Source organism: Cynocephalus volans, chromosome 11 (genome assembly GCF_027409185.1).
Source record: "Cynocephalus volans isolate mCynVol1 chromosome 11, mCynVol1.pri, whole genome shotgun sequence".
Taxonomy (NCBI): Eukaryota; Metazoa; Chordata; class Mammalia; order Dermoptera; family Cynocephalidae; genus Cynocephalus; species Cynocephalus volans.
The window spans coordinates 14,703,224-14,775,312 of NC_084470.1; the positions used below are offsets into that span (position 1 = coordinate 14,703,224).

At 44.0% G+C, this 72,089-nt stretch overlaps 1 pseudogene; it reads left to right on the plus strand.

Moving 5' to 3' along the window:
- Nucleotides 1-20,929: 20,929 nt before the first annotated feature.
- Nucleotides 20,930-55,788, plus strand: LOC134390034 (low-density lipoprotein receptor-related protein 3-like; annotated as a pseudogene).
- Nucleotides 55,789-72,089: the final 16,301 nt, after the last annotated feature.

Here is a 72,089-nt window from a genome sequence, read left to right on the forward strand (position 1 = left end):
ATCATCCTGAGATGTTGTCTCAGTGGGTCTCGCCCTAGGGCTCTGGGCTGCGATTCAAGGACAGGTGCCACCCCCAGAGTTTCTGTTGTAACTGCACAGGAGGGGGACCCAGGTGTCCCTAGTTTTTAATCTCCTCAGGGGATTCTAGAGTCAGGTCATGAGTGAGTGGCCAGGGTTCGGCTAAGGGTCAAAGTGCATGTTCCACGAGCCAGGGAGCTAGTCCTCCCTCCACCTAAAAGTCATGCCAAGGATTTAGCAATCTAGGATGGGGGGAAATTCTGGTGTGCATTTCTTCTAATCCCTTGCCTGCATGGAATGAAGATTTTTTTTAAAATTATTTAATTTTTTTGTTGTATATGTATGTTGTTTCAGCATATGCATACATAGTATAATGATCTTATCAGATTAGTTAGCATATCTATCACCTAAACATTTATCATTTCTTTGTGGTAATAACATTCAAGATCCTCTTTTCTGGCTGTGTTGAAATATACAGTACAATATTGTAGCTGTTATCACCCTTCAGCACCAGAACCTATTCTTTCTACCTAACAGTAACTTTGTAACTATGTACTGCTCTACCAATCTTTCCCCACCCACCTACCTCCTTCCCTTTTCCTGCCTCTGGTAATCACTACTCTATTTCTTTTCTTCCCCCTCTTTTTAGTGTATTTTTCTTAGTTGACCCATGATAAGTGTATATACTTGTGGACTACAATGTGATATCTGGGTACATTCATATGGGGTGCAATGATCATATCAGGGTGCTTAGCATATCCATCACCTCAAACAGTTGTCACCTCTTTGTTTTAGGAACATTCAGCATCATCTCGACTAGCTGTTCAAAGATACACAGTACTTTGTTGTTGACCGTACTTTCCCTATATTACTGGAGCACCCTAGATCCCATCCTTCTTGGCTCTGTACTATTTCTTTTTCTTTTTTCTTTTTTTTTTTGTGACCGGCCGCACCGAGCACACCGGCCATCCCTATATAGGATCCGAACCTGCGGCGGGAGCGCTGCAGTGCTCCCAGCGCTGCACTCTCCAGAGTGCGCCACGGGGTCGGCCTGTCTCTGTACTGTTTCATATCCACTGACCAGTCTCTAGTAACCACCACTCTCTAGTAACCACTATTCTACTGTCTAGTTCTATGACATCAACTTTTTTAGCATCTGCAGATAAGTTAGAACATGTGGTATTTCTCTTTCTGTGTCTGTTTTATTTCACTTAACATAATTTTCTCCAAGCTCATCCATGTTGCTAAGAATGGCAGAATTTCATTCTTTTTTATAGCTGAGTAGTATTCCATTATGTATATATATACCACATTTTCTTTATCCAGTCACCCGTTGATGGACATTTAGGTTGGTTCCATATCTTGGCTATTGTAAACAGAGCCACGATCAACATAGGAGTGCAGGTACCCCTTTGACATGATGACTTCCATTCCTCTGGGTATACACCCGGCAGTGGGACTGCTGGATTGCATGTAGTTTGAGAAATCTTCAGACTGTTTTCCATAATGGCTGCACTAATTTACAGTCCCACCAACAGTGTATAAGAATTACTGTTTCTCCACATCGTTGCCAGCATGTTATTTTCTTTTTCATAATAGCCATTCTGACTAGGGTCAGATGATAGGAGATTTTGTTTGGAATCTCACCAAGCCCTTGGGCTGAGTTGGGAAGTGAGAAGCACAGGAGGCAGGTAAATGTAGGTGATCACTGGAGCAGGTGTGAAGCTGTGGCCCCAGGTCACTGCTTAGTCCCAAATGTCACAGAGCTTTCCTTAAGCTCCCAGAACAGAACGATTCCTACTAATGTACAGTATTAAGAGTGCACACCTACATCTTGTCACGTTTTTATTTTCATAAGAAAAGAGCCATTCACTTAATCTTGGCTGCAAATCCCATGGAAATCCAGGAGGCATGACTTACAAGTTCAGGCTTCCAAAGTCACATGCATGTTCTCAGAAAGTAAGACTTCTCCAAACCACTTGGCAGTGGGAGAATGGAGACCAGTGACTGCAGGGGGGTCCCAGCACTGAGGCTGACATGGTCTTAGTTTCTTCTTGTCTCTGTTGAGAAGCCAAATGCTCAGCAAATACTATTCATAATTCATGAGTCAGGAGTCCTCATCCCCACCTTCTGGTTGCACTGACTCAAACTCCCCTGGCTCCCTAAGGGTCCCAGGGCTGCATGGAGATATGGGGCCAAGGGATATTTGGCATAAAGGGTCATTCTATTAATTTGTAGGTTTCTTCCTAAAATAGCCACCATGGTGCTTTAGGACATTTAATTCCCTGTGCCCCAGGCTGTGAGAACCATGGAGAAGTGGGGACACTTGGATGGGACAAGGCTGGGGATGAAGGGGAGGGGCAGGAAACCAAGGCTCTCAAGTCTACCTACTATCTCTCAAGTGTTGCACCAGGTTCTCTTACATGTGCTTCCTCATTTATCTTCAAACAACCCTGGGAGATATTAGACTGTTATATAGATATAGGAACAGAGAGCTGGAGAGGATGGGCACACCCCTCACAGTCAGGCAGAAAGGGGATGCAAACCAGGTCCGTTCCTGCTCTGTGGAAGAGGGAAGTAGGTTGAGCACAGAGAGGATGCGGGTCTATACAGCCGAGCACGAGGCAGGTCAGGGAACCTAGAAGGGAGAGACAGGCGTGGAGCTGGACCCCGGCCCGCATGCCACATCAGAGCTGGAACGAGGGGGGCACAGGCACCAGGAGCTTCCTGGCTCATCATGGCCGGTGAGCACCCAGGCTTTCCTGCAACTGTTTATGGAACCTTCAGCTTACGCTTGCTTCTTAGTGACCTTGAGAAATTCAAGTCCCAAAGGTCTCAGAAGGGCTGAATCAATTACAGCACACGCTAAGGTTTTTGTATGGATACTTCAAGGAGGGAAAAAAAAATCAGCACAGAATAAATTTTTTAGTGATATGATTAGTGGTAGGACTGCAGAGCCTGGCCTGAAGTAGTTTATTAAATTAAAACAAAACAAGTAAAATGCTCTTCCTGGCTCATCGTAGGATCCTTTAGGAATTTGAAAGCAGATTTCTTAAACTGTCTGAATTCTCAACATTTAGTCCAACATTCCCCATTAACTGGCCTGGATAAATGCAAGCTTTGTCCCTTCTGGAATTTCAATTTCTCCTTTTGAGGGCAGAAGATGGCAGAATAAAGGGCTTTACTCTCTGCCAACTCTCTTGCACTTAAACCAGGAGTCTCAGGCTTGCAGTCTTGCTGTCTGACCCAGCTGGATGGGGAGATGCTGGGAAGCTGCCCTGCATGGCAGAAGCGGGAGCATAGAGCTGGTCAAACAGTTGGTCTGGAATTGGCTAACACACAACCCTCCCACAGGATGGTGGGGTGCGGGCTCCCCTTCTTCTCTGCCCCCTCTCCCGTGGCAAGCACACACTGGCTGGCGTGGAGCTCTGTCCGCCCTCTCTGCAGCTGACCTGGTCCTGGCTGCTGGGCCCGTGAGAGCCCACGAGGTGGGTCTGCCACTGTGGAGTGGGCATTCCCTGCATGCCTTCCCTCCGGTGCCCTGTTCAGAGGCCTGTGACCCACTCCTCTCTCACTTCCTCCCTCAGGGATCACAATAAGGGCCAAAGGGCTCCCACCCAGGGAGGAAGCCCACCTCCTCCTTCCCTCTTTCACTTCCCACTGCCACTCCATGAGTACAGCTGAGGGACTAACCCGGGCTGGCCTGGCCCCTCTCCCTGTGTTTACCCAGTGCCCTGGGCAATCTGGATGGAGGGAGAGGGACAGGCAGTAGCATGGGGTCTACATCTCAGAATTTACCAGAAAGTCTTGCCCTGGGAGGTGCTGGTAGTCTGCCCAGAACAGGGGCAGGTTCTGCACTTACCTCTGGGCCACTCATCCCTGTGGGGGCTTCCTTGGGGACGGATCCCAGAGAAGAGGAGGGGAAAATGGTGTGTGATTCAAGGAAAAGCCCTGCATGCAGTCCTCCTCACCATGTCACTGGTGAAAACAGCTTGCCCATCACAAGGTGAGAGATGACCAGATGCCACACCCTGTAGGCTGCGAGAAACAGTAGCAAATCAGCAGGAGACAATCTGTGAACTGGGATGCTTGTGATGCAGCTCTGATCGCAGCTCTGCACGTCTGACAGCCCCAGGTGCTGCTGGACTGCTTGTGTGGGGGCCACTCTGGTGCCAGGCTGCAGGCGGCCAGCACTGGCAGGAGGGTCCTTCAGAAAGTTAGGGGGAAATAGAACTAAAACATAACATGAATCTTCCCATGAAGTTTTAGAAGTGCCCTCATATTAGTGATGTGGAGTCAGTCCTTCACCTCCGTCTCAGAGGGCTGGTGTGCTTCCTGTCTGAGGATTTATTAGTGTCCTTGTTTGGCTAACCTGGCACTAACCAGTAAAGGTAAGCAGGAGCATAGGCTGGAGCTGAGCTCCAGTGGATCAAATGTGCAGTTATTAGCCTTTTAGCTGGTACCCTTAACAAGCAGAAGTGAAGTCTGTCCAGCTACTCTCCTACCCAAAATGTGTGCAGCATATATTTCACAAGATAGTGTAACAGTAATGTGTTTAGGTTAGTCCTTATTAGTGACTCTGAAGGCTCCAGCTTTTAAACATATTTAAACATTTACTTTAAACGTAGCAATCCTAGTCATCTCTGGGAAATGAATTGAGGGAAAAGCTCTGTCAGAGTAGCCCAGCAAACTTTTTACTAACTTATGCTAATAAAGCAATCTTAATGTTTTAGTCCTTAGTCAAATCTAGTATTTTACTTTAAGTTTCTGTACTGCATATTTGTAGCTTTAATGTTTAACTTGAGAGCTATGTCATGTCTGAACTGGCTTCTTCTTTGGGAGACCCCCCCTCCCCACGTGTGTTGTGGAAGAAGTCAGAGCCACATCCCCTACTACAAAAGCCGAGAAGCCAGACACCTCTCCTCCTGCCTCCTTTAAGGTAGGACATAGACACCTTTGGATCAACCAGTCAGATGCTCCAATTCTGTATTTTAGGTTGGGAGTAGGTGATGCAAGGAGACAAGGACAGGTTTAAAAGAGTGGGGTGGCATGGTGTTCATGTGTGTGGTGGCTGCCTAAGTGGGCCTGCCAGCTGTCCATCACAGCTTGGAGCCAGTGGTGTGCTCCACTGTGTGGGGGGGTAGCTGGGGCATCCTGACCAGGCACGTGCTCCAGCTGCCTTGTGCCCTCGGTCTGTGCTCACTTTCGAAACCTGGTAATCCAGGGTCCCCCTAGGTTTGTGAACCACCTCAGTTCCTTTCAGATGAACCCATGTTCTCTTAAGTCAAGTAGATCCACTTTCAGTTAGTTGCAGCCAAGCACCCTGGTGTGCACTGTGCCCCTCTCCTTTAAAAAATGCCATTATAAGTATAAAAGGCAACACTGATTAGTTTCCTTATTTTTTCTGTTGATTCAGGAATTTCTGGGACTTCAGATAATTTTCAGTAAAGTTTCATCATGGCCACTGTAAGTATAATTAGAACACAGCTATGTATCACTTGGTGTATTATTTCTAGAGCACACTTTATGAGTATGTATTACATAATATAATATGTATCTTTTCCAGCTAAGTGCTAATCTGCAAGAGGTAAGGTGCAATTCCATCTGCTTGAGATCTGAGTACACTAAGTCCAAGATGGTGGCCGTAAAAGGACCAGAACCTGCGTCTTCAAACTTTAGCCACAGTGTTCTCTCATCAATAGAAGTCAATGAGTCTCCCCAAATTAGCTGATAATTCATCAGAATATTATTTGCAGACAGTACCAGGAACACCAGTGTTAAATCAAATCATGATGCTACTCTCTGACATGGGATCAAGGTTCCTCAAATGAAACTTAATTGCTGGCTGACATGCTCATACAGATGTCATAAGAATGCCCAGGGATTTCAGGGCTAACAAACAAAAAGGGAGAGAAAATCACACCGGTACTTACTGTACAATTTTAATTTACAACAACTCCTCACATTGGTGCACGTGTAACATTGGCAGCACAAGCAGCCTGGACCAATGACATTGCAATGAAGGTGTACAGTGAGTCACCATTCACCAGAACTCACTCGTGCAGACATGAAAACTGAGAGGCTGCCACCTTTAATGCCAGAATCTGGCATGGAATTCTTCCACTGCTTGAGCAGGTAACTGAAGGAAGGTCTGAAACTTCTCGAAGCTCTGGGTTAATTAATGGTTTAGGAAATGCTGGCTGGGCACGAAGTGAAAGTTACTGGAAGTCACACACAACAAAAACATGCCTTCCTGGAGGGCCACTGGCCTGGGCCTTCTCTGGTTGGGTGTGCCCTCCCTGGGGAGGTACGCCACTTTTTAGTGGCCTCTTCCATGTGACCTGTCCAATCTTAATTATCTGCATCTGGCTTCCTACTTGTGCCTATATGGAAATCTGAATCTGAGGTTTGGACAATACTGTCACCATTAGAGAGCTCCCAAAGCCCCCAGACAAGTTTGGTTTGTCTGAATAAAGAAACTGAACAAGAGGCCCAGGATCCTAGCAGACTACGCACCCTGTGGTGCCAGAGCACGACCCAGCAGGTAGGCCTCTTCGCTGCCACCTGACTCCATCCCCAGCCCTGCTGAGTGAGCGCTGATCAGAGAGGTGCCAAGATCTGCAGAGACCACGTGCCCTGTGGTGCCAGCACCTGACCCAGCAGGTAGGCCTCGCCACTGCCACCCAACTCCATCCCCAGCCCTGCCGAGTGCACTCTGATCAGAGAGGTGCCCAGCTGGAGAAGTCCAAGACGTGCGTAGGCCATGAGCCCTGCAGTGCCAGCATGTGACCCAGCAGGTAGGCCTCACTGCTGCCACCCGACTCCATCCCTAGCCCCGCTGAGTGCGTGCTGATCAGAGAGGCACCCAACCAGAGAGGCCAATGATACTCAGAGACTACCCGCCCTGCGGTGCCAGCATGCAACCCAGCAGGTAGGCCTTGCCACCACCACCTGACTCCATCCATAGCCTGGCTCAGTGCGTGCTGACCAGAGAGGTGGCTCCTCTGAGGCAGGCAGGCAACCACACACCCGAGGCACTAGTGGGAAACTGGGAAGACACTGAGGCAGCCATAAAAAATAGGCAGCCTCAGCAGCATCCTAGCCAGACAATAGTGTCAAACCAGTGGACTGTGAAATCCCCTGCCACGATGACTAAACATCGAAGGAAAGATACCAGAAATATGAAAAAATCAAGAAAGTATACCACCAAAGGATAATAACTCTCAAGCTGTAGATCCTATAGAGCAAGAAGCCCTTGAAATGTCTGACAAGGAATTTCAAGTGAAAATTCCAAGGAAACTAAATGAGATAAAAAAAAAAAAAAAAACTCAGCTAGACAACACGATAAAATGAGGAAAAGTATACAGGACCTGAAAGAAGAAATGTACAAGGAAATAAATGCCCTGAAAAAGAATGTAGCAGAGGTTGCCAAGCTGAAGAATTTATTCAATGAAATAAAAAACACAACAGAGAGTTTAACCACCGGGCTTGCAGAAGCAGAAGAGAGGACTTCTGACCTTGAAGATGGGCTGTTTGAAATAACACAGGCAGACAAGAAGAAAGAATTAAAAACACTGAAGAAAGTATGAGAGAGATATCAGACAACCTTAGGTGCTCAAATATCCGAGTCATGGGTATTCCAGAAGGGGAGGGAAAAGGAGATTGCATTGAAAACATATTAAACAAAATAGTGGCAGAAAACCTCCCAGGTATAAGGAAAAACACAGATCTTCAGATTCAGGAAGCTCAAAGATCCCCAAACGTATTCAACCCAAAAAGGTCTTCTCCATGACATATTATAGTCAAACTAGCAAAACTCAAAGACAAAGAGAGAATCTTAAAAGCTGCAAGAGAGAAGCATCAAATCACCTACAAGGGAGCCACAATCAGACTAACATAAGACTTTTCATCAAAAACCCTAAAAGCCAGAAAGGAATGGGATGATATATTCAAAATACTAAAAGAAAGAGATTGCTAGCCAAGAATACTCTATTCTGCAAGGCTATCCTTCTGATATGAAGGGCAAATAGCATATTTCTCAGACAAACAAAAACTATGGGAGTTCACTACCACATGACAACCCTTACCAGAAATTCTCAGGGGAGTAAAGGGTTTGGTACCTGAAAAATAACTACCACTGCCGTAAAAATTCAAGAAAAATCAAAAACCACAAGTAAAATAAAAATGGCAACAATGAAGAGAAAAAAAAAAGTTTATCTAGAACCCAAGGAACCAACAAATACAGAAAACAAAGAGTAAATCAGAAAGAAAGGAACAAAACACACTTAAGATATCCAAACAAAAATCAATAAAATGCTAGGAGTAAATCAACACTTTTCAATAACAACTCTTAATGTAAAAGGCTTAAATTCCCCAGTCAAAAGACACAGACTGGCTGACTGGATCAAAAAGGAGGACCTGACTATATGCTGCCTTCAAGAGACCCACCTCACCTATAAAGACTCACACAGACTAAGAGCGAAAGGATGGAAAAAGATTTACCATGCAAACAGAAATGCAAAATGAGCTGGAGTAGCTATTCTTATATCTGATAAAATGGACTTTAAACTAAAAACCATAAAAAGAGACAATGAGGGCCACTACATAATGATAAAAGAATTGACCCATCCAGAAGACATAACAATCATAAATATATATGCACCCATTGTTGGACCAGCCAGATTTATAAAGCAAACTCTATTAGACCTAAAGAAGGAAATAGACACTAATACCATAATAGCAGATGACCTGAACACCCCACTATCAACATTGGACAGATCATCTAGGTAAAGAATCAGCAGAGAAACACAAGATTTAAACAACACTCTAGAGCAATTGGACTTGGCAGGTATCTACAAAACATTCCATCCAATGACCTCAGAATATTCATTCTTCTCATCAGCACATGGATCATTCTCCAGAACAGATCACATGTTAGGTCACAAATCAAATATCAACAAATTCAAAAAAATTGGAATTATCCCATGTATTTTTTCAGACCACAATGGATTATAATTGGAAATCAATAACAAACAAAATTCTGGAAACTATACAAACACAGAGAAATTAAACAGCATTCTACTTCATGACATATGGGTGCAAGAAGAAATCAAACAGGAAATCAAAAAATTTATTGAAACTAATGAAAACAATGATACATCATACCAAAACCTATGGGATACTGCAAAAGCAATACTAAGGGGGAAATTTATCTCATTAAATGCTTACTTCAGAAGAATGGAAAGATGGCAAGTGAACAACCTAGTACTTCACCTTAAAGAGCCAAAAAAACGAGAACAACCGAAAACCAAAGTTAGCAGGTGGAAAGAAATCATTAAGATCAGAGCAAAACTTAATGAAATTGAAACCCAGAAAACAACACAAAAGATCAATGAATCAAAAAACATTAGCATGGCTAACTAAAAAAAGAGAGACGATCCAAATAACAAAAATTAGAAATGAAAAAGGCAATATTACAACTGATACCTCCAAAACACAAGGAATCATTTGAGACTAGTATAAACAACTATATGCCAACAAATTTGAAAATCTGGAGGAAATGGATAAATTTCTGGACACACACAAGCTACCAAAACTGAGCCAAGAAGATGTAGAAAATCTGAACAGACCAGTAACAATAAAAGAGATTGAAGCTGTTATCAGAACGCTCCCAACAAAGAAAAGCCCAGGACCTGATGGATTCACAGCAGAATCTGACCAAACATTCAAAGAGGAATTGACACCAATTCTCTACAAACTATTCCAAAAGACTGAAACAGAAGCAATTCTCCCAAACTCATCCTATGAAACAAACATCATCCAGATACCAAAACCAGGTAAAGATACAACTAAAAAAGGAAAACTACAGGCCAATATCCTTGATGAATATATACGCAAAAATCCTCAGTAAAATACTAGCTAACAGAATACAAACACGTATTTGCAAAATTATACACCATGATCCAGTGGGATTCATCCCAGGGATGCATGGTTGGTTCAACATACACAAATCAATAAATGTGATACACCATATCAATAAAATCAAACGCAAGGACCATATGATCATCTCTATAGAAGCTGAAAAAGCATTTGATAAAACTTAACACTCATTCATGGTAAAGTCTCTCTATAAGTTAGGTATAGATGGAAAGTATCTCAACATAATTAAAGGCATATATGATAAACCCACCACCAATATCATCTTGAATGGGGAAAAGCTGAAAGCTTTTCCTTTAAGAACAGGAACTAGACAAGGATGCCCACTCTCACCACTCCTATTCAACATAGTGTTGGAAGTACTAGCCAGAGCAATCAGAGAAGAGAAGGAAATAAAGGACATCCAGATTGGAAAAGATGAAGTCAAACTGTCCCTGTTTGCAGATGACATGATCCTATATTTCGAACAGCCTAAAGCGTCCACAAAAAACTCTTGGAGCTGATAAATGATTTCAGCAAAGTAGCAGGATACAAAATCAACACACAAAAATGAGTAGCATTTCTATTCTCCAATAGTGAACATGCAGAAAGGGAAAACAAGAAAGCTTCCCCATTTACAATAGCCACCCCAAAAATAAAATACTTAGGAATAGAGTTAACCAAGGATGTGAAAAATCTCTATAATGATAACTATGAACCACTGCTGAGAGAAATTAAAGAGGACACAAGAAGATGGAAAGATATCCCATGCTCTTGGATTGGAAGAATCAACATTGTGAAAATGTCCATACTACCCAAAGTGATCTACAAATTCAGTGCAATCCCCATCAAAATTCCAATGACATTTTTCTCAGAAATGGAAAAAACTATCCTGATATTTATATGGAATAACAAAAGACCATGCATAGCCAAAGTAATTGTGAGCAAAAAAAATAAAGCTGGAGGCAAAGCACTACCTGACTTTAAACTATACTACAGAGCTATAATCACCAAAACAGCATGGTACTGGCATAAAAACAGACACACTGATCAATGGAATAGAATAGAGAATCCCGGAATCAACCCACACACCTACTGCCATCTGATCTTTGACAAAGGCACCAAGCCTATACACTGGGGAAGAGACTGCCTCTTCAGCAAATGGTGCCGGGATAAGTGGATATCAATATGCAGGAGAATGATACTAGACCCATCCCTCTCACCATATACTAAAATCAACTCAAAATGGATTAAAGAATTAAATATACACCCTGAAACAATAAAACTTCTTAAAGAAAACATAGGAGAAACACTTCAGGAAGTAGGACTGGGCACAGACTTCATGAATATGACCCCAAACGCACAGGCAACCAAAGGAAAAAACAAAACAAAACAAAAAAACCCAAATGGGATTATATCAAACTAAAAAGCCTCTGAACAGCAAAAGAAACAATTAACAGAGTTAAAAGACAACCAACAGAGTGAGAGAAAATATTTGCAAAATATACATCTAACAAAGGATTAATATCCACAATATGCAAGGAACTGAAACAACTTTACAATAAAAAAACAAGTACCCCAATTAAAAAATGGGCAAAAGAGCTAAATAGGCATTTCTCAAAGGAAAATATACGAATGGCCAAAAGACACATGAAAAAATGCTCAACCTCACTCAGCATTTGGGAAATGCAAATCTAAACCACACTGAGATACCATCTCACCTCAGTTAGGATGGATAATATCCAAAAGACTGTGAATGATAAATGCTGGAGACATTGCGGAGAAAAAGGAATTCTCATACATTGTTGGTGGGACTGCAAAATGGTGCAGCCTCTATGGAAAATCGTATGGAGGTTCCTCAAACAACTGCAGATAGATCTACCATATGACCCAGCTATCCCACTGCTGGGAATACACTCAGAGGAATGGAAATCATCAAGTAGAAGGTATACCTGTTCTCCAATGTTCATTGCAGCCATATTTACAATAGCCAAGGGTTGAAACCAGCCCAAATGTACATCATCAGATGAGTGGATACAGAAAACATAGTATATTTACACAATGGAATACTACTCTGCTATAAAAAAGAATGAAATACTGCCATTTACAACAACATGGATGGACCTAGAGAGAATTATATTAAGTGAAACAAGTCAGGCACAGAAAGAGAAATATCACATGTTCTCATTTATTTGTGGGAGCTAAAAATAAATAAATAAATACACAAAAACCGGGGGGAGGGGGGGAGAAGGCACAACAATCACAATTCCTTGAAGCTGATATGACAGGCAAACAGAAAGGAGGTTGTTGGGAGGGAGGGGGAGATGGCGGAGGGAGGGAGGTTTCGGTAATGGGCCACAATAATCAAGCACATTGTATATTGACAAAATAAAATAAAAATAATAATTTAAAAAAAAAACTGAACAAGGTAGGGCTTTGGAAAATTATGGAAGTTTTGGGATTTGTCTCTGTCATGAGCTGGATGGATAGGAGCTTCACAGGTTCTCCAAAATTAGGACTTCCTATGGCCAACTGCACCCTGAGATCTAACCTAAACCCCAAACTTGCTAACTCCTGTCATCTAACTGAACCCCTGGCATGGCTCAGCCCCTGGGGTGACCTAGGATCACAGCACCACAGGCAATCCCAGGAAGAAGGTTGCAAACCCAGTCCAAATTTGGCTGGGATGGGAGTCTCCCAGGCATGGAAAGCCGAGTCTCCTGCCCATCTCTGTTCATCCCAGCAAGCTGCTACAGTTAGGGAGCATCTAATGACCTTGAAAATTGGGAGTGTAGAGAAGAGTGTAGGTGGAGCAGAGCAGGAAGCATTTCCTGTTTGCAATTCCATTTTAATTTGTGTTATCTGCGATCTGGCTTAGGCAGTGTGATTTAAAATTGGGACTTTAAACATTTCTCGTCAACAGCCCTGCTATTGAGTTCTCGTTCTTGCAATCATGTGGCAACAGTAAACTTTTTTTTCTGGGTTTCATTTCTCTGAACTCACCTTCTTTTCCTCTTTTATTCTCCTTTCCTAAATGCTCAGATCCTCTGAATAGAAAAAAAGACTCTGCTTAAAACAATAGTTGGGGTTACTGGAACGTGTGAGGAGACCAGCACCTTTGCATGTGCTGGAGACACTGGGGTGAAGTCCACTGAGCCGCGGTGATAGCCACAGTGTCAAGAGACAAAAGTACAACCAATTAAAGACCTTAACTGGCTTTCATTTGTGATTGTAGAATTGGGCAGCACCAAATTCTGTAAAGTAGAATATGTGTTCCAGTGAGCTGAGCTGAAAGCGGAATCAGACAAAAAGCGGGTGCCTTGTTTGCAAGTCACTTTCCTGTAAAGGTTAAAGCAGAGGGGACTTCCTTATCACGCTGGCTGAAACTGGTTTGTTTGGGGATTTGGCCATTATCTCTTTCTCCTGCTGTCTTGAAAGGTCAGATAAACAGCTTAGATTTGGCTCAGTGGTGTGGAACCTCAGCACAAGTGACTGTCTTGGTTTGGTATGTCAGGCGTAGTGCAGGACTCAGTCCAAAGCAGTGGCCTCCTACAGATTTCATTTAGCAAGAGATGACTAACAAAGGAAAAGGCAAAACTCTACTTCACCACTGAAGGGAGTGATGTAAAACACATTAGTACTGGGGAACAAAGCCTCTTCCGGCAGGTCACAGCTCTGAGATAGAGGCAAGGGCCACAGGGAAGGAGCCCATCTGGATTTGCCAAAGTGCATCTGCACATGTGGTTTTCAGTAATGCCTCTGCTGATGGAGCAGTGCAGCACTGCGTGTCACCCTGTAAGAGGCTGTCTGTTGTTTTCATTTTCTTTAAGATGCTGTTCATTGTGACATTAACATTAATTTCTCTCTGGCCTGGCCTGGGACCATGCGTGAATGCTCAGGAATGCATAGCTCCAGAGACCCCCGGGGTCCTGGGGCCACAGCTTCAGGTGTAGAGCCAGCTCCCCTCCCTGCATCAGTCAAGTTGACACCGGAGGTGCTGTTTCCCTGGCCATGGTTTTCAGGACATGCCTCTGGGTTTCCAGCTACTCCCTGAGGTCTCAGGCCCCCTCTTCTGAGCTTTCCCCAGGAGGAAAGTTACTGTTGCTGGTTAGACCTATTTTTAGCACCAACATGGGGAAAATGAGACCACAAGGGGCTAGCTTATAGAATAGTGACGGGGCATGCTCAATAGAGAACACAGAACATTCTGGGGCATACAACTGGGAGCCACCCCCATGACTGAGTATTCATTATGTAGAGAGACTGTAAAAGCTGAATCCCAGCAGAAGGTGGGGTTGTTGCATTTTCCTGAGGCCAACCTGTACTTACGGCAAGCAAACTCACGTTCAGCAAGTGGCTGCTCACACTCTTGAGCCAGCCCGCACTTTGTACTGAACTTTAAGTACGTTTTTCTTGCTTTTAGACTTGATGCCTGTACTGAACTTACTTTTGTATTAAACTTGGTGTGGGCCCTGCTCAGTCTCTGGAGCTATGTGGCACTCTCTCTGTGGAACCAGTATTTCTTATCTGTTATATTAAATTTGTTGTCACTGTCTACTGTTACTCTGCCCTTGAATTCTTTCCTGTGGTGGAGTCAAGAACCCGGTAAGAGGACTGCGTGGGTTGAGGCTGGATATTGGGCTCCCTGGCTCCTACCTCTGATATCAAAGGGACACCTGCCATAGCAGACGCTGCTGGTACACCACCCAGACCCCTTACCAGGCTGGTGTGCCTGTCCCCAGCTCTGCCTGCACCTCTCCAAATGGGTGGTCCTAGGCTGAGGGGATATGCTTCACCAAACAAGCCTGAGAGATTAGCTCTGCCTCCCCCAGGGCAGCGCTTGGCCAGTGACTGATCATCTGGGGTGTGGGACACCTCTGTGGTGTCTGTCCTTCAGGCTCCAGAGACCCCTGTGATCACAGGAGGCCAGACCTCACCTGAACCCAACTTTTGCTCGGCTGCATCCCCCACCCTTCCCTGCTTACCTCACTCCCGCTTAAGTGCCTCCCAAGAACTCTCCCTCGGAAAGTCAGTCACCCCAGAATCCCTTGCAGGCTCCCTGCTGCAAGGTCCTTCTATGCCAATACCATAAACAACATGCCGCGGGTCCTATACTCACTGAAAGGTGGCAGGTGCATACAGTCCCGTGACAGCAATCTGGGCTCACGTCCTTCAGTCACCAAGCTTCGCTGCAAGGAAGAGGGACAGAGAGCTGTGCTCAAGCTTGAGTTTTCTGTATATTCCATGATGCTGAGGAAAGAAATGTCAGGAACACATGAGGAACATGTGCGCCGCTGCTCTGGGAACCTGGGAGGGAGGGAAGCAGGGGATGCGCGGGGAGGGCGGCTGGCTCCTTCCCAGCTCCAGTGGCTATTTCTAGTAAAGGAGAAGAATTCGAGATCAGTCCCACTGGGGTCACCCTGCAGGCCTTGGCCTTCATTTTTGGCCAACAGTGTGCCACTGGATTCCAGATGAAACTTCCCAGCACCAAGACAGCACCGGGCAGGAGGGTCAGACCCTTAGCTCCTCCCCCTCAGACCCTCTTCTCCAGGTCACCTCAGCCAGGCTCAGGGCTCATGCAGCCACACTGTGTACCCACTGCCCATGGATGTCCACATTGGACTCCTGCAGGCACCACCAATTCATCACGGCTGCTGTTACATTCATCATTTTAGCCACAGGCCTGCCCCTCAGCCAGTGTTCCCATCTCAGCTACTGGCACTGTCATCCTCCGTGGTTCTGACCAGAGGCATGAGCCACCACCAGACAAGTTACTCAACCCCTCAGTGCCTCAGTTTCCATGGTTGTAAAACATGAAGAACAATGTTACCCTGTGTCAGTGAGTTATTACTGCAATAGGCCGTGTCATAAGCAACTGCATGACCCCATGGGCATGTGGCAGTGGCTGTTACTTTGCACACATTTGCAGTTGTGCTGGGAGTCAGCTGGAATGGGGTTGCCTGGGCTGGCTCTGCTCCATATGCCTTCCATCCTGCCCCAGAGCTCCCTTCTCCATATTCTCTAGTGTCATCAGCAGACGCACAAGAGGGAATGCTAAATTGCACAAATTCTTTTTAAGCCTTTGGTTACATCCTCCCTGCTAACAGTCCATTGGCCAGAGCAAGTCACATGGCCCAGCCCACAGTGCACTCCACCATGCAGGTGGTAGGGACAGGGAGTGAACATCTGTAAACGACAATCTAATGAGCCACAGTAGTTACCACCCTGCCTGGGGCGGGGTGGGGGGGGGTGGAAGTCAGGAGAAGCAAATGAGATAGTATTTGTGAAGTGCTCAGAGCAGAGCCTGGCATATCTCCCTATCATCTGTCTGTCTATCATCTGTCTGTCTATCTACCTATCATCTATCTATCATCCACCTATCTATGTATCATCTATCTATTACCTACTTATCAATCTATTATCTTTCTATTATCTATCTACCATCCATCTATCATCTATCTATCTATCAGGTTTCCTCTTTATTCCTTACCTTTCCCCAGCTGTAAAAATTGATGTCCTGTAAAATCATCTTAACTTTCTCATAAACGTGTCCTCCATGCTGCCATAGTGATGAGAAGGCTGGTGAATTTCTCTTGGCTTGATTGGACTCCATGCTTTCTTTCCTGTGCTCTTCAACCCACTGCAGCAGATCAGATTGTGATTCTTGGCTTAAAGCCATCAATGGCTTCCAGCTGTCCTCAGATTAAAACTCCAATTAGTGCCTGACATGACATAAAACTGTCCATGACTGTCCATGCTGTCCCTGATGCAATCTGCAGGCATTTGGGTTCTGGCCTGGCCTGGCCTTTGGTGGAGAATCCAAACTGTACTGTAGCTGGAAGTTTTGTGGCACTGCTGTGTCCATGTGATCCTGGATCTACTTTAGATCCTTCAGAAGGCTGATTCTCTAGGGACAGCTTGATGGGTTCCAATACTACTAATGCTTGGGAAAGAGTATGAAAGCCTGTGAAGAGGAGCCAGATGGGACATCAGTGAAAATAGGCTGGATTTGAAAGAGAAGACCTAAGGTCCAAGTGTATCACGGAAATTACAGACACCTCACAGTCTATGGGCTGAGAAGATTGGTCTTCCCTGGGTCCCAGTGTGAGTGGAGTGTGGGTCTTCGCTGTGGGAAGTATTGAGAACTTTCTGCACATGTCAATGATCTGTCACTGCATAAGAAACCACCCCAACACTTAGTGGCCTAAAGCAACATGTGTTGCTGTTTCTCATGGTTCTGTGGTTTTCTGGTGTTCCTTCTGCTGGCCTCTGCAGGTTCACTCATGTGGCTGCATCCAGGTGGAGGGCAGACTGCGGAATGGGCTCAGGGACAGCTGGGCCAGCCTCTCATCCTCGAGGGGGCTGGACAATGCTTATTTACATAAAGAAGCATCCGAGAGCCAAGCTCCACGGAGTAAGCCTGACTCCAGCCACAGCAAGCACCTAGTTTGCTGACATCCCGTAGGCCAAAACAGACCACAAGCCATGGCCAGAGTCAGAGTGGAGGTGCTCCACTGAGCACGGGGGCTGGAGGAAGGTCACTAATGAACCCACCTGCCCCATCCCACGTGGAATTCAGTGAAGGAGTCATGAACTCAGAACATCTGGTTGCAGAAAATACAGTTTTTTAAGACTGCTGTTTGATCTGGACAGAGAATATTAGATATTCTCAATAATGGCACCACAGTACAGAGGAAGGAACTGAGGGCCAGGAGTCAGGAGACCTAACTTTAGCCTGTCTGTATTTATTCAGCATGTGATCTAGTCAAATAGCTCCTTAAGGGTTGGCTTAGGAAGATGTAAAATATCTAAGAAGAGAATAAAACAGAAATAGAGTTAACCAACCTGAGCACCGCACTGGTGCTGTTTCTGTGGTTTCCCATGTGCAGCAGTTTACAAAAATTAAAGCCTCTTGCATTACTCTGCATTTCCTATCTAAAGAAGTGGCCATTTGGTGGCCTTTGCAATTCCTTTTGCCTCTCTCTCTTTTGGCATTTGGTTTTAGGGGCAGGGCATGGTTTTGGAGCGAGGGCTGGGCTCCTGTCCCCTGCCCTGGTTGATGTGTGTGCAATGCAGTGTTTGGGGACCACACCTGGGTGAGGAGGACATGCATGCTGGGGTCCGCGCAGGCCGTCAGCATTGCTTACACGTGTCTGGGAACTGTTAAATGCTGTCCCCATCTCCAAGACGTGGTCACCAGTTAGGATTTGTCAAAAGGAAACAAAGCTCCTGCTTCTAGTATTCACAATAACCATATTAATTTCTTATTAGGGGACCCGGGTCATTCTGGGAGCAGCAAAGTGCTCATTTGGGGAAAGAGTGGAGAATATGCAACGTGGAAAATGGACTGAATCATGTATTAATCAGTTTTCATTGCAGAGCGAGGACTTTAACATGGCAGCGGCTGACAGCCACAGCTTTCCCTTTCACACTGTGGAGTCTGCGGAGGGGCCAGGGTGCAGCAGATCCAGTCTGGCTTGGCTGACATCTTTGCGCACAGCCCAGGCTGAAAGGGCAGTGGCCATTTGGGTCAGGGTCTTCTCCTGGAGCCTCAGAGGGGAGTAGGAGGAGCAGCCAAACCACACATGCACAGGAAGGCATCCATTAACATCCGTTAACCAAAGCAATGGGGTGGTGGGACACTTTTCATTTTCCTGAGAGAGGTGCTGCAAAGCCACATGGCAGAGGGCATGGGTGTATAATTTATTACAGCAAGGGACACAATTATGCACTGATCCCAGCACACCTACCTACACCTCTCATCTGACGGGGCTGGGATCCTGTACCCCAGCTCCCATGGGGCCCGTGAGTTTGATGCTGGCAATGGCTGGCCACACTTCTGCTGACAAGGCTGATTCTTCTGTACCATGGTCCATTAATCGCTGAGCTATTCTTGATGGAGAAGTCATCTTTCTTCCCCCCTCCTCCCTTGCCTCCAGGAACCAGGGCCCATATAGCTGCCAAATCCTGTGTGGGAGTGTGCGTGGGCAGAGGGGCTTATGGCGAAATCCAGATGTGAATAGAAGAACGAGGTTGGGAAATGGCAGCGGCTCCCGTGCACTGGCGGAGCGAGGGGCAGAAGAGAGTGAGGCGTGGGGAACGGTGGCTGTCCCTTGAAAGATGACACCATCTGGCAGAAGCAGGGGACCCCTCCTTTCTCAATCATGTATGTATCCATGTTATTATCCACATATGGACAATGTATTAGACAAGAGTAGGTATCCATGTTATTATCAATGTATGTGTCCAAGTTATTACTTTGAGGTGACATTTGAGCTAAAATCTGAAGGAAGAGGAGTTGGCTGCAGAAACCAAAGGAGAGGGGTGTTTCTGGCAAAGAGCAGTGTGAGCTGACCCTGAGCCAGGAGGGGTCCTCACCTGCGGAAGCTCCTGAGTGGAGTGTCAGTGTCCCATGGAGTGTGGGAAGCAAAGGAGATCAGGCTGGCAGAGGAGCAGACACGGGTCATGCCAGACCTTATGCACCCTCATTAGGAGTCCGTGTTTCCAAAGTATAACAAGAAGGCTTTGAGGTCTTCCAAGGACGTGACACGCACCTTATGTGTTACTGAAGATGAGCATGGCTGTGGTGGGAGAGCAGGTCTCAGTTCAGCACGAATGGTAGTGTGGACAGGAGTCAGGAGGACATTGCAGTGGTCAGGAAGGGAAGAAGGTGGCCTGGACAACTGCAGTGGCAGGAGATGGAGCCAGAGAAGGATCCAAGTGGTGCAGGAGAGGAGGGGTGGCAGGATGTGCTAGGCGCGTGGGTGTGGGCCTGGAGGTGGGAAGGAGACTTCAGCCAGGCTTGAGCAGATGGCGGGTCAGTCCCCAAACCGGGGGAGTTGTCCACACAATAACTGCTGGTTGACTTCTCCCATCCCAGTGATCTTGAGCCTTAGTCGCCTAAGCTGTCCCATCTTAGCTGTCTCCTAGTGGCAGGTGGCTGCCAAGACCTTGTTCTTCCCCACCTCACCGCATGGCCAGTGTCAGCAAGAACATCTTTCCTGCCACCTACCAGAGATCTCATTCTGGAGAGACCCCACACACAGGCAGATGGAGGCTGGTAGCCCCTCTTTGGTCAACTCCAGTGTCCAGAAGCTGCTGGAGATACTACAAAGAAAGCAGAACAGAATTTCTGGAAGGAAGAAGAAAAGGAGGACTCAGACTATCCCCTGGATTACCTGGGGAATACATTAAAGTCACTGGGTGATGAGTGGGACACCAGAACCCCGCAACCCTTCTGGAGCAAGGAAGGTAAACCAGAGCTCCTGCCCAGTCTTCAGCAGCTCTCTTATCCCAAGGTCTCGGAGAACTATTTACAGCAGAAATGCAGCCAGCTCTTTCGGGGCCTCCCCTTTCTGCACAGCGAATCCCTGGTGGCCCCTATTAGGGACTCTGGTCCGCCACTGGAGTTTTCCTCTGCTTTATTCAGTGAACTCTCTACTTCCTTTCCGGTACAAATTCAGACTCAACTGTCTCCACAGCCTCTTCAGCCCCAGCTCTGGTGCCCCCATGTGGCCGAACCCCAACCTCTGACTTGAGCCTTGCCACTGTCCCAGTCCTCAGATCGCGGCCTGGGGAGCACCTTGCCCTACAAATCAGCAGAAGGCCCAACTTCTTATCCCAACTTCCGTCGAACATGAAGGATGGCACCTCTTAAAGAAGGAACAAGAAGGTAGGAAGGACTTACCCTGTGTGGTAAGGATACCTCAGGAAGCCTTTAGCCAGCTCACTCCCAACAGCGAGGACTCGCGGACCACATCACTCTTCCACCTCCCAGGGGACTTCATCAGTCCTGAGATTCAGAAGCAACTAGAGCAACACCTTCACCAGAGATTCACACAACACTGCTGCAGACTGTCCCCCCAGCCCACATGTGTCTCCAGACCTGATACAACCTCAGGACCTTTACCCCAGGTTCACACAACACTGCTGCGGACTGTTCCACAGGTCCCAAGTGTCTCCAGACCTAGTACAATATCAGGATGAATTCCCAAGGATGCCTCACGAGAAGGATAAGCGTGGGCCCTCTGTGTTTGCAGCAGGGAGCAGCCAGAACATGCAGAAAATGGGGCCCACAGGCCTAGCCAAGTTGCAACTTGGGAAGATCCCAAGTAAGGATCTGAGGCACTGTCTGCAGAGGGTCCTAGAAGATCTACCCAGGTCTTCGGAAAGCAGCTCAGGGAAGGTTCTAGGGGCCACCTCTGAGAAAACGTCAGAAAGGGACTGGATGAGGCCATCAAGAAGTGAGTCAGGAAAGGATTCACCAAAGAGCCCAGACAAGAAGCATCTAGCAGACATCACGAAAGTCCTCTTGCACAGGAAACTGCGGGAGATAAACGAGGGCATGATCCCTGTGGGTGTTCATCATCCAGGTTGCTAATGCCTCAGCTTGTCTCTTCCAGAGAACTCGAACCCTCACGTGCAAACTGGAAATCTAGCATCCTCCAAGGGTGAGGTATCCCACGCGACACTGCCAGCTTTCCTCCTTGACCCACACGCCCCACAGGTGCTGGGAGCGCACATGAAAAGATCTCAGGTGAGGCACAATGGAGCCTGCCCCTCAAGGTCCACAGCCCCCAATCTCTTTAAGTTGGAAAAGGCTCAACCCTCCTCCCTTCCATGGTCTGCCTCTCCTTCGTCAGCCACCAGTGAATCTGGGGCCAAATCGACAGCTGCAGTTGCCAATTTCCCAGGAGAATCTCCTCACAGAGATCCATGACAGAAGGTGGTAGCAAAAACATCAGTTTGTACCCTGAGTAGTCCTCTCACTGCCCCCTCGCCTGTGTATACGGAAGCCCAGAGGTCTATGTACAAGACAGAGACCCCATCTGGTGAAAAGTGTGGGCCCTCAGAGGCCCCTCTGACAGGAAGGCAATTGGCCTTCTCAGCCCCTCACATGCAATGTCATGGGTACAACCTGGCATGGTGAGAATGTGCTGGGGGCTGGGGGAGGCAGCCTAAAGCGAGTCCAAGTCCAGCAATGTCTACAAATGAGCCACAAGAGGAGAGTGAGAGCGGGGACTAAGGAGACACAAGCCACAGTGCAGCAATGCTGGAGAGCAACATAGGATCCCAGTGTTCAAGGGGCAAAGAGACCAGAAACGCAGTGGAGACCAAGGAGGAGAGGCCCCTGCTTGGGAATTCACCTTGGGAGCAGATGTGATGGCAAACTCCCAAACCAATAAAAATCTGAAGAGTTCAGAGTCTCTAGAGACCAGTAAAAGCCCCCCAGCCTCTAGAATTTCTGTTACTCAGGACCCAGGAGAGGGGTCCTTACTACACAGGTTGCTGGTGAGTTTGAGCTCAAAGTGGAGTCAGAGTCAGAGAAGCAGACTCAAGATTGTGCGGCTGGTGTCCTCCTTCAAGACCACACCACTGGGGTGCTCCCTGCTAAAGACACCTTGTCTTCTCAGTCCTCTCTGTCTGGCTTCCAGAGCATGTCCAGCAATGACACGTTAGCTTCCCAGGGGCCATGTAACCTCTTCCTTAGGGGATGGAGCAGCCAGGGGCAGCAGGAGCCCAGGAGTCCAAAATTCCAGAACCTATGAAGAGTCAGAGCAAGATGTTTGGTCCTATTGTCAAGAGTGAAGGCTGCAGGAGGCCCACAAAGAGCACAAAAACAGGGCTGCAGGACTAAGCCAGCCTGCCCAGGACAGGGAGTCAGTAGGGCCTTAAGTAGCCAGTCCTTCCAGCCAGAGAAGGATCAGGCATCTACAGAAAGCCACTTCAGGAAAAAGATCAGGTGCTTTCTGCAGTGGATTTTCCCCAGTAAAAAGAAAACAAAAAAAAAAAGGTCGGAAAGATCCTCTGCAAAAAGGCAAGCCCACATCAGCCCCTGCCCAGAGCCAGGAACCAGTCCCAAGCAGACTGTTTGTGGACAACAGGGTGGCTGAAGCCCAGGCGCTCATGACCACTGTTGGAGGGACCCTAGAGGAGAAAATGGGGCTCCACCATGAACTTCCTGCCTCAAAGGCCCCAGTGGGAGGGTATTCCTGCTACCACAAGGGTCCCTCCTACACAGAGCAAAGAATAGTGATGACAGATATGGCCTGCAGTCACCACGCTACCCCCGTGGGCCACAGCCACACAGTCAAGAACAGGTGGATCAGAGACAGAGACAGCAGTTGGGCCTCACTGCCCAGGGAGCATGTGTCCCCAGCCAGTCCCTGCCAGCATAGGCCACTGGTGGCACCAACCATGGGCCGTCCCCTCTGCTCCCCCAGGCACTGTCTTCTTCAGAGAGGCATCTCATGTGGTCAGCCAGATCATGCTTCTCACCTCTTCCCTGGTGAGAAAGACCTTTCCCCAGAAAAACTTCAGTCCACACAGAGAAAACCTATTTCTGCCATGTGGCACACGTTCCATGTGCTGATGGCTCCTTCCTCCTGCGACAGACACTCTTTCCTAATATGTGTTTTTCCTCTTTGGAAGTGGTGGCTCTGTCTGTAGTGTGGGACCAAGGGAAAGGGTCAGCTCTTCCCAAGTGCAGCTTCTAGAAGGGACTGGGCCTGAGGGATGCTGACTGCAGCCTTGCAGATGCCCCCGAGCCTGGAGGTCCTCTCTGCACCTCGTTTTCACCACGCGGCCATTACAGAAAGCGTTCGGGACTTTTCAGGATGAGCAAACCCTGTGAAGGCCTCACCTGGGGTGGGGCTCAATGTCTCCCCTGCTTTCTCTTGACCTTGAACGTGGTGCACTGTAGGGGGACAGGTCCATAGAGGCCCATTTTTCTCAGCCCAGAATGTCTGAGCAAGTAGCCTCACCTATCACAAGGTGGGCTCAGGAAGTTTGGGGGGGCAGTGCTGGTCCCAAGTCCAAAGGGAGAAATGTGCCTCCAGATTTCTTGGGGGGACAAACCTGCTTGCCCAGGGCCCCTCTCTCCCGTGACAGGGGGGATGGAGGTGGGCTCTACAGACCCCTCTCAGCTCAGCCTGGTGACATGACATGGCACATCACCCACCTGTCCAGAGCAGTGGGAGGATGGGCTTTAGGTGGCGCCTGAGTCTGCCCCTGCCCATATCACCTGCCATACCCCCTAGGTGTAACTGTGTGTGTGGTCATAGCTGACAGTGGGACACGGAGGACAGAGGGTGGGATGTGGGGGAAGAAGAACCGCATAGCTCAGAGCCAAGGAAAGAGGTGCGGGGCCTGGGACATCATCATGGCATACGTCCCACCCTGTCCACAGGCCTGGAGGGGACATGCCAGGGCTGTGGTCACCGTGCACACTCCAGGGCCTCTGCTCCAGCTCCTGGGTCACAGGCCTGGGAAGGCTGCCTTCAGCTTGGATGTAGAGGGCTGGCCCGGGATGACCATTTCCCAACAATATACCTGAGGACCTCACCCTGTCCCCTGTGGCATCCTCAAAAGGGGCGCTGGCAACAGGAGACAGCCAGCACTGGGACTCATGTCATTCATAGTCTGGTGATGTCAACATGTGCACAGGACCCAGACTGTGCCCAGGGGACAGGTGGGGACTTACAGGGGTACAGGGGCTGGCCTGGGGTCACACAGCGAGTGCTCCTGGCTCCTGGTCCAGCGGAGGGGACTGTGCTCACAAGGGGTCAGGGTGATCTGTTCAGTCCAGGCGAGCCAGGGCCAGGCCAGGAGCATTGCTGTCAGCTGTTTCTCAGCACTGGTGATGTTGTCTCCTCCTGGGCCCACTGCCCGGAGAGGCAGTGTCACCTCTCCAGGTCCTTGCTTGAGCCCAGTGGGTCTCTCTCCATGGGGGATGGTCCTGACCAGGAGAGGCCACTGGGCCAATGACAGGATCGCACTGCACCCCTGCCGGTCAGGTCACCACAGAGGACGGGATGGTGCACGGTGGAGGGTAGGAGGTGCTGCGGGCTCACCTGCAGCAGTGTCCTGTCACATCATGACCCAGGTGGTCTCCAGGGCGGCCCTGTGATGACAGCAGGGCCAGGACCAAGGGCTGGGCTGAGCCTGGAGCCCAGCAAACACCCCCAGAGATCTGTGACAGAGACCCCTCAGAGACCTCTTACACAGACCTGACTGAGACACCCACAGAAGAACCTCTGATAGAGACCCACAAGAGAGACCCCCACAGACACCATTTACAGGGATCACCCACAGAGACTTCCTACAGTGACATCTTAGAGAGAGATATCACAGAGAGACTTCCCACAGGCTCCTCATACAGAGACCTCCCTCTGATAATGCAGAGACTTTAGAGTCCTCCCACAGAGATTGCACACTGAGACCTCTGACAAAGACCTCCACAAAGAGAGAACTCAGAAACCTCACACAGAGACCTGGCGCTGAGATCTCCCACAAGGACTTCACATGGAAACTTTCCAGGAGACATGGAGACTAGCACGGGGTCTTTCCCATAGATTCCTCCCACAGAGTCCTCACACAGAGCCTTCCAGGCCTAACAGAAGCCTCACAGACTCCTACAAAGCTCTCACACTGAATCCTCACACAAAAGACTTTACACCAAGACCTTGCACACAGAACTTGCACAGAGACCCCCCTGGAGATCTTACACAGAGACCTCTCACAGAATCTCACGTTGTCCCACAGACCATCCCACTGAACTCACCCAGAGACAGCACACAGAGACCTCCCACTGTCCCCGCAGAGTCCTCACACACAGATCTCACACAACTTTCAAGAGACCTCACCCAGAGAAGTCCCACAGACACCTCCCACAGAGAACTTACCAAGAGATAACACACAGAGACCCCCACTGCCCCATGAAGACCTCACATCCATTCTTCCTTCCCAGTGGATCTGGAACCACTTAGCAAATATCAGTTGTGCACCCGCTCCCAGAACCCAGAGACACTCATTGCAACACTGCTCCCAAAATGGGGTTCTCTGCTTAGGAAAATGCTTGGGAATTTTTGTTCTTTTGTAATGCCATTGCCTCTGAATAGAAGAATGACAGATTGCACGTGTAGAACTGCAAGATTCTTTCCTCCAGAGCTTTTCATTAACTTCTACTGACCCACAGTTTAGAAAATCACAAATCTTAAATGCAAATAAATGCTGCCAACTTCCAATGAGAGCTAATATCTTGAGCCCAGTTTCAATTAATCTTCTAGTCAAATGGTATCAATGTCACAATTTTTATTTCATTGGGGACAAGACCTAAACTTGAGATGGCTCATTTCTTTACTTTTAAAACATGGTAAAGACCTGCAGCAAGGGCTCCAGGAATCAAATAAACCAGCAAAGAGGGATCTGGCTGCACACTTGCTTCCCAGGAGGCTGTGCTAGTTGCACATTGTTTTTGCACATAACAGCTTGTGTGAGGCTTGTGGGACTTGTTTTATTTTTAGATGAAACAAGTTAACATCATGTAAAGATTTTTTGCAAACGAGTCTTATTTCTGGCAATAGTCTTATATTACCTTCTGGAAAAATTATACTTATTCCTTACTAATAATATTTTTTTTTTCCTTAAAATATGGTAATGCCCTCAAATGATATTATAGATGTTTCCCAATTATGACAAAGTCCTAATATTCATCTAATGCAGCTTAAAATTATGGAATATTTAGTAGAAGTCATTTTTAAAATAATTCTAAGAAATGCATAATACTCTGGCAGTCGAGCTCTGTTTATTTTCACTATAGGGCTAGAAAAGGATGCACTGATTCAAGTAGTTTGGAATCTTATAAGATATCACTTCAGATGCACAGCCTAATAACACTCCTGGGAAGGGACACTGTATAAGTCTGTTTCTGCTGCTTATAACAAAATACCTGAAACTAGGTAATTTATAAAGAAAACCAAATTTATTGCTCATAGTTTCAGAGATGGGAAATCCAAAGTCCAGGAAACACATTTGGTGAAGGCCTTGGTGGTGGCAACAGTGAGGGCAGGGTATCACATTGTGAAATGGTGGAGCAGAGAGAAGAGACTAAACTCCTCATCCACTCTCCTTTTAAAGTCCTCAGAACCACGCCCCTGACCACCATTATTAATCCATTCACTACGGTATGGTCCTAGAATCTAATCACCTCTTCAAGGCCCCACCTTTCAATTACCATAATAGATTTCCCACCCTCTTAACACAGTGGGGGTCAAGCCTCAATGAGCTTGGGGGGCATCTGATCTACAGCAGACTTCCTAACATCTGAATTGAAGAAAGCACATTTAATCAACATTTGTATTAGAATAATGAATAATGAAAGGCCTCACTTACACACCCAATACTTTCCAAAGGGTACACTTTGGTGAGACTATATTTCTTGCTGATCATAAGCAAACCTGTTGTCCTTGCCTTGCTAAAATCTCTTTTAATGACATTTGTTAGGAATGTGTCACTGGTTAAGTCACCCAGATTAGCCACTAGGACAGTCCTTTCTCTAAAAGAAGCACAGTTGACATGAGGGTTCTTTTGGCCTATTTCAACAAGAAGTTCCCTTCTATCCTCCATAATTGCAAATTTATACCTATTAATGGTTCTACTCTCTACTCCCTTATAATGTCATTGAACCACCAAACAATGGAAAATGGTCATAGTTGTTTTCTAGTCCTCTATTAGATTGTACTTGTTTTATAGTGCAACGTATGCAAGTAAGTTTAATATTCAGAACAAAATGGGACCATTTTGAAAAGCTTAGGAAAGATTTTCAAGGAGAAAAATGCTTTACAATAGTGTATCCTTTTCAAACTGTCTTTTTTTTAACAGGGCTGAACTAAGTGGTTATTCATCAGTCTTGTGAATTGAAGTTGTCAGGTTTGCTTATGAGCAGCAAGAAATGTAGTCTCACCAAAGTGTACCCTTTGGAAAGTACTGGGTGTATAAGTGAGGCCTTTCATTATTCATTATTCTAATACAAATGTTGATTAGATGTCAGAGTGGCCATAAAGTCTGAAAACAGACATTCATAATACATAGTTTTTTGCTCTGATATGTTGCATATGTTGTCCCTCAGTAGCAATCATAGTTCAATAAGCTGCGCACAGTTGCAATAAACAATGTGCATTAGAGCAACGTTCCCATCAGTCACTGCACGTGCATCTGTCATGAGCAGCCTCAGATCAGGCGTGTCCAACTTTCACAGCAGAACTTGCGCCTTTGCCCCAGAGGAAATAATCAAGGGGGTTCAATCTACTACAAAAATGTCAAGATTTCCTGACTCTATGGACATCTGTATTTTATTTTTACCTACTGCAAAAAATTAAAATTTTACTATTTTATGTATACCAAGAAATAGATATCAAAAAATGAGATAATGGAGAAAACATCTCTCCTTTGTTTTCAAAATGTTTCACATCAAAATGTCTTGCTGAAAATAAAGTGATTTTTAAATCACATTTTTAAATGACATTCAGGATCTATTACAAATTTGGTTTTGAAATATTTTTATTTTTTATTTTTTTTAATTTAAAACAGGTGTCATACTGATTTCAATAAATCAGGCACTCCAGAACACAAAGCCAAGTTTGGCCATTATGTGAAGACCCCTTAATTACTCAAGGGAGTCATTCTGCAATGTTAACCCCTAAGAACCATTTCCCTTTATAGGCTATAATATTGTCGTTGGTTTCAGGTATTTTTCCTTTACATCTACATTTTCTGTCCTCTTCACACCCTTGGCCTAAAGCAACCAGGATCTAGATAAACAAGGGGTTTCATAATCGCTTCCCCCACATACTCTCTGAGGTCGGTCAGATCCCTAACCTCTCCTGCAACATGATCATCACAATTGTGCCCACGGCCACATGGATTGTTGCATTTCCCAAACAAGAGCAAGTCCTGCTGGTTACTCAGAGGGTTGCTGTGTCACCCCTCCTTCCCTCGGCTGCAGAGTACTATCCAGAACAACCCATTTCCCCATGGACATGAGTTCCACGCTCTCCACAGCCACACTACCACAGTCACACAAATGACGAGAATGAAGCCAACTTCCACAAAGCTGTGAAAAAACGCTGTCCCGGGGACAATAGGTGAGGCTTTAGAACATGCTAACCTCTTTTCTAGGACGCGTGGGGGACGCAGCTCTCTGGTTCTAAGCATTTTTTTGTTTAGCGTTTCTTACCCTCCTTTGCTGTAGTGATGTCTGCAGGTCTTCCCTCCCCTGAGACCAGAAGCTGCATGGCCACCACCTGCTCCTGATGATTTCACAATCTCTGCCACTTGTTACCAAAGACCACTTAGCCAGACACACCTCCCTCAGCTCAGGGACGCCCTTAAGCTTCAGGAGCAAGACCACCCACCACCTTTGCTTTTTATTCCTCCCACAATTTCATGCAAGTAACACTTTACGTACCTACTTCCAATGGCAATAAGTATTTTGTAGACTGTGGTCCCTGCACTGAGATAAACTTTCCACCTACCAGGTCTGTGACATGGATAAGTCACTCAGTTTCTCCAATCTTCATTTCCTTGACCTGGAAAATGGGGATAAAAGTTAATAACACTGCAGTGAAGGGAAAATGGGTTACAATATTACACTTTCCACTGTTCCTCCTGATGATTTTCCAATTGTCATTGTTTATGTTTTTCCAATTTAGTTTTTAGTTACACTCAATTTTTTTTATTTTTATTTTTTTACAGAATTAAGCAATGTAACTGTCTAGCACAAAAGCTGGTTTTTTCAACGTGTTAAAGATTGAGTCCTCTCTGAGAAAATAAAGTGAACATTCTTTCAAGTAATTTTCAAACCATTTTTTGCCACACGATATTTAGTGGGTTTCTACTAATTTACCTTGGTGTGCAAAGACTTTTTTGCGATCCCACAGCTATCGCCGCTGTGACTTTGGACGAGCTGGACTCGCGAGGTCCTTCAAAACCAGCTGTTCTAGGTGCTGGCTTCCCCAGTGCTTGGGCGAAATCTGGGGTCCCCAAGGCTTACCCGGCTAGGTTCAGATAAGGACAAACCCTCCAGCTACCTCCAGTAACCAGACGAGGTCTGATTTCGCTAATTCCACTGCGCAGCCGCAGCCCTGCTTTGCAGCCAGAGCGCCCCCCTGCGTTTCAAGGCGAAGCTTCTGTCGCCGGAACAGCGCGCCCGGGTTGGGCTCCTGCGCGGGAGCGCGGGCTTCTCCGTGTCGGTGTGTCTGCCTCTACTTACCAGCCAGTTCCCCTGACGTTGGCTTCTGACCCCCTCCAAGTCCAGCGGGGGAGCGAGAGGGCAGGAGGAGGGGGGAGTCACGAGAAAGAAGAGCTCCCGTGATGGGCACCCGCTGCAGCAGCCCTCGGTAGAGCCACCTTAGATGTGGCAGAGGTTCCAGTGGACTGAGTGGGGGACAATCCATGCCACTTCCAGGGCCAACACCTGCACGTCCCTGTCAGAGAAAGCATCTCCCCTGGCTGGTCCCCGCAGTCGCTCCCTAGGCCCCCTCATCGCGCAGTCCGCTTGCTGTTTTCATCTCATCTCCCTCGTCTTAGAGCCAGGGCTCTCCAGCTGGGCACAGGTGGCCGAGGGCGGACACCACCCGCGGGGGACAGCAGGTGCTCCCAGTGCAGCCAGCCCTTCACTGCTGAATGGCTCAAGGGCAGTCAGAAAACAGACCCCTGTGTTTCCCAAATGCCAGGGTGGGCACAGGCAGGTTCTCAAAGTTGGTTCCTTTCTGAGTTGATGATATTTAGATGAGATTTGGAACTTAGAGTGGATGGTAGAATGGGTTAAGAATTTGGGAGACGTGGGAATGGGGTGACTACATTTTGAACCTGGGATGGACATAAATATTTATTAACTGGAAGGCGTTATTGCCATTGTTTGCTCTTTCATTCAGTTTTACCAAACGTTTCTGGTTGTTCTTCCATGTGAACCTTAGAATGGTCTTGAGGAGAGCACCTTACCACCCACCAAAATACCAAAACGAAAATGAAAGCAAAAACTGTTAGTATTTTAATTGGGATCACATTAAATGCATACATTAATTTAGGAACACCTGATATCTTAATGATACTCTGTCCACTTAAGGCCAATTGTTTAAGACTTATCTTCCATCAAATACAAGTTTTCTTCATGTAGGTTTTGTACGTTATTTTAAAGTCCTTATACTTTTGTTTTTTGTTTTGTTATTGATCTTATTATGCAAATGAGGTAGTTTCTTCCATGTATCTTCTTAATGGTTGTTGATTACAGATGTATCTTGTCTGGAATGGAATTCTGTAAAACAGGCAAAAGTGACACAATTAAATGCAGTTGGGACATGTAAAGCAACTCAGCCTAAGTTAATGTGAACTCAATCCATAGCTGCTTGTCAGATGTGCATTAAGGGCGTATGTATCTAGGACATAATTGTACTGCAGTTCTGTTGACAATCTTTAAACTATTAATCTCCATTCATCTTATCTTCTTAAATCAAAAAGTATTTTATTTTCTTAAATCTTTATATTTGTTGGTGTTGAGGCTGTGCAGTAATTCTATAATAAATTGGTCCTGAGGACCACAAAATTCTTGACACAACTGCTAAAGTGACAAATGGAAAGAGAGCATCTCTTTCAAATATTGATTGCTAGTGGGAGAGGCAAGATTAAAACCATAATGTCCACTGGGTAGGGGGAGGAGGTAAGGGCTCTTTTGTAAAAGCTTCATTGAGATATAATTCACATACCCTAAAATAAACCCATTTGAAGTGTACAATTCAATGGGTTTAGTGTAGTAACAGTGTGAAACCATTATGACAATCTAATTTTAGAACATTTTACCCCTCCCCCCAAAACTTATACCCACCAGCAACCACCCCATATCTGCTACTCTCTACCCCACCCTGCCCCTACTAATACTAATTAGCAATCACTAATCTACTTTCTATCTCTACATATTTACCTCTTCTGAGAATTTAATATACATGGAATCATACAAATGTGGGGTCTTTTGTGACTGGATTCTTTCACTTAGCATGGTATTTTCAGCATTCATCCATGTCCTTCTTATTTGCTGACTAATATTTCATTGTATGATATACTGTATGCTGTGTGTCCATTCATCAGTTGATAGACATTTGGGTTGTTTTCACTTTTTGGCTCTCATAAATAAATGCTAATATGAACATTCCCATGCAAGTTTTTCACATGGCCATATTTTTTCACTTCCCTTTGGTATGTATCTATGAATGAAATTGCTTGGCCATGTAACTCTGTGTTAAACATTCTGAGGAACTGCCAAACTGTTTTTTAAAGGAGATGCATCATTTCATATTCCCATCAGCAACACATGAGGCTTTCAATTTCTCCTCATCCTCACCAGAACTTGCTTTTGTGTTTTATAGTTTAGCCATCCCAGTGGATGTGAAGTAGTATCTAGTTGTGGTTATGATTTGCTTTGTCCTAATGACTAATGATTTTTAAGATGTTTTTCTGTATATCTTCTTTGGAGAAATATCTATACAAATCCTTTGCCCATTTTGTAATTAGGCTGTCATTTTATTATTGAATAGTAAAAGATCTTTATATATTCTGGATATGTCTCTTATCAAACTCATGCTTTGTAAATATTTTCTCCCATTCTGTGATTTGTCTGTTAACTTTTTTTGGTAGTACTGATTGTTTGATAGATAGCAGCACAAAGATTTCTAATTTTGGTGAAGTTCAGTTTATCTTTTTTTTTTTTTTTTTGGTGGGTGGGGCAAGGAGGGAAGACGACTCAGCTGGGCACAGGTCAGAACCCCCGCTGGGCTCAGCCCCTGCTGTTCTGAAGGTGGAATTCGAAGGATGCACTTGCTAGTCTGTATTGGTGAAGCAGCTTCAACATCCCCTAATTATGACAATGGCTTGTACTGTGACCCAACTTGGAGAGTTTTCCTTCAATAGGCAATTGAGCAGGACCCACATTAGCCAAGCCAGGGACCCAAGGGCTCAGAGGCTGGCAGTGCCCACCCAAAGCGCCCCCCTGACTGTGAGAACCCACATGGCATGGCATCCTTCTTGTGCCACAATCACCTGCTGCCTGACCCTGCTGCTCAGGCACAGAGGACCAGGACTGACAGTTTTCCACACTCCTTTAGCTCCTCCAGCCAACACAGACCTACCTGCACACAATTCCACCATGATTCCCACCTTCTAAACACCCACATGGACATGAGCGTTCTTGATTATGAATATGCCAAGTGGAGAAAACTTTACTAAAACGGTAAAGAAATGAACCTGAGGCACTTATAAATTTATGTATTAAAACATTAACCTTGCTTATGTTTATGCGACTCAGGATTTGAAAACATGTATTTCCTTCTAAATACATTTTGTATTTTCTGAACATTTTATAGTAAGCATAAATTACATTTATAACTACAAAATGTTAGTTTTGTTTTGTTTTTTAAGTCAGTAGACAAAGAACTTCTATATTATTTCAGATTTTATAATCTTCTAGCAAAAAGAAAAACTGCCAAGTTGGACCCACAAAGCTACCACCGAGGACTGAATTAGATACAAGCTGTGATGTTTGCGGCATTTCACTGTTAGTAGCCCCAGGCACTGTGTTGTCCAAGCTGCCATCATTAAAATAAACTTCACGACATGAATTGGAACTCTATCTTCTGATTCCAGGTCCCAGATGATAGGCTTACTTGAGTCGATGTTTATATCCTGGCCCAAGATCCATGGAGACCACGCGTCCTGCAGTGCCAGTGCACAACCCAGCAGGTAGGCCTTGCCACCGCTGGACTCTGTGCCCAGCCCAGCCGAGTGTGCAGCGACCAGAGGCCCTTCTTTGGAGAGGCCCAAGACCCGAGGCACCAGTGGGCGACTGAGCACACACTGAGGCAGCCATGCCAAATTGGCAGCCCCAACAGCATCCTAGACAGACAATAGTGTCAAACCAGTGGAACGTGAAATCCCCTGCCACAATGACTAAACATTGAAGGAAACATACCAGAAATATGAAAAATCAAGAAAGAACACCACCAAAGGGTAATAACTCTCAAGCTCTAGATCCTATAGAAAAAGAAGCTCTTGAAATGTCTGACAAGGAATTTCGAGTGATAAGTCTGAGGAAACTAAATGAGATACAAGAAAACTCAGCCAGACAACATGATGAAACAAGGAAAAGTATACAGGACATGAAAGAAGAAATGTACAAGGAAATCAATGCCCTGAAAAAGAATGTAGCAGAGCTTGCAGCTGAAGAATTCATTCAGTGAAATGAAAAACACAACAGAGAGTTTAACCAGCGGGCTTGCAGAAGCAGAAGAGAGAACTTCTGACCTTGAAGATGGGCTATAAAAAAGAATGAAATACTGCCATTTGCAACAACATGGATGGACCTAGAGAGAATTATATTAAGTGAAACAAGTCAGGCACAGAAAGAGAAATACCACATTTTGTCACTTATTTGTGGGAGCTAAAAATAAATAAATAAATTCACAAATAAACTGCAGGGGTGGGAAGAAGACACAACAATTATAATTCCTTGAAGTTGATAGGACAAGCGAACAGAAAGGAGATTGTTGGGAGGGAGGTTTCGGTAATGGGCCACAATAATTATATATTGACAAAATAAAATAAAAATTTTTTAAAAAGTTTATATCCTGACTGAAATGTTTTATTCATCTGAAGGCTGAAAAAAGCTGCTGCTGGTAATGGGACAGTCACCTACAACATGCAGCTATGACCAGAGCCATTACTGAGCTAGGAATAAACAAAAGTCAGCTGATGCTGGTGTCTTGTGAAGAACACGGAGATGTGGAGAAGTCACTCTGGATTGACTTCACCTTGGCAGGACACAACCTGCCTTGCTTTTTCGAATCCCATTCCTATTTGCTGGTGCTGAGGGCACAGCCCCACTCAGCAGTGCCACCGCGCACTGGACTTGTTCTCACTGGGAACTGCTGGAGCATCTCACAGGCACCTTTACATAATGAACAAGCATATGGTTTTCTCTTCCCATTTGTGAAAAATTTCATAATCTTTCTTACAATAAATATGAAGATTCCATTTTTTTTTCATTTTCAAAATGGATTAACAAATGACCACTAGTCACTTTTTCCATCAACCAGTATTCCCCACTGATCAGGACTTCTGCATAGGTATGGTGCAGTGTTAACTGAGATGCAGAGTAAAGCATTTAGCAAATATTCATTGTACGAATGAAGGACTTGATTAAATGATTCTGAGGTACCAGAGTGTTTTCTGAATAGTCAGCTTTTCAAAATTATTTTCTCTACATTTCAGTGTGTATTTTTTTTGCATTCTATCTTTCATGTGCAGCTGAATGTATGGATATAACTAATTATACTAGATATTAACTTTTTCAAGTTAGTATCTACCATCATTGAACTTGTTTATCCAGTAAAATAATACACATATAGAAAACCTGATACATTTGGCAGTCATTCTCACATTTAAAAATTTCCATATGTTTTCAAGCAAATGAAAGCAACCATAGTTCTTTGTGCACCAATCATAAACACAATATACTAATTTACTTGTAAAACTGACTTTCAGGCTGAAAGATGCCAGGTAGGATGGTGTGGCGGTGGTGGTTGACCCACGTCTCGGTGTCGGTCACAATACTCTCAAGTGCTCTCTCCTGCCTGTGTCCAGCGTGCAAGAGCCATGGTGTGAGAGAAGGCGAGCAGCCACAGGAGGGGAGCCAAAGAAAACCACCCCCAGAAAGTCTTTGCATCTAAGTGAAGAATAATAAAAACAAGAATAACCTTAGATGTATTTGAGAAGAATGAGAGAGAATTTCTCGAGTGTGCTTTTAAAAAATTAGCAGCTACAAATCTTTGAAACAATGTTGATTCTCAATATTGTAATAAAAGACAGACTCCATGTTTTGATCTAAAAATTAGTCCTTATAGGAAATGATTAGGAAAGAAACATCTGTATCCTGGCAAGAGTGGAATGTAGTTGGCATGGCAGGCCAGCGTCTCCACTAACAACAGGTAAAAAATTGGATTAAATTAATTTTAAAAATTATGCGTTTAAAGGTATCAGAGGTATGTGCCTGCAACAGTGTTGGATACTGAGCTTTTTACTTGGACGTGCTTTGTGTTTTGGTCAGAAGGTGTCTGCTGGAGAACAGAGAAATTGGGAAATATTTTGACACTTAGAAACATGCATTTAAGATTCATCTGTGTTGCTTTGTGAATCAACACTTCATTACTTTTTGTATCTGAGTTGTAGTCCATTGTCCAGGTGTGCCACAGTTTGTTTTCATCTGTTCAAGGACATCTTTGTTGTTTGCAGTTTTTTGGCAACTATGAATAGCTGTTATAAACATTCACATAGAAGCCATTTTTGTGTGAATAATATTTTCCAATTAACTTGGGTAAGTTCACAGAACTGGGGCGGCTGAGTTGGATGGCAAGTGCAGGTTTCGCTTTGTAAGAAACTGTCTTCTAAAGTGACTGAACCATTTTGCATTCACAGGCAATGAATGAGCATTCTGTTCTGCATTCATGCCAGCATTTGGTATTGTTATAATGTTTTAATTGTAGCAATTCTAATTATGGAATCTTATTGTAGTTTTAATTTGCATTTCCGTAATGACCAGTAATGTCAGCTTTCTGCTGTATCCCACTGACATTTTTGCCCCAGACTGGCTGTATGGTGCTGGGGATGAAAGATGGGTGATGCTGGCATTCTCTATTTTTGCTTTCTTTCTCTCTCTCTCTCTCTCTTTTTTTTTTCATTAGTTTTATTGTGGTAAAACATTAAAACATGTATAACATAAGAATTCTCATTTTAAGCATTTTATTATATTTTATTTATTTATTTATTTATTTTTTATTCATTTTTATTTTTAATTTTATTTTGTCGATATACATTGTGGCTGATTATTGTTGCCCATCACCAAAACCTCCCTCCCTCCTCCCTCCCCGCCTCCCCGCCACCAATGTCCCCTCTGTTTGCTTGTCGTATCAACTTCAAGTAATTGTGGTTGTTATATCTTCTTCCCTCCCCACCAATAAGTGAGAACATGTGGTATTTCTCTTTCTGTGCCTGACTTGTTTCACTTAATATAATTCTCTCTAGGTCCATCCATGTTGTTGCAAATGGCAGTATTTCATTCGTTTTTATAGCTGAGGAGTATTCCATTGTGTAGATGTACCACATTTTCCGTATCCACTCATCCGATGATGGACATTTGGGTTTGTGATGAAAAGTCTGATGTTAGCCTGATTGGGGCTCCCTTATAGGTGATTTGACACTTCTCTCTTTCAGCTTTTAATATTCTCTCTTTGTCTTTGAGTTTTGCCAATTTGACTATAACATGTCTTGGGGAAGACCTTTTTGGGTTGAATACATTTGGAGATCATTGAGCTTCCTGGATCTGAAGATCTGTGATTTTTTTTATACCTGGGAAGTTTTCTGCCACTATTTTGTTGAATATGTTTTCAATGCAATCTCCTTTTTCCTCCCCTTCTGTAATACCCATGACTCAGATATTTGAGCCCTTAAGGTTGTCTGATATCTCTCTCAGATTTTCTTCAATGCCTTTTATTCTTTTTTCTTTCTTTTTTTTGTCTGCTTGTGTTATTTCAAGCAGCCCATCTTCAAGTTCAGAGGTTCTCTCTTCAACTTCGACAAGCCTGCTGGTTAAACTCTCCGTTGTGTTTTTTATTTCGCTGAATAACTTCTTCAGTTCAGCAAGTTCTGCTACATTTTTTTTCAGGACATTGATTTCCTTGTACATTTCCTCTTTCAGGTCCTGTATACTTTTCCTCATTTCTTCATGATGTCTAGCTGAGTTTTCTTGTATCTCATTCAGTTTCCTTAGAATTATCACTCGAAATTCCTTGTCAGTCATTTCAAGGGCTTCTTGTTGTATAGGATCTAGAGTTTGAGATTTATTAACTTTTGGTGGTGTACTTTCTTGATTTTTTTGTGTTTCTGGTATCTTTTTTTTGATGTTTATTCATTGTGGCAGGGGGTTTCACAGTCCACCGGTTTGAGACTATTGACTAACTAAGATGTTGCTGTGGTTGCCAATTTGGTATGGCTACCTCCGTGACTGCTCAGTTGGCCTCTAGTGCCTTGTGTGTATGGTTGCCTCGGGTCTTGGGACTCTCCGGGGAGCCACCTCTCTGGTCAGCTTGGACTCTACTGGGCTGCTGGATCACGGGGCGGTTCCGCAGGGTGTGTGATCTCTGCTGAGCTTCCACTTCCCGTGCAGGACTTCTCCCTGTTCCCTGCGCTCTGGCCCGGGCTGTTGGATCGTGCAGTGGCAACCCCATAGGGTGTGTGGTTTCTGTCAAGTCTCCGCCTCCCTAGCCGGACGTCTCCCGCTCTGTGCACACTGGGCTGGGCTGGGGCGTGTCTTCTGCAACCCTCGTCTATCAGCTGGGCCTTCAAGACCCTGCTCGGCACCGCCTCGCCCAGGAAGTCTACCAGGTTTCTGCTAGGCACAGACGACCGGTCGCTCTGGGTGCCTTTGTAGCACTGTGTAGATCTTTCTCGGGACTTATCACCTTCCTCCTGGTATCACGGTTATTTGTGTATTTGTCTTATCTCCAACACCAGAGCGCGAGCTCCTCAGGGGAGGAGCCCACAGCACATGGTTCACCTTTGTATCCCCCCGGCACAGACTGAGTCTGGTGCCCGCCTGCAGTCAGCTCTCTGGCAGGTTCAAGCAAACTCGGGAACTCTCTGACCACACTATTCCTAACCAGAAATCGGTTAGGCATTTTTCTGAACTGGTGGCCGCAGAGATGGTATCTGCCTCCCAGTAACAGGAAGTTTACCAGGGCTGGAGCCCAGGGTGCGGTGGAGTGACAGTCGGCCCAGCCCGTACTTCCTTGCCCTCCCGACGCTGGCCGGGGACGCCCCACGCCACCAGCCCTGCCAGAGAACCATGGAGGGAGTGGGAGGGGAGGCCGGCCTGCAGGCCCCGCGCCGGGCAAGCAAGTGGGAAGGCTCAGTGAGGAGCTGAGCCGGGTGAGGAGGACAGGCTTGGCTGAGCCGGGCCGGAGCTGCCACCACCTGAGAAAATGGAGGCAGCCCCGGGGCAGTGAGTGGCCCGGTGGGGCAGGCGGAAGCTGGGCAGGCATCCGACCCCGAGCAGGGCTGGGCTGGGGGTCACTCACAGGGCTGTGCCAGGTTGGGCGGCTCCCTCTCTGCCTCTGCGTCATCGCCATCCCCCTCCTCGGCCACCGCCGCCTCAAGCTGCTCAGTCGGTCCCGCAGCGCAGCTCGGGCGCTCCCAGGAATCTTCTTTTATGCCAGCCTGAAACCTCGAATCCTGAATAGGGCAGCTGGAAGCCTTCAGCGCAGCCCCGGCCTCCGGGATCCTGTCTGCATCCACAGCAGTCCCGGCGCCATGTTCCCTGTTTAGAGACTCGCTTTTGCAGCTAAGAAACAGTTCTTTTCCTGCTCCATACTTCAAAGCTGTTGCCTGTAAACGAGGCAGCCTCTCCTGCTGAGGGCAAAGTGGTGGTCAGCCCCCATGACCGGCCACCAGCAGCGGTCCTCCCTTGAGAGACGGCCAGAGGAAGGTCCACAAGTTTCCCGGCTGCCTAAGGCCCAGTGGCTGCCTTTTCCACCTCAGCTACTCAGCGCCAACCGCCGCAGCCACTGCCATCTTAGGATCCTCATTTTAAGCATTTTAAAACAAACAGTTGTGTGGAATTAATTATATTCACAGTGCTGTGTAACCACTACCTCTATCACCAAAACTTTTTCATCATCTTAACCGTAGACTGTATATCCACTAAGCATAATTTCTCATGATCTCTAACCCCCCATTTCTGGTAACTTCTAATCTAATTCTGTCTTTGAAAGTTTATTTTTATTTTTTTCTTAATTGACCCTAATTTAATGTGTTTTAGACAATCTCTGTGAAGCTGGGTCTTGGGGCATGAGCCTCACTTGTGTTCCTGCCCCTCCCCAGTGGCAGAGCTTCATTTCCCTCTGTCCCAGCTTTCGTAGGTTCCCACTAAAAAAAGAAACAAACAAAAAAACTTCTCCAGGCTCTATTTCTCCATCTGTATTAGGAAATTGAATAGAATTTACCTTGTGTATTTAAGGTGAAGATTAAACAGAATACTATTTTTAAGGCACTTGGCATATAATTAATATTTAATACATTATCATGTATCTGCTTTCCAATAAGATGAGTTGTGAATCAAAACTAGTTCATTAATTGTTTATTTATACAAATTTCAATTCATTTTGCATTCACATATCTTCATATTCATATTGCAATTTCAAAGTTTAAGTCATAGGTCCTGTTGTTAAATGACATCTGGCATGTCCACTCTGAGTTGAGCGGGCTCTTTCAATTGTGAGGAGACAAGTCAGTCATGCTACTTCAGCGTGCCCTTGCCATGAGGACACATAAGGAGGGAGGGACATGAGACTCATGCCAGGAGGAGTATAGCTTGTTCCCATGGAGGCTGGCTGTTAAATTAGGGAGCTGTGGGGATTCCATGCAGATTGGAAGGCCTGGGTATCTTACTGGCCCTTCATGGTGGGAGACCATTTATTTTGTCCATAGTGTGTCACCTTTCATTGCCACATAGTCAATACTATGATTTCGTAATTTTTTATCTCTAACTTAAGCACCATAGTCAGAAGACATTTTAAGAGGATTCCTCCTGTTTCCAATTTCACAACCCTTAATCTTTTAGAATTTTACCTCTTTCGTGGAAAAGATACACAACAGACAGATATTAAAGGAGTTTGGGAATAACAGTGTGCAAAATTAGGCTGGTGCTTTATCTCTTCAAAGTAAATACCACTAGTTCTGATTTTACTTAATTCTTTAGGAATTTTTTAACAGCTTTATTGAGATACAATTCACATAGCATAAAATTCTCCCATTCAAAATGTACATTTAATATTCTCAGTATATTAACAGAGCTGTACATCCATAACCACTATCTAATTTTGAAATATTTTCATCACCCCCAAAAGAAACCCCATATCCATGAAGTCATTCCCCATCCCCCACTGTTGTAGAAATGAACTCAGCAAGGAAGCAGCCAACTCTCAGAGGGTTGGAGAGTCAGGTATTTATTACACCAGTGGGCCCAGACAAGTTAATACTTGAAAATCTGGACCCCAAGCACAGGTCTCACAAAGTTTTTATAAGTGGACTCTTCCAGGGTTTTTATTTTTATTTTTTTTCTTCTTTTCTCAGCATTTACTTGGCCAGCATATGTGGTCTGTGCAGATAAGTGAGCTTGGTTACAAAAGCAAAAAATACAAGCAGTGATTAATAGCCAGCCTGATGGAGCAAGCAAATATAGTTCCAAGGACAAAATATTACTACAAGGACAAAACAGGCTTACGAGAAAATTGTTTTGGCATTTTTCCCAACACTGTTGGATCCTAGTGCAGTCCCTCCCATCCCCTCAACCAGCTCCTCAGGCACTCTTCAGTGGCTCAAAGTCTTTAAATGCCAGCCTCTGTAGAGCTAGGGCTGGGTCTGGAGCTTGCAGACCCCTTGAGCCCATTCACAAACCCTTCACACACAGGTCTATGGGCTAGGTAACAGGAAAAAGGTCCTTGGAGCCTTGGTTGAAGGAATAGTAAGCTTTATTCAGCACACACATGTCTGAGAGCAAGGCAGTACAAAGAGAAACTCAGAAACTCAACTGCTACCACAACGCGCAAAGAAAAACTGAGCAGCTGCCTGCAGAGTAAACATGCTCTGTTTTTAGAGGCAAGCTCTACAGGCCAGCTTCTGCTCCACACACTGAAGCACACCCAACAGCAACAAACTAAAAAGATACATGGGTGCACATGCGCACTAACTCCACCTCACACAACTTGTTTACAAGAAATGTGCTGCACCACCTCCAACTGGACCTGAGTTGAGGATCCTGACTAAACTATTCTATTTTCCCCATACTCTGCAACTCCAGGAATTTGCCTCAGGGTGTCACATCCTTGTCTCTGCTGCAAACCTCCTCACTTGCCTCTGACTGCCTGGTTTCCCTTCCATGGGCCCTAATCTCACCCTAGCTGCCTCCACAAGTTGTCTCGGGAGGACTGTAGGGCTGGAATTGGTCTGAAGCAGCCCCCCCTTGACACCCCCTCCATTACCTCCCCGTCTTCTGCAGCTCAGACATGAGCAGTGGGCCAACACCACTAGGGCAGGGACCCTGGAAATCACCCCATCTTCACACCCCTGTCCCAGGGCCCCAAGGTCAGTCTGTCAGTAAGGGGGCACTGGACACCTGCTCTCAAAATCTTATAAGAAAAGCACTTCATGAGGAAATAGGCTTAAAGTCATACAAGGAATCCTGTTGTAATCGACAATGAAATGTGTTACTAGAGATCCTCTTATCCACATCAGGTTAACAGCACAAAAGAATGGACAAGTGTGTATTCTGGTTTAATTTAGGTGCATCTCTGCTAAGAGGTGGAGCTGGTGCCAGATTGTGCTTAGCAATGGGTCATGCCTGCCAAATGTGTCAGATAGAAAGTAGGGGGGGTGGGGTTGTGAGTTCTGAGAGACTTGAGTAGAGAAAACCATGTCTCAGCCAGAGGGCACTCATTTTAGAGAGGGGGAAGAACGTCGGAAGAGCAGGCTACAGTCAGGTTCTGGGGTGTCCTCAGAAATCAAGGGGACAGACCAGATGCCAGGTCTAACTAAGTGGACTGAAGTCACCCCACTGGAAGGAACAGTTTTAAGACAAAAGACATGATGAAGGAGGAAGGAAGAGAGCCTTGCAGACTCAGAAGAAAAGCACAGGGGCAGGTGGTCCTGGCAGGAGGAGAGGCTTGGTACCCGGAACGTGAAGCCACAAGGACCGAGAGCCTAGACAATGAATGATATGAATATAAAGGGCAGGGTCAGAAACAGGGATAGACACCAGGCACCTGCCTAGATGGCAGGAAGGGGCAGGAGTCCCCCCAGCCTGGTGCTACTCCACAAGTTCACAGAGGGTCTGGGAGGTAAACCAGACACAGGAAGAGCTGGACCAGTGGCTAATCAAAGCTCATGGTCATCCTTAGATTACGGAATCATGGATGCAGCACAGGGAGGATCAAGTCTAATTTTTATCACCAGGATTCAATCTGGGTTTGGGAAATTAGGAAGAAAAAAAAAATACTGCTGTCTCCCTTCGCAGCCATATTCAATCAAGTGTCAGCATCTAAGGCCATTGACCCTCAGAGTCCCACACTCTCCCATGTAGATTATTTACCTTGGGCATTCATCACTCTTACATGTTTATTTGTTAAGAATTACTAAATTCATACTTTAGAAATCATATAATGCCAACATCTTCTTTTCTCAGAGGAAAACAAAAAACATTATAAATATCCAATATTTCTCTGTTGGACCCATTTTGAAATCATATTAAATACAAAGACAGGCCTTGGGAAACCGTAAAACATGGAGCCACTTCACTAGGTCATCTACTTGTTTCTGAAGCTTGTTCATTGAAATGAGTCTGCAAGCAACATGTCAGTCCATCGGCTGTCAACACGTCAGTCCATCGGCTGTCAACACACGTCCCTTAGGATATGCTGTTTGGCAGAATTTGAGGACGATCAGGCTAGCACAGCATCAAGCTGCTGCTCATCTGCCAGAAAACCAAGTGCAGGTGAAGGTCGGTGATCGCAGGGAAACAGCAGAGACAACTCTCGCACTTGCAGGCACTTCAGCGTTGAATGAGTGGTTTTCGAATGGAAGAAAAATGTGCAGGTTTTCAAATACAATCAAGTCAATATTTTTTTAAAAACAGAATTTTATATATAAATGTCATTTTCTTGACTCACCATCACAGGGACATATATTTTAAATTACGTTGTTGTGGGGGCTGGGCTCCAATTTGTCTCCAGTTCTTTCCTTCAGAACAAACTCTAACGGCTTAAGAAATGCTTCCTTGTGCCCCTGGGTCTTTGCATGTGCTGCTCCCTCTCCCTGCAGCCGCCGCTCCTTCTCTCATGCACTCGCTCATTGTTCCTCTTCATCCTTCCATGAGCACTTCTAAGTTTCTCTCACCTCCCTGTCATGGCAGATCCCTCTATGGTGCGGTTTCTGAGCTCTGGATCTTCATTTCAGTTATCACAGAGTGTAAATAGAAATTTTATTGTGCAATGATTTGTTATTTTCCTTACTTGACCAAATACTCCACGTGGACAATGACCACTTTTTGCTTATTGTACTGTTCATGCTTCATTCTGTCTATAAGTGTGCTAAAAGGATGATGTGCACTGTACATGTGTCTATGTGTGTAATGTGCACGTCTGTGTGCATCATGTGCAATTCTGTGTGTGACATGTATGCATGCATGCGTGTGATGTGCGTGTCTCCAGGTGTGCAGTGTGCATGTCTTTCTGTGTATAATGTGCATGTCTGCACATGCATTTTTGTAATGTGTACTGTAATGCATATGTCTGTGTGTAATGTGTATATCTGCATGTGTGACATGCAAGCCTCTATATGTGTAATGTGTATGGCTCTGTAATGTGTATGTCCGTGTGTAATGTTCTGTCCAGAGTGACCCACAGGAGACTAGAGCACTGTGGAAGAAGAGAGGGGCACATCCGCTGTGAGAAAGTCCTCAAAGAGGATCCAGCACGAGTGTCAGAGCCCATCCCATACTTTCCTACCGGGCGTGGACAGCCCAACTCTGGGCTGTCCTGCATGAGCACAGCTCTGGCACAGTTTTAGAATAAAAAGCTCAGAATGCAGGAGGACACCAGTGGAAGACTAATGGGTCAAGTGGACTGTCATGGTGGGACAAGGAGGCATATGCAAAGCTTAGACTAGTGCCTGTGAAAAGAGGTTTGGGTTTTCAAAAGATGAATGAAGAGGTTTAAATCTCAGGGGCAGGAGATCAGTGAGTCTCAATGAGTCTCAAGGCAAGACAGCAAGGCTAGCAATGGGGAACACCCCGGGAAGGTCTGGTCATTTCTGTACATGAACTCTGGGAACACTATTGTTTATATCCAGTTTCGAGCTTTATTCACTGCATAATAGTTCCTCCGAGACATCTCCACGCCACCAATGATGCGTGCTGCGATGACTCATCTTTCCATTCATGCTGCTGGGAGGAACTGAGGGACAGGACTGTGAAGTGATGCAGAGGCCCTGGCCCAAAGAAGTGATAGTCCTGGGTTTCCTTGTTGCAAATGTCAAAGTAAAAAGAAACCCGAGAGAGAGCAGAATGGGGGAGAGCGACATCTACAAATCAGTGAACAGAGCAGCTGGTGGGGATAGAAAAGCCTCCATTCTTCCAAGACTACAGGAGGGATTTGATCTCTGAAGTGGAAAGGTTGAAGGTAGACCTTTGGCAATAGATGCATCGGGGGAAGAGAAGATGGAGGAGAGGAGGCAAGGAGCTGTGGCCGGAATCGGGGCCTCACTGAGAAGCGGGGCAGGCCTGGGGGAGGAGGCTGCACTGGGAGTCTGCGGAGGTTCCCGAGCATTGGCATAGCCTGACCAGATCTGCAGTTTGGAATGACAGCTCCGGTGGCCATGTGGACTAATCATGCCAGTAGGGAATGATGTGAGGATGAGACCAGCCAAAAGGATAAGAGCAACGGCCTGTTGAAAAGAAAAAAGCTAATTTTTTAAAAGAAAAAAAATCTACTTTTCTATAACCTATAAATTTAATTGATTATGTATTATTTTAGAAAAGGAAGACATCAGCTGAGCAGATATGCCAGGGAGGGGGCAGAGGTGACTCCCAAATGTAAAGAGCCTACTAAGACCCTAACAGCCGCCAGTTCAAGTTTATGTGACAGGCAAGTGGACATCCCTCCTGTCACTGCATTACATGGAACTGGGTCAGCCAGGAAACATGACCATGATTTTTATTGTATGTTCAATGAATGTGTCTTTAGACTACTAGAGAAGGAAAAAATAAGTTAATGAAAATATGTAAACATTGATCAGACTCTAATTTCTCTATGAGACTCATCCTCTACATGAAGATATAGAATCTATAAACTGTTCACACCAATTTTATGAACAGAGAGATCTTCCTGATAATAGCTGTGCCAGAATTAAATGTTAGATCAGCAACTGTCTGGGCACTTAGTGGATGTGGTGACGTAAACGATTATACAAAATTTGCATTGCATAAGATCCATAGATTTATAAAACAGATCAATTTTTTCCTCTAAGTGGATTAATTGCTTTAATATTTCTCCAATCCTCTAATATAATTGATTTTATCTTCTCTTTTCACTTGATTTAAACATAAAGAAAACAGTAATCACAAAATGCTAGTTCTTTTGATAGGTTTTCATATTTACAGTGGTAGAGCACTTAATACTTGGAAATTTTTATTTGGAGTTCTGTTTTTAGATATAGTTTTACCACCAAATATCATTTATATACTCTCTAATTGGTAAACTTGAGAAAACAGTATGACACATTGCTCTTTAGCTCCCAAAACATTTGTGTATGGAAAATATAGAGGATTAATATGAAGTATAGGGGGACTTTCTAAGGTAGGACCTATGACTATTCTCCTATAGAGAGTGGATGCATGCCACATCCTTAAATGACTCAGCGAGGGACTGGGAAGACCATGAATGAGGTTTGTCTGCCCATAATGCCTGTGGTTTTAACCACTGTGCTACACTTCTTCTCTACAAAGAAAAAGCAATGCAGAATTTAGGCACCTCATTCGTTATTTTTTCAGAAGACATTTATTTAGCAACTGTGGTATGAACTTTCTCATATACCAGGAATTCAAAGATTCAAGTCTGTGTCCTAATGTTATACACACACACACACACACACACACACACACACACACACACACACACACACACACTCATACACTCTGTGACATTAAAATAAAGTGAAGATTAAACTATACACAAACATTTATTTAGGATGTTGTTTTTCAGCATTTACTTGGCAGCCAGTGGTATTAGTGCAAAAGACATAGAAAGCTACTGAGATTTAAAAAGAGGGCGGCCATCCTATCCAGATTGGAAACATTAGAAATGAGGTAATTCTTTATCCACACTACTTTCTACTTCCAGGTCTACATATTCAACTCACAAATGGCTGGTTACCCAAAATTTTTAACTTAATGGTTTCTAAAATAACCATCCATTTTTTCCCATTAAAACAGTATCCTAAAAATTGTTGATATCTCAATCCAGCCCCCGACAATCTATCAAATTCAGAAAGGGGAAAAATAGTTAAAAAACAAAGAGAATTTATAAGCTAGTGCAAGTCTGCAGTCCTGGACTTTGTCGCACTTCAGGTACTGTTTGGTCAGGGCTCCAGCTCCGTTCTCTCAGCACTGTCTCCTCCAAGTTCTAGCCTCATCCTCCCAAGGCTTCCCTCATCGTAGAGAAGGGCCATAGCAGTCCCAAGCCTCACATTTTTACAATAACCAGCAAAGACAGAAGGAGCACTGTTCCACCCAACCATTTAACAAACTCCTACTCATTACTCTCATTGAAAGTGTTTAGTCTACAGGCCTGTCCATGGTTAATGTGCCATGACAATGGTAATGAAAATTGGCCTAAGCTGATCTGAAATGGACTCTGAAACTGAAAATCGTGTCAATTCCACAGAAAAAGTAATGCATTTTGTGAACACAAGAAGCAATGCCCACTACAAGTTTACAATGAGAGATATTAGAAAATAAAATTACAACTTTAGAGAATTTCAAAACAAAGCCAACAGATTATGGATATTGTATAATTTATCCTACTTAGTTCGGTGCTATTGATTTGAAAGACTTTGATTATAATTTAAATAACTCTAAATGCTTGCAAGGAAATGACATCTACTTGTCAAACACATTTTCAATGCTTGAAGTGCTTATATATTCTAACAATATATTTTCTAAAGTTATATCTTCAAAAGAATTTTTGATTTTAAAAAGTAGAAGATAATTTATAATATATTTTATTCAATTTGGCTTCTTGTTTGGAAAGCATTCTTAAGATTTAAAAAAAAAGTGTAGCCACCATGGTCTGAATGTATATTATTTTCTGGGGAAATGATAATTGTTGTTATTTGTTTTGTTAATTCAAGTACAGCTCTGCATTTCCTATTTTAGAGAAGAAAAAGCTTTAAAACTGAATGTACAGTAAAGAATAAGGTAATGGGGTCCATCTTTTCCACCAGAAAGTTCATTCATTTCATATTTAAGCTAATTGCAAATGAACAGTGGAAGAGCAGATACCTAATTTATTGTGTTACTTTATGTCATCCTTTTAGAACATAAAATTTTAGATAAATATGCTAATCTTCCTTACTGGAGACTAGAGTATTCAAATGAGGCCCTTTACTTCATTTGCAAAATAGTATCAGAAACAAAATTTTTTTTCTGGAAGACTGACTTCTTAGCAAAAATGTTTTAATAGAGGTTTAGAAATACTACATTTAAACTATTTGATACTTACCATATAACTTACTTTATTTTTTTGAAATTGCATTTTTATAAATATTCTTTGTTACATTGTGTATGTCCAATCACAGGCTGATGAACATATCTAGCAACACGTGAATGGCAATAGGTCCAAGGACTGCTCGCTAAGACACGTGATATCATCTCACCAGAAAACTTTCACTAGCTGATCACTTTAGGAGAGCTCCGATGACAAGGGAAGACTCCTGTCTAGTAATTCAAGCAATTCAATGAGTACCTAGAGAGCTTTGCTGAGCAAAGTGAGGCAGTGATGAAATGACAGCATCAGGTCACAGGGCAGAATAGGGCAAGAGATGTCAAAGCCTTACATGTTCTGCATGAAGACCCTGAGGAACAGAGGGGTTCATTGACTTGTCCAGGGTCCTGAAGGTCTGGATACATCCATGGTCCTCAATTGCAATTCTCCTGACCTCTGCCCTGTGACATTAAGAGAAGGTTGAATTTCAAGCCATCACCCACGTCCTTCTCTGTTCCCAGAGTCCTTTCTAAAAAATACCGTAGACATTTTATCCATGCTCCCACCCACTGGTGGCCTGCAGTAAACATAAAGCCATTCTCATGGTGATGTACTTGATGACACAGGCTGCATGCAGGGCTCACTCTTCAACAACAGGCACTCTGTGAATGCTTACTAGCTTTCATAGACTTCAGTGCATTTAAAAATACTTCAGAATGTATTTTGAAACTATATCTTTGGAGCCATCCCAGTCATATGTTTTCCCAACACAAGATAGTCTATAAGATGTTAAAGTCAGAAAATGTTGCTCTCCTAATTCAACAGATTTAGTAAGCCACATTACTCCAATAAACATTTATATGGAAAGATGAGTTTTATCTTTTATTTTTTCTTTTTAGAAGTAGTTGTACTTTTATAGTGTCAAATGTGTGGCACATAAATAAACACAGATATATTTGGAGAGTTCACCTTAGCAATGCTACCGCTAGCCACATTCTAAGTCTCAAAGTCATCATGTCTCTTGCAATGTGATTACATACATACTTGTTGAGTGTGACAATCTCATGACTTCATATATTGAGAGGACACACAAGGCACCATACAGCAAACTCACATACGTCTCTCATTTAAAGGAAAAGGACACTGCGCCAGCCTGGGGACCAGAGGCATGGAGAAGGGGACCGGACCCCTCTCCCACAAACAGGCACACCTGCCAGCACCTCAGGGCCCACCTGGGGACCCAAGGTATGGAGCCAGGGACCAGACATTTCCCACAACCAGGCACACTGCCAATCTGGGAACTGAGCAGTGAAATTCCTCTCCTGGGAAGGGGTAGACTTGACTGTTACCATCAAAGGAGCATCTTGTGGGCTGTGGTAGCTGGCTTCAGGCTGGAACACTTTGCACTGATATAGTAATGACACTAATTAGAAGCCTATGCCCTAAGTGACCAGGTGTTAGCAGACTACAAGGGCTGTGTCATCTTGCATACCACTGATTTCAAAGTTGCCCATTACTCTGCCAGAACCCTCAAAGGCTTATAACCCTCTGATTTTCTTTGTTCAGGAGAACTGCTCTGGCTCAGTTTCCCTTCCACATTAGTGGTATAAAGCTTTATGGCTAAAATAGTACCTGGCTTGGGTCTTTCTCTCTCCCTTTTCTCTGTCTCAGTGAACCTAACAAGAACCAACCTAAATGTCCATTTCTGGATGACCAGATAAGGAAAATGTGGTATATATGCACAATGGAATACTACTCAGCTGCAAAAAAGAATGAAATTCTGCCATTTGCAGCAACGCGGATGAGCTTAGAGAAAATTATTTTAAGTGAAATAAGCCAGGCATAGAAAGAGAAATACCACATGCCCTTCCTTGTGGGATTTTCTCTGGAATGTCCCTTCATCTCCATCTGCTAAAATCTGTCCAACTTGGGGTTGGGATAACCCCATTCACAAATAATTTACTTCTTCCAAGTTAGCTACCTTTAAACATCCCTTTCCTTTCCTTTATTTTAGCACTTTATTTTTACTTTTCACATTTATTTCTCTTTTACTATGCTCATTCATCCCTTGTACAGATCATATAAATTTTCTCCCTTAAACTTTAAGGTCCTTGGAGGCAGGGCTGTGGCTTATGTATTTCTGTATCCCTAGTTCCTAATTGTTTGCTTAGCAAAGATAACAAGGTAAGTAAATTGAGTTGCCACATGTGTTAATGGGTGGTGGTGGGGAGTGCGTGTGTAGAGATAGCTGTCAAGCAGAAGTTTAAATACTTAATAAAGTAAAAATCAACCTCAAGTCAGAGTCATCAAAAATGCAGTTTAATTATTCCATGTAATGAAGTGGTCTCTGAAGTGCTGGAACTACAACACCCGAGATGATCAAGATATGCTTTATGAAAAAAGGTATCTCTGACAAAATTTGAATGAAACATGGCAGGATCCGCAAGATATAGCTTTAGAAAAAAGATAATATATTGTTTATTTAAGGCAGATAGAAATCTAGGCTCTTTTGATATAAGTAATAGAAATTAATGTTGTAAAATGTAATTAGTTTTTATTAAAGGACACCAAAATAGCTCAGAACTCACATTTCAAAAGATGGGGAGCAGGCAGCTTGGTCATCTGCACCCAGAGGGCTCCTCTGGCTTTCAAGGGTCAAGTTCCCAGAGAAGATCTGCACGGGCCAGCGGGGGCTAGATGTTTTCTTTTCCTTAGATAACCACGGAGAAGGCGGCGCAGGCCACTGAGGGAACTGTGAGCTGAGCTGCTTCACCCGTGCAGGGTCTACAACAAGCAGTTTTTGGACCAGCTTCTCCAAGATAAAAGAAAAGGAGTAAACTGGACTTGATTTCACATTTCGTCCCCACTTCTCTGAGGCTCACTCCTCCCTTCCCTTCCTCTTGGTAATGATAGAACTAGGAGGCAGGAAAGGACTAATCTGCTCCCTCACGCCCTTCTCCTCTCACTGAGGCACTGGGAGAAAAAGAGATTTGCTCCTCTCCTTTTTGACTCTTTTCTTTAGATTAGAACTGGAAGTTTTGTTTTGTTTTTTTACAAGACTCAGGTATTTTTGTAGTCAAAATCCTCCTTGACAGCTCTATGTGGGTACAACAGAATAGGTATTTAGTAGCATTAGGGTGAGATGAATCTTAACTATATATTGATTTCCCTAGTAAACTTAGAACATTGGCTTTTAACTGTCATTATTCTGCCTTTGAAGTACTTAAAGTGGTGACAGTGGAGTTTTTTAAACTACCATATTGTCAATAACTTATTTCTAGACCTTCCTATTTAAAGCGGTTTCAAGGTAGGTTGATGAAACCTTGCTTTAAACTTATCCTGTGTGACACTGGGAGGTCCCCAGGCATTCTTTATGAGTCATTTACTGACTATAGCAAGTATGTAAAGGAAAATGAAGTGTAATTTCTTTTAAACACTGTCCAGAGCCAAAGAGCCCAGTCATAGCCTGCCCAGGGTCATGAAGCCCTGCCAATAGCCCTCTGACACTAAAGATATAAATGCTGTGACCTTTCCTCCTTTTTCTCCTTCTTACTGCTTGCACAGCCCTAGGCGTAGATCACCGCTGCTTTGCTTTAGATAGCTGAGAAATGTTCCATTTCCTGGGAAGATTTGCCCTGTGATTTCTCCCAGAAAACATCTGCATACTTCCTTATCTGCTGATTCCCCCCTGCTGTCTATATAAGCTGTGACCTTCTGGCTAATAAACGAGACTTGATCAGAATACCGTCTTGTCTCCATTTCTCGCGTCTCTTGTCCCATCCAATTCCCACTCCCCCCTCCAGAGTCTGCATTGAATATCCCGCGGGTCGGGACAAAACACTTCCGGGTTTATTTTGCATTTTAGAAAGCTAATTATATAACTTTGCATGGGATTGGCTTCTCAGTCCAGTTAAATGTGACAGGAAAGGGGAGCATCAATTAAAGAATAAATAAGATCTCAGTTGCATTAAAGTGCAATTGTTGGTTATTCCTGTTTTTTTCCAACCCAGTGGAAGTTGCATGTGACTCAGATCACTCTGCTTCCAAGGTAAGTCTCACTTTAAATCCCAGATCTCAGAAGGCTTCCTGGACCCTATCAGTTACCCAACAGCTTCTCCTCCACCTGTCTCCTTACCATTAGCTGAAAAATATCTCCCTTTTTCTTCAGTGGAGAGAAATCTTCTCAGCTGTGAATATTTGTCCTCTGGGTACAGGAGCTTTCAGCCTGTTCTTTCAGATCCATGTCAATCTGTGCTTTCATAGACCGCAGCAGACGCAGAGCTGACTCTGGAGTCCACAGCAATCTCCTTTTCACAGGAGAGAGGCTTTTCTGGCAATACGTGGCCACAGGAAGGAGCAGATGCCCAGAAGCTGGCTGTGTGCAGCCAGAGAGCTCTCCCATCTGAAATGCCAGCTCTTATCTGAAACACTCCACTAGGGAGCATCTACGTGCAATGTGGGAGGTATACGGGTTTCTTAGAGCAGGCTCCCTAAAGTATAGTTTTCTTTTTCAAGAACCACAGCGTACAGCTGTAGAAAATGCCCCTGTGAGCACTCATCTTGATTGGGTTGTGCTTTTTGTTCAATCTTTACTCAGTGTTCTATTTAAATTAATATTTTAGCAAGCTGGCTTTTTTTCTTTTTAACCTATAAAAAGGCAATTTTATATATGATTCGACATAGTCCATTTCACATTGTATATACATTTTACGGTCTACTCTCCACATACTGTTCTATCATAAACATTTCCTCGTGCCACTAAATTATCTACGAAGATGTAGTTTTTAATGTCTAGTAAATTGGATGAGTGGCCATGATTTATTTAACCATTTATTTCATAGGATATTTGAATTTTTCTTTCTTTTCTTTTTTCCTTCCTCTCCTCTCCCCTCAATCTTTCCCTCTCTCCTCCTGTCTCCTGTCCTTCCTTCCTTCTCTTTCTCTCTTTTTGCCATTATAAATAATCCTGACGTAAACATTCTCGTAACATTAATTTTTGTGTTTATCTCTGATTATTTCCTCAGGTCGCAAACTTAGAATAGAAATTACTTAGAAGAGGGTCTAAGGGTTTGAACAATTTTTAAAAAAATTCTTGATACATTAAACAGCAAGCTGGCTTTTATCGATTTTTTAAAAATTAATTTGAGGGCCAGCCCCGTGGCTCACTCGGGTGAGTGCGGTGCTGGTAGCGCCGAGGCCACGGGTTCGGATCCTGCATAAGGATGGCCGGTGCGCTCACTGGCTGAGCGTGGTGCAGACCACACCGTGCCGAGGGTTGCGATCCCCTTACCGGTCAGATAATAATAATAATAATAATAATAATAATAATAATAATAATAATAATAATAATAATAATAATAATAATAATAATAATAATAATAATAATAATAATAATAATAATAATAATTAATTTGGTGGACTACCGGTGGCACCGTGCAGGGCAGGCTGGGAGGTGCGCGGGGCGGCCAGGGGGCTCCGGGCCGGGCAGGCTGCGCGCTTTGGGGCACCGCTGCGGGTCTGCACCGCCACCGCACAGGGACGCCGCCGGAGCCGCCACGGGAACCGAGCCCGATCCGGAGCCGGGCAGCAGGAGACGGCGGCCGCGGGCCGGAGGGGGCGCCGGGGGCCGGGCGCAGCGCGCCGTCGTCTGCTCGGTGACGGTGTTTCTCAGGGCGAGGCGCAGCAGCGCAGTTGTCGCCTTAGCCGCCTGCAGCGGGAAGCTGGAGCAGCGTCCGCAGCCCGGCCTGGCCCGTCCACTACCCGCCGGAGGTCAGCTGCAGCTGGAACATCCAGAGCGACCGTGGGGACATGATGGCCCTCGGCTTCCGCAACTGTGACGTGCAGGAGTCCCCCGTGCTGGCCGCCAGGAGGCCTCCCGGGGTGAGGCTCCGCGGCGACCACGTCTGGATCCTCTTGCACCCAGACGTCCCCAGCTCCCGCGGGCCCAGGCGCGCGTCTCTCCCACATGCCAGGGAAGCTGGGCCAGCCGTCCTGCCAGGCGGAGGCGTTCCGCGGTGACAACGGCAAGCGTCTGCGGGCGGTGACGAGTGCTGGGACGGCTGGGACGAGGACAGCTGCTGGCGCCGCCTCCGGACCCCGGCAGCCTGTGTCCCGGCACCTGGCCGTGCAGCGGGCGCCTCCCCGAGCTGCCTGCGGCTGGAGCGGCCTGTGACCGCACGCGGGACTGCGGCGACCGCTCCGATGAGGCCGGCGGCCGGGCGGCTTCTGCGGCTCCTTCGCCTCCCCGGACCTGTTTGGCGCAGCCCGCGGGCCCTCGGACCGTCACCGCACGTGACCCGCGGCGCTGCTGCTGCAGCTGGAGTCGGGCTGGACTATGACCCCCACGGATGGGTGTACCAGGGCCTGGGCGAGCGTGAGGACCGCCTGCGGCACACACTGTCCTACACCGGCCATGAGCCTCGAGGCCCCCCAGGGTCGCCTCACCGTGGCCTACCACGCCAGTGCCCGCAGCGCTGGCCACGGCTTCAACGCCACCTATCAGCTGGAGGACTGTTGCCTCTCATGGGAGCAGCAGTGTGCGAGCAGCAGCGAGGGGGACGGGGGCGACACTGGCGACCAGGGCTGCTTTCTCGGAGCCACAGTGCTGCGACGGCTGGTGGCACTGCGCCAGCGGCCTATATGAGCAAGGCGGCCCCGCCTGCCCGCCCGACCAGTCCCCCTGGGAGGGGGACAGTGACCTGTGCTACCACCGGCCGACCGCTGCAACAACCAGAAAAGCTGCCCCTATGGCGCCGACGACGGGAACTGCTTCTCCTGCCAACCCGCACTAACACTGTGGCACCAACCTGCTGTGCATCTTTGAGACAGACGTGTTGCTACGACAGCCAGGAGGACTGCCAGGACGGCAGCGACGAGCACGGCTGTCTGGCGACGGTGCCCAGTACGGTCATCACCGCTGCTCTCATTGCAGCCTTGGGTGCACGTCACCTCCCTGGGCTTCGCCTTCACGCTCCACTCCCTGCACACTCGGAGTACGGGGACTTCCAGACCCAGGTGAGGCGCCTGGAGGCTGAGTGTGTGCGGAGGGAGGCCGCCCCCTCCTAGGGTCAGCGCATCGCACAGGGCCTCATGCCACCCGTGGAGGACTTTCCCGTCTACAGTGTGTCCCTGGCCTCGGTGTCACAGAACCTTCGCAGGGTCCTGCGGTGAAACATGTGTGGGTTCACCTCCCGCCGGGGCCCTCCCGCCATGTCCAAAGCCGCCTCTAGAATCCGCTCTCACCGCCGCAGCGCCTCCAGACCAGATCCCGCTGGTGACCTTGCCCAGCTCGCAGACAGTGCTGGGTGATGGGCTCCTCCAGCCTGCACCACGGGTCTCCCCGGATCCCCTGCACTCCTTACAGACATAGGCAGCCCCTGGGAGGCTGGGGACGGGCCTCCCAGTGTCCCCAGCCATGCACCAGATGCCACCCCCACCTTCTGACCTTCAAGACCCAGAGTGCAGGCCCGAAGATAAGGACCCTCTGGTGAGCAGCCCGGCTCCCGTGGACATGCCTCGGGAGCCCTGTTCAGCCCAGGACCCCCCCTCACAGTCAGTGGTACCTAGGCCCCCACTTGCCAGAGCCACTGGGGGTGTGCAGGAACCCCTGTCCCCCTGCTTCTCTATGCTGGAGGCCAGTGATTATGAGGCCCTGCTGATCTGCTGACCCGTGGGACAAACTGGTGACCGCCACAGCCCTGCTTTGCAATCAGGGAATACAATACAAGGTTGTTCATACCCTGAAAAAAAAAAAAAAAAAAAAATTAGGTTGGAACCAATATTTGTTTGTGAATTCATAAATATCAGAAAATAAATGCCCATTTTTGGGACTTAGTACCTGAGTTGGAGCTTTAAAGTCCTACAGATCAGGCTGTGAAAGTAAGAACCAGTTATAAATTGTAGATTTGGGCAATTTAACTTCTGTAAGTTCTACTTTCCGAACCTATGGAAAAGGCACAGTTATTGTGGGGACTAAATGAGATAGTCCATTTAAAAATCTGTGCTGTGTGCTTGGCATAAAACAAGTACACAGTAAGGATTTTCAACGTTATTGGTGTTTTTCTTTCTATTTATCATTATTATTATTATTATTAACTGTTCCCTTCATTGTCACATTCTTGTGCTATTGAAAAATAGGTATCTTTTCTATCACGCGGTTGTTCTATTTTTCCGCCATTCAGCTTTGGTCATATTTACAAATGCCTTAATATAAATATACACGAGGGTCCTTCAAAAAGTTTGTGAAAAAATAGAATTAAAAGATAATATAACACCAAGGTCAAGGGTTCAGATCTCCTTATCTGCCAGCCGCCAAACAAAACAAAACAAAAAACGTGGTAAGACTCTTTCCATGAGCTTTTTGAAGACCCCTTGCACATTATGTGTTGAAACTAACATAATGTAAATGGTTGGTCTTGCTTCATTTTCTCCAAATCTATTAGTCTCTGAGAAAGCAAATTAAAAATAATTTATAGAGAAAACAAACAAACAAACAAACAAAAAAACAAAGCAACCATGAGACAGTGTTTGACACTCTCCTCTCAACACATACACATTTAAGGTCCTGAAGCAATTCATGACCTGGAGATGCTAAAATATCTTAAACTTGTCTCAGGTAATGTCATCAGTGTAATATTCCACAGGATCTGTTCCTTTTCCTTCCTCATGTCATTGCAAGGTCTTGGGCTTCTGTTTCTCACTCATCTTCTACCTCGGTCTGAGAGGATGAAATTGGAGGCATCTTTATTGTGGTGACAACAGCTTTCTTCTGTGACTCTTATTCCACCGTTTTAGGCCTCCTTCCTAAGTCTCTATTCTTAACTTTCCCGTTATCAGCACAATCAGAGAAGACAGTATGACAAAAAACTTAAACATTAAAGAGAAAATAAAATTATCCTTGTTTCCTTATTTGCTTCTTGGGAATAAAAGCCAATATCCAGAAAAGCAATAAATTAACATTAAGATAATTCAGTAAAGTTTCTCCCTATAAAAGTAATTTCAAAAAACAATAATTTTTCATATATATATGTATACAATTATTTCAAAATAAAGGAAAATTATTCTATTTTAATAGAATCTGAAACCAAACATTAACAACAGATATTCCAAACTCTTTATGAAGAAATATCAAAACACCATTGAAAGGCATGACAAAAGACTTAAATAAATCCCTGTCCTTGTATATCAAGTCTCAATGTTATGAAGATGTTAGTTCTCTCTAAATTATCCCCTAAGTAAAATGAAATCATTCAGTTTTTATCTTGAAATATATTTGCAAGAATAGCCAAGGCAATTAGTAAAAGGAGTAGCAATAAGAAGAATTAGCTCTACAAGTTAGTAAAATACATTATAAAGCTTGAATCTAGCTGTCAAATACTAACATAGTGATATAGAGATCAGTGTGAAAACATAATGAGGTCCATTTTAAATCCAGATACATGTACAGATTTAAGTATAGAATGAAGGCAGCAATTCAATTCAGTGAGGAAAAATGACTTATTCAGTGAATGGTACTGGGACAAATAGCCAGCTAGAAATAAATGAATAAAGTTAGATCCATCCTTCACACCTGATATTAAAACATCTATAATGGAATAAAAATGTAAAATAAAACAACCACAGAGAAGGGATGAGACAAAATAGGGGAGAAATTTGTGTACGTAGTGCTGTATAGTGGGCATGTATTTCTAAGCAAGACCCAAACCCAGATGCTGCTGCAAAGAAAATATTGATAAATTAGATTAATCAAAATAAGCTAAATGAAAAAACTGTTATCAGAAGACCAAACATGAATAGGACATTTTTACTATATATGACAAAGTGCTAATTTCTTAAATTTACAAAGCAATCTTACAAACTGATGAATAAAGGCCAAAACTTTGCATCAAAGCTGGTAAACATATTAATACGCAGTTTACAAAAATAAAACAATTCATGAGCATATGAAAATGTTCAACCTGGCTTACGTTTCAAGAAATGCACATTGTAACATCAATGCAATACTACCTTAACCTAACTGATTTGAACAGAACAAAATACTTGCTAATAATACTCTTGCTTAGGACAGTACTTTCCAAATTAAGGCATCATTTTTCTTTTAATATTATAGTTATACATGTAACATCTCTTAACATAAAATGTAAATAGCACATTAGATCTATCATATCATATCTATTGCTTAGCATATGGCTAGGTTTAGAAAAACAGTTTTAAAGAAAAATATTCAGTAAATAATAAGGCTTACATTTACCAAATGCTTAGTGAGTGCCAGGTGCTATTTCATGTTCTTTATACATATTTATTGGACAAATCCCCACAACAGCCCTATTATGCCCAGATAAGGAAACTGAAGCAAAGAGAGTCAGTTGTGCAATGTCACGCAGCTAGTTATGGTGTCACAGAGATTTGAACTCAAGCTGTCTGGCTGCAGGGTCAATACCCAAACCTCCCTCACCACCGTGCATGGCATTGATGTGAGACATGAAATTGTGATCATAAAGCTCAAATTATTCAGCATTAGTAGCCTCTTCCCCAGGGCACGGGGAGCAAGGCACTCTCAGACAGTGCTGTCAGGAGTGCAAAATGGCATAAGCCTTCGCAGGGTGGTTTCTATAAAATTAAGTAAAACTGCCTGAACACTCCCATTTTTCAGTCCTCCAAAAGATGACAAGCCAAAAGGAGGGGCACTTTAAATCCCTTCAGTATATCATCTCTACCAGGTAGCAAATCCATTCACCCCCACAGGAACACTCCCAGAGGTGCACAGAAGGCACCTGTGAGATTATTGATCACATCGTTGGTTATAACCATGATCCACTTCTCTGTCAATAGCTGCACCTGTGAACAAATGGTGATACCTCCACTTTATGGAATAATATAATATGCAGTTCTTTTCTGTGAGAAAAACGAGGTAAATATATTTATTGATAATGAGCTTGAAGAAGCATTTTTTTATTTTTTGTAGATCTTTAAATATGTATAATTATAAGATTTTTAAAATTGAATCGAAATTGGTTATACATATTTTGAGGGTACAGTGTTGACTACCCGAACCTATAGTACATGTGTTGATCAAATGAATATTATTATTGTGCTCAATAAAAATCATAATGACTCTTTATGCCCCTTACCCAATCTCTCTATACCCCCTTCTCCCTCCCTGCTCCACCTCTAGTAACCATAGATTTGTTCTCTCCTTCTGAAAGATCAATGTATTATCGTGGTTCTTTCTTTCTTTTTTCCTCCCTCCCTCCTTCCCTTCCTTCCTTCCTTCTTTCTTTCTCAGCACCCACTTATGAATGAGAACATGTGGAATTTCTCTTTCTGTGTCTGGCTTATTTCACTTAACGTAATTTTCTCCAAGCTCATCGCTAACCCTGCATCAGAATACTTTTGATATTAATGTTTAATTTTTAGAAAAAACATAATTTTCTTTTAATTTTAGCCAATTTTAAAAATTCATTTTATAAGTTAACCTGTACAAACCATTATTAAGACTTATTGAGACTTTCTGTCTTTGTCCTATACTTCTTACTTCCCAAACAGCCAGTCATTTTACTCTAGGACAAAAATATTTTCTTTCCTTTTTAGCCTTCCTAACCACAATTACATTTTTATAGCTTTCTTTATAACACCTCTGTTTTTAGATATTTGTTTTTTTAACAACCTTCACCAAAAAATGTATTTTTTTAAAAAAATACTCTTTTAAAAAGTCTTTATATTTAGCAGTTTGAATTATGCATATTGACTATAATTGACTCATTAGCTCCAATTTCCAGTTACAAACCTATGAAGCAAGCAATTTTGAATTGTTTTATATTAATATTTGTAGATAAAAACCATTTCTAACTTCTGAAGAGACGTTTTTAACTTCAACAGATTCAAATATATTTAGTTTTCTTGGTATAAAAACAAAGCATCAAAATATATGAACATAAACTTATATAATAACTAATGTTTCAAATCTGTAATGTTTCAAATTTGTTACCAGCAGGTTAGGCTCGGTTTGCCCTCTTGCCTTGAACAAATGACCTGAAAGTCCAAAAGTTGATGCAAGGATTGGAAGGTTTATTCAGATTACTGGTACTTAACTAAATGTCTAACCAAGCAAACAAACAAAGAGAGGAGCAGTGGGGTCCAGTTAAGCTTAGTCCCAATCGGCAGGGCCAACCTATTCTGTCAGCAGTAATTGATAAAAGCAGTTCTCCCCACTGTTTTCAGCATAAAAAAGAAAAGTATCGACTAGATTTAAATCAGGAAAACAAAGCATAGCCAGGAGCCCTCCAGGGTGCACCTGTACAGAAGTGGATACAATCAGAAAATCAGAGAAAGGTAAAGAGAATAAAGCATCACCTTGTCAGAATTTAGGCCAGGGACTCCAGGAGAGATCTACCAGCAGCAGAGACATGGGAGCAAAATAGTCCCAGTGGCCACTTGCCTCTTGCAGCTAGAGTCCTCTCTGGTGCCCAAAGCTTTCCAATTTTTGCCAGTGATTAAATTAGGCTCTTGGATTCCAAAGTCATAGAAATGAACAATGTACCTAACAGTAAAGCAAGCAATGCTTTTTTAAAAGAGGAGATAGACTTATGCATAAGGGGATAGCAACAGCAAAGCTAGCCCCCTGAGGGGAGCCATTTAGGGCCTTTTATAGGGAAAGGAGTTAAGGTGGATAGGCCAGCATCACTGGAGGTGGTCCCTTTTGTTCTTCCTGGTTGCATCATGGGTGCATGCTCAGTTACAACTTCAATCCAGACATGATATAGAGAAGTTGGTCTGGGTGTCCAAGAGGGGGGATGTCCCTGAGACAATAGTCTTGCACCCAGTAAGCTATAGGGAGATCTATGGTCCTGTAAGGTGGCCAACCCACCCCAAAAGTGGGCCAGTCTAATTCACAAAACTTTGTGAGTTCAAAAGGGTCCACTTCAGACTCCAAAGTGGTTACCTGTCATTTTCTGAAAACAGTCAAAGTGTGATATCATTGCCTGCAGAGCAGTGGTTCCACAGAAGGGCCGGGAAATATTCTTTCCCATAGTACTAATCAAGACTCCACAAACTGAGGCACTGAATATCTTCACATTTAGGATTTTGTGGCAAAATCTAAAAGGTACACTGACTTAATGAGATTGCTAGAAAACACCCCACTGACACGAGGTAGAGGAGTGTCAGGAGAAACTTTTCTATGTTAGAGCAATCTCTTGGGGCGGCAGATACCAGTCCTATAACTAGTACCAGGACAGGTAGCACAATAAAGGTCAGAGACACAGGATGGCATATACTTATCAAGCCTCACTATTACCTTACATATGACCACAGTTAAAGACGTACAAAGCTACGAAACATATATGCACACCTGGAAACAAATAAAAGACAAGGGCAAGTGGCCATGACAAATTTCCAAATAATTCCAAACCAAAGGACCTGACGACTTCTCATGGGAGTCCTGGACTTGGGAAGTAGAGCCACATCCAGCATTCCACAAAGTCCCTAAATCAGAGCTCTGATACCCAAATGCAAAACCAAGTTTTTGAGATCTCAAACCAAAGCTTACCTCTGGAGGTTTAAAATGCAGAGACTAGAACGAATGACCGAACAAAGACTCTGGTGCCGGTCAAAGCCAATTGAAGAATTTGGTGATGTTGGAACTCTCGGGTGGAGGCCAAAGGATCCCGGGGCCAAGGAACATCTTCTCGGTGGCCTCCCGTAGGATCTGCAGTGAGACCAACCCTGGAGCCTAGGAGTGTCTTCTCGGTGGCCTCCCCTAGGGAGACTCACCGTGTTGCCCTTCATCTGAAGCTGTGGCTTCTAGTTCCTTTGAGCGAGCACCCAAAAAATCTTGCTGGGGCCTCCAAATGTTGTGAGGCACTTGCACAGAGGAATCCAAGACCACCGTTGGTTTTATAGCTCTTTTAATAATTGACAGCTCATTTTGGTGTTACAGCTCTTTTTGATGTTACAGTGCTTTATTTCTAGCAAGCAAGGAGAGTACTGGGGAGTGAAGACTCCTAGATCAGTGCCTCCCTGAACAAAGGAAAGAGGTAGTCTTTATAGCCAAAATTTCTGCCCTAACTTCCCACCCAAGTTCCCATTCAGGTCCTCTTATGTAAATGAAGGATGCAGCCCTTCTAATTTGTATTGATTGATTATAGGACACAGTCCATTGGTCAGCTCTGGAGCCTCATTCGTATCCAGACCATAGGGTGGTGTGAGACTGTTGTTGTCTCCTATTAGCACATGGATAGAGGCAGGTGCAGGAAACAGGCAAGCCAGAGTTTGTGATTAAGACAGCTGAGCATAAAATTTCTAAAATGGTTTCTCCAGCAGAAGGGGGCAGGTCTAACAATCAGAAAATGCTCAGGGTTCCCCACTACATTATCAGTGCTAAATTGACCTCATTTGTCTAAGAATTGTGTTCAAAGTGATCTTTTTGGTTTTGGCTGGGTTCACAACTTTAACCTTAAAAGCCTCTAGTGAAGTCAAATATAATCCTGTTTGATTAGTAAACCTAGGCAAAGATGTAAGCTGATAATTCGAAAAACACTTTTCACAGCGATATGATTTTAAACCTTTTACCCTTCCCTCTTTTTAGCAGTCTTCTGCTTTAACAATTTCAGAACTCTGTGCACAGATACACTTCAGCCAGAGACATAGCCAATTGTAATTTCGCAGATCAATTTGTTTCTCAAACTTCCCTTGAGAAACTCAGTGAGGAAAAAAAATTTTTTTGGCCACCAGATTTTAAATGACCAAAAGGCACAAACCGAGTTGCTCAAACCCAAGCATACAGACCTTCCCCAAACATACAGAATGTTGGCTTTTTCATCCTTGATTCATTTCTCACACCCAAATGGTACTTTTTAAACAAACAGTGTAAAAGAGTTGTTACAGAAAGAGAAGATGCTTGAAAAGGGATACTGCAGAAAAGCAAGGAAGAACACAAGGCACACTGTGTTCAGCACAACTGGGGAGTGAAGCACGTGGCCATGGAACACAGAAAGGAGAGGGCTGCCTGCTATGCCTCCACTAGTTCAGCTGCTGTGGTTACTCCTTTTAAGCCAGTAGGCTCTGTCTTAGCTACTGAGTTCCACTGGGGGCTGTAAGTTGATGTTGTTTCAGTCACTGCAGGAAATATTCTAAACAAACCCTTCCAGAAACTGGCTCTTTTAATCTTTTTCTTTGCCTATAAGACTGTGTGATGGGCCAATTATTTTCTGCAGGAAAAACCCTGAAGATGGTGTCATGGGAGAGGCCTGTGGGCGGGGAGCAGCTCGGGAAGAAGATAAGCTGGTGGAGGGCTCGGGGGGGGGGGGGGGGGGCTGAGACAGAGGGACTGTGGGAACAAGGCAAGATGGCCAAAGTCCCCAGAGTCCCAGCCATGAGGTTGGGCCTACCACAGGCAGTTAGCACCCACAGGCGGGCCTATTACCAACAGAAAAATGGCTAGATTGACTGAAAAAACAGAAAAAAGGAAAAACACACAGAGTGGTCAGTCATGATCAATGCAGAGGAATAGACACACAAAGTCTAAAGAGGGGATACTGAAATAAAGTCCTGGCTTTTTCCAGAGCATGTGTCCTGATTTGCTGTATGTTCTTTATCCTAGTACCCTGATGTAAAGTGGCACAGTTTGTGACCCAGTGACAGAGTGATCAGTTCTGCCATGGGCCACATGGCATTACCCCAGAACAGAGAGTGTTTACCCAAGACAAGGAGTTGGGTTCAGTTTGTAAAAGAGGTATCTGGAAAGCAGTGCAAGAATGACAGAGAGAGGGTTTGTTGCATGAATAAAACAAAGCCTGGACATAGGAATTTCAGACTATTTTCCATTTTGATGACAAAAGTTGTTGAAGTCCTGGAGGGTATTAAAATCGAAAGTGCCATTTTGGGGCCACTGAGAGTCATTGTCTAACTTGTACTGTGGCCAAATGGAATTACCATAGAAGATAAATTTTGGGGGCCATATGTCCACCCTGAGACCCAAGGGATCCAGACTTTTAAGTAGGCACCCCAAAGGGGTGGTCTTGGGGGGGGGTGTTGACTGATTATTCTCCATTTAATGAAGTTTGAAAGGGTGAGGGTGATAGAACCCAGGAGAAGGGCAGGGAGAGAGAGCATCCTCCATCTCACTGTCGATCTCTGGAGAGAAATATAGGACATTGTCCTGAGAGGACATCACCAGTTTAGGAAGGTCTGGGCCACAGCCGAGGGGAATCTCTGACCAAGCACTAGGATTTCAATGCCCAGGAGTGGCAGAGAATCCTGAAGACATGGGAAGCTCTCAGTTTACTTACACTTGTTGCAGCTCCTATGAAAAATTTGTGGGATTGATGGAAGAATGGCTGAGAAAATCCCTGGGCGTGCCCTTCTCAGCAGATTCAGGAGGAAGATTCTGAGGGTGGATCAAAGCCTCAAGAAGGAATTGGCAAGGGAATCCTGCCTGAGAGGTTCATCAGCAATATTCTTGGCTATCGTCTCCCAAGGGGGACCAGAGAAGGTGCTAGATGGTCACGGTCATTTCTCCCCAGGGCCCATCTTGGTTAGGCTTGGAAAAGGAAGGAAGGAGTTAAGGGGTGAGGCAATTTGGGAAGGATGATCCAACCACCTCTGAGACCCTCCTCCCAGGTTTCAGTACCAAAATGTAAGGTCACCAAGGAAGGAGACACTAGCTGGGCAAAGGACGGAAAAAGATTTTATTAGTAAGCTGCAAGTGAACCTGCCGGGCTCAGCCGAAAATGGCATCAGCCCGGAGAGGCAGTGGGGTGTCTTCTTTTATAGGGTTAAGATTAACATTTGGCCTAACCACAGAAATGGTTACAATGTTCCATTCCGGGTACAGCCTGCTCATGCGAAACAGAAACTTAGGGAAACAGAACCTTAGAGAAACAAAACTGAAGGGAGGGGACTTTCCAAAGGTCAGGCCCTCAGTTCCAGGAACCTAACACAGGATCCTCAAGAACTTTGCAAGTCTCTGCTGAGGTGTGGTAGAACTCATTCCAGAGACTTCTTTTGGCTTCTATTGTTCAAATTGCATGCAGACGTAACACACGGTCTGTGTTCTAATTTAGACCATGCTCCTGGTGAGCCATCTATCTCCATCTGCTGGCTAATCCCACCGACATTCCTATTTGCTCTGATTTCCCTCTCACACCTAGTCCTTCAGTCCTTGGCTTCAGTAGTATTGGCTAGGCTGATAGCCTAATGGCCCTCTCCAGTTTCACACATACCCTCTAGGATCAGGAAGGTACATATAGGTCATTTGCCATCAGTAGAGATGACGAGGAAGGCCTAGGAGGGCAAATAGGTCATTATCTGTTCCCTTCATAAGGCTAATGCTGATCTGTAATGCAGCAGGACCATGTGCAAAGGGAACCTTTTTAAAAGTCTCAAACAGGAGATTGTTTTGCCCTTTACAGTCTCCTCAAATTTTTCTAACAGGACTCTCTTCTCTGGAACTCAGGTCAGGAGATGGGGTCAAAAAATGCAGTTCAGGATGTGTTTATTCCCACCATTTATTTTAATGAAAATTGGGGGAGGGATTTTCCTCCTTCGTTCTATGTCTGATGCATCACTTAAAAAAAAAATAACGTAGCTTCGGTTAAGTTCACTGACCTGCATCTACATATATTACGCTAGGACAATGAAAATATTTTTGAAATTTTGGTCTCTCTCAACTTCATTTGGCTGTTCTCACTGTTGTCTAGTTAAAGCAATCAAAAATATCAGCTTTGAGACTCAGAGATGATCAACAGCTAATTTGTTCTCAGTAGTTCCTTCCTCCTTTCTTCCGAGAGGCAGTAAATCTCATTGCTCTAATTTGAAGATAGAGAATTACAATTAAAAAGAATATTAAAAAACAACATTTTCCAAGCATTATACCCTTTTTTTATGTGTTACCTTATCTGTAAATTGAATTAATAATAGTGCCTATCTTAGGATACATTCAAAATAATTAATGTAGTGCCTGGCAGTTAATATAATAGTAATAATTATAAACACAGTAGAGCATCAGGCTATCTACTGAAAGCTGATGGAAATGGAGGGATCACAGAGATTATTTGCTTGATAAAATTGAAAAATTTGGGATTTTTAAAAGAAAAACAGCAAAGTATCAAAAAACCATGAAAAATGGGGTTGTATAATCTCAAGAATCAGTTGAAATTTGACATTTTGATTTTGTAGAATGAGCCAATTTTTATAGTTTTTTCATCTCCTCCATAAACTTCATGCATAAAAAAGGACAAAGAATTAATTCGGTGATAGTGGCCTAGATTCTGGAAACACACCACAATGGCTACAAGCGTGAGGGGCAGTAAAGGTATCACTGGAAGGGGTGTGCAGCTGCTTGATGCTGGAGTAAGAGGGAGATGAAACCGGAAGGATTCTGTGCTATATTTTAACCCAGTTCATTCTGGTATTTGTGGACATCGAAAACAACAGGTCTTTGCCATTAATTTAATTATATTTTACAAATGGTGGTGAAATGGGAACAAAAGCAATGCAAGTCTCATGTTGCCTAAAGGCTGATCTGTTTTGTGACCATGAGAACAGATGAGAATTTTACGGCTGTGCAGCAGACTTGTGCTTTTAGCACTTTCCAGATGAGGACATGGATCAGAAGTTCCCATGTTCCCTGTAACCCCTTCTAGTGACCGTTGTTATTGATCATAAATCAAGAAGGGGTTGTGTGTACATTGACATGTTTATAGAAGAAACAGTCTCCAAAAAGCAGCTCTCTCTCATGCTCTCTGTAGTTTAAAGTTATGTTCATAATCATAAAATAGTTTTTCTCCTGTTGATTCCTACATCACAAAGATGTCAGAAAGTCAGATTTTCACTCTTTATGTTCCTTCCTATCTAATACTCAGTTCGTCAAATTTACCCCCACATTTTTCCCCCAAACTCTTAGAACTATGACCAATGAAGCAAAGTTAATCTGAAAAGTCTTTTAACAATATGTTATTTTCTGTTCTTAAAAGAACAGCTTAAAAAAATTAATTGAAATGTTCATGTTTATGGACTACGTATTTATGGAGTACAGAGTAATATTTTAATACATGTAGACTGTGTGATGATCAAATCAGGCTAATTAGTATAGTCATCACCACTAGCATTTATAATTTCTTTGTGAAAAGAACATTTGAACACTGTGAAGTATAACTGATATGCAAAGAACTGCACATATTTAATGTATACAATTTGATAAGTTTAGACATGCACGAACACCTGTGATACCATCACCACAGTCAAGGTCATAGATATATCCAACGCCTCCTAAAGCTTCTCCATATTCCTTTGTTATTGTTTTTGTCTATTGTAATAAGAACACTTCACATGACATCTACCCTTAACCAATCTTACAGTGCATAGTATCTTAGTTCCCGTTTGTGCTAGATGATTATATTCTAGAGATCTGCCTTACAACATCATGCCTTTAAATGTGTTCTTATTCAGGAACGATCTGCTCCTAAAAGAAAAGAATATACCAGGCAGCATACTATATTTATGAAAGGGAAAAGTATTTAACTGTTTTAATGGGGATTTTGCTTACCCCAAACTATAAAATTAGTTTTCTTTACAACTTTCTGTTTAAGCATTTGAGTTGATTCAACCAAACCTGGCTTCATTTTGCCAATATCTCAAGTTAAATTTTGAGATTCTTATGAAACACATTTAATGAGGTTTTTTACCAAACTAGGATGTATATCAGTGCAAAGGAGCTCCCATACTAAATTGCCTTTCTACAAAGGGAAAGCCACTATTTTAATGACAACTATAGAAAACATTCTTTCAGTAATCCCCTGTTACATAAATATATTCTCTGCAAAATCTCACTTCAGAAAAAGAAAGACTTCCTAGTATTGATACATTGTAAAATTGGCAATACATGCTCCTTCTGTAATTAACACTTGGTTTGAACCTAGAGCATCTTTCCAAATTACGCATTTTAAAAAGCTGGTTGATGAAGATTGACAAAGGAGATCCTTGCTTTGTTTTCAAGTGCTCAAATAAAATCACTCAGAACTATACTGCCAGCCATCACCTGTTAAACATCTGTAAACCTCCAACTTTCCCCCTTTTCCTTAGCACTTAATAAAAAGTCAAATTCATAGCTCTGATATTCAAATCAATCACACTCGCGCACACATACATTTCAGAACTTTAACCTAACTTAATGATGGAAGTGTTTCAATTATCCAATTATATAAGTATTCGGGACCCTAGAATCAAGCAGAGAGGAACCATTGTACTGCAGCTGAGATCTGTCCTGAATGGGGGAAGGTGTGATGGGAATACTGATAGAATGTGTGGCTTTTTTTACTCCCATAGCAAGGAAACAAGGAGAACAGAGAGATACAGACTCAAGATGCAGGAAGGCGGCAGGCTCTTTGTTTACTGGAGGAGTGGCAATACAAAAGATAGGTGGAAACTACAAACATTTTGCTTTGGAAATTTTAAGCCAATTAGTGTGAAAAAAAAAATGCACCCTCAAATTTGTTTATTCATATATTCAGTATAGCAGAGAAGAGAAATTGGAGAGAAATTCATTTGAATACAACACTGTGCTATTACAGATGCTCAAATTTTAAATGGCTTCCTTCAACTTAAGGATAAGATCTCAACTTTTTTTTTTTAAAGATGGAAGATTTTCCATATTGTGGCCCTGTCTACCTGCCTGATATCACCTTTCGTCACTCTCCCCTCACAAATCACACTCCACTATTTCTGAATGACATAGAGATCCCTAAACAAGTCACATTGTCTAATAAGCCCTTCCTTTGAAGATGCTACTTCCTTGGTTTGGGATGTTCTCCCGCCTTCTTCTATCCTTCTACTTCTCCCCCAGCCTCAATGTGTTTGTTTGGAAAACTCATCCTTCTAAGCTCAGTCTTCAAGCTTCCGTTTTAATACTACGTCTTCCTTAAGATCATTGCTGCTTTGTCCCCTTCTCTTGAGCTTCCACTGCATTTCATGCATGATCTGTTATAAACATAATCTCATTTCATCATTTACAGCTGATTGCATCATTGTCACCCTGATTGCAGCACCTTGAAGTTAGAGACTTTTCCTTACATCTTTATGTCTTCTAGCGAAATACATACTTAAAATAAGCATTTAAGTTAATGAAAGAAATGTTCTAAAGTAGTAAAAACTTCAGTGCATACTATTGCAGAGCTGAGGGCAAATGCTTTTTGCCAGAGTCCTCATAGAAGTATTGTTTCAATAGAACTTTTAAACACCAAAAATATGTGGGAAATCTACTACTTTCATGTCTTGCAACATGTGTCCATACCAGGCTCTAGTCTAGGGAGGAAGCCTGCCCTCTTATCAGCTTCTCTCCTGCTGCTGACCATGAGGCAGGATGTCCTTGTCACTTAAATAGTGACTGAGACTGATATACACAGATGTCAAAACAGTATAGCATATTTTTTCACCTACCATAAATATGTATCCTCATATCCTTCTTGGGGATCACTGGGATTGGACAGCTAGTTATGTTACTAAGAAAATTCCTTACCAATGTGTTGGATTCCACTGGACTTACAAAACACAAGATTTACTCCACAGACCAAATAATAGATGTTTAATAAAATGTAATTATTCATAAGCCAGGTACTAGATAAATATGCTAACTTAAGCAGTACTTACATATAAATGACTTTTTAGTGTATGTGCTGCCAAAGCGAGCACATAAATGACTTTTTTACATGTTATATTGTATTCAGGCAGGGGGAAAAAAAAAAAAAAACTTGTAAATTTGCCCTGAAAGATATTCATTTATTTTTTTCCAAACTTCCAGAAGAAAACAAGAAAGTAAACCCAAAATGGGAAAGCAAAATTTACTTGCATGTAAACTATAGGGAGTAAAATGTTTCAGTTTTGTTCTCTTTTCATTCTACTATTCTATAGTCATAATTTAGACCCTTGCTACTCAAAGCATAGTCTGAAGACCAAAACAATTACCATCTCATGGGTGCTTATTAGAAACACAGACTTACAGGACCCATCTCAGAGCCACTGGTTCAGAATGTACATTTTAACATGCTCCCTCATTGATTTCTATGCACATTAAAATTCCAAAGTATAATCTAGGTTGTCATTCTCCGTAGCTGCTAGCCTATGTTTTCACCTTAAAGAGTACCTCAGTCATCTGAATACTGTTTTGTTTTCCTTTTTGAAATAAAATTAAAGCACTAGACTAGGAATAATATTTGTTGCTCAGGTAACAGACGTCTCTCTTTAAGAGAGAGAGAAGAGAGAGAGTGTGTGTGTGTGTGTGTGTGAGAGAGAGAGAGAGAGAGAGAGAAAGTGCCTAATGGGAAAAAAAATACGCATACACATACATGGGCTTTTGTGTTAAAAACGAATTTAGTTTATTGGATGCCTTGTCACAGAAATGGAAAAGAGAGCTTCTTAGGCAAGGGGCTTACCCCACAGTTTCACCCCAAACACTAATGGAGAAAAAGAGAAATAGGGCTTTTCAGCAGCCTGAAGTTCTCCTTAAATTACACACCCACCTTCTTTCTCCTGACAGAGGATAGACACTGCTTCCATCAAGGCCTCCCAGCAGTGGCACAAGGCAGCAGAGACAGGAGCTCATGACTAAGCAGTCACGGAAAGGACAGCTGCCCTTCCTAGGAAGGAATCGAGTTTGGCTGTGGTTCTTATCAATGGACACCAGATGTGCTCAGCTGTTCCACTTTCACAGCATCCTGACTAATCAATTAGCCACGTTTGAAATCCAAACAAAAACATTCAACAAAGTGCTTCTTTTTTTTTTTTTTTTTTTGCTTAAGGCTTCTACTAGTTTAGCCAATAGTCCTGGAATAGTCTAAGGCAAGTGTCATTCCATGAAATAGGCTCAGAGAGATTTCTCAGCATGTCCCTCACACACAGACAAAAAACCCTTGAGTGATACCTTTAACTTCTTCCTATCTCAGTGTGTGTTTATATAAAATAACATTTCCCTTTCTGAGTATCAGATGGAAAAATGTGTTTAAAAGACCTATGAAAAGTATGAAATATGATGCAAATATAAAACGTTTAAAAGCATATCTTAAGGAAAACTTAAAGGAGATCAAAAAGAAAACCAATCAATTGCAAATTTATTGTTCCCCAATACTAGATGTCAAACCAAAACTACTGACAAAAACGAACAATTTATCTTGTTTTTCTACTTATTTGTAAAGAAACTATTTTATTGGCTACAGCACATTCTAAAAGAGAACAAAAGGTGTTTCATTCCTGGGGGGTGAGAAACAAGCTGGCAGATGAAGCCATTTGCATTAGTAAAAGCTGATGTCATCAACACCCATGGTGGCGGGAAAATTTGGAGTTTTGGGAGGCTTAAGAGTTTTTAAGAATGCTTTTAGAAGATCAGCCAAATTATTCCATCATATTTTCAAAGCAGAGTGAGATATAACTTGCTTAAGTGCAGTTTGTCCTTATTGACAGTTTAAATCTCGATACTTCTTAAAAAGGAGATGGAGCCAGGGAGTGAGCAACAGTTGGAAGCAAGATTACAGGTCATTACTGTATTGATGGTATATTTATAATTTCTCCTTTTAATTCTGATTTAGGACTAGAAGACATAACGGCAGTACATTTTATATATGTGCACAACACACACACACAACTCTGTAGGAGAAATTTTACTATGCAGACTTCACCTTTCTTTGTGAAAAAGTAGATTAATCAGATACTAGGGAAACACTTTGAAGTAATTTTATTGTGGTTATCTATTGCTTATTACAAAAGGTCTTACGGTTGGAGTTTTAGAAATTCAAGTAAATTATATTTCTCTTGTGCTGGTCTGACCTAAATTGAGAACCAAAGGAAATGGACGTATAGAGATGAAAACATTAGCCCTATTATTGATAAAACCTAGGTTGTGAGATGTGGCTAAGGTGTGTGTCAAATGAACTCCTTAACCCTCTCTCCCTCTCCCCCCATTTTATCCCACCATGTCCAGAC